The 70,185-nt window shown below is 36.5% G+C and overlaps 9 protein-coding genes and 2 pseudogenes across 10 annotated transcripts in view; 6 read left to right on the forward strand and 5 right to left on the reverse strand.

Annotated features, from left to right (window-relative positions):
• Nucleotides 1–125, reverse strand: part of LOC125207642 (rapid alkalinization factor-like) — a 739-nt gene extending 614 nt beyond the window's left edge. The window contains exon 1 of the mRNA XM_048107067.2: nucleotides 1–125. This exon is cut by the window's left edge and continues 614 nt beyond it. The gene's annotated coding sequence lies outside the window, so the exon portion shown is untranslated.
• Nucleotides 126–5,163: 5,038 nt separating this feature from the next.
• On the reverse strand, nucleotides 5,164–8,007 carry LOC125208011 (ferritin-like catalase Nec2). The gene is made up of 3 exons (XM_048107550.2): nucleotides 6,349–8,007; nucleotides 6,039–6,264; nucleotides 5,164–5,710 (listed from the first exon to the last, which is right to left on the reverse strand). Exons 1-3 carry the CDS (start codon nucleotides 6,666–6,668, stop codon nucleotides 5,324–5,326), a joined length of 933 nt encoding a protein of 310 aa, XP_047963507.1. The 5' UTR covers nucleotides 6,669–8,007; the 3' UTR covers nucleotides 5,164–5,323.
• A 122-nt stretch (nucleotides 8,008–8,129) lies between these two features.
• LOC125208370 (PPR repeat protein) lies at nucleotides 8,130–13,826 on the reverse strand. 2 transcript variants are annotated; one of them, XM_089061000.1, is made up of 4 exons: nucleotides 10,409–13,826; nucleotides 9,181–9,651; nucleotides 8,784–9,040; nucleotides 8,130–8,498 (listed from the first exon to the last, which is right to left on the reverse strand). In XM_089061000.1, exon 1 carries the CDS (start codon nucleotides 13,640–13,642, stop codon nucleotides 10,589–10,591), a length of 3,054 nt encoding a protein of 1,017 aa, XP_088917126.1. In that variant the 5' UTR covers nucleotides 13,643–13,826; the 3' UTR covers nucleotides 8,130–8,498; nucleotides 8,784–9,040; nucleotides 9,181–9,651; nucleotides 10,409–10,588. The 2 variants fall into 2 exon arrangements, with proteins under 2 accessions (XP_088917126.1, XP_047963923.1); XM_048107966.2 differs by lacking the exon at nucleotides 8,784–9,040.
• Nucleotides 13,827–17,721: 3,895 nt separating this feature from the next.
• On the forward strand, nucleotides 17,722–20,770 carry LOC125204423 (formin-like protein 11). The gene is made up of 4 exons (XM_048103086.2): nucleotides 17,722–19,212; nucleotides 19,296–19,486; nucleotides 19,560–19,795; nucleotides 19,878–20,770. Exons 1-4 carry the CDS (start codon nucleotides 17,933–17,935, stop codon nucleotides 20,574–20,576), a joined length of 2,406 nt encoding a protein of 801 aa, XP_047959043.1. The 5' UTR covers nucleotides 17,722–17,932; the 3' UTR covers nucleotides 20,577–20,770.
• A 2,499-nt stretch (nucleotides 20,771–23,269) lies between these two features.
• LOC125204975 (Tetratricopeptide repeat (TPR)-like superfamily protein) lies at nucleotides 23,270–25,387 on the forward strand. The gene has a single exon (XM_048103753.2). The coding sequence runs from the start codon at nucleotides 23,341–23,343 to the stop codon at nucleotides 25,063–25,065; it is 1,725 nt and encodes a 574-aa protein (XP_047959710.1). The 5' UTR covers nucleotides 23,270–23,340; the 3' UTR covers nucleotides 25,066–25,387.
• Nucleotides 25,388–25,691: 304 nt separating this feature from the next.
• DEG14 (Trypsin family protein with PDZ domain-containing protein) lies at nucleotides 25,692–30,844 on the forward strand. The gene is made up of 11 exons (XM_048102443.2): nucleotides 25,692–25,942; nucleotides 26,065–26,158; nucleotides 26,334–26,453; nucleotides 26,556–26,735; nucleotides 26,840–26,967; nucleotides 27,453–27,664; nucleotides 27,794–27,875; nucleotides 28,534–28,676; nucleotides 29,207–29,327; nucleotides 30,095–30,187; nucleotides 30,464–30,844. The coding sequence occupies exons 1-11, from the start codon at nucleotides 25,931–25,933 to the stop codon at nucleotides 30,578–30,580; spliced, it is 1,302 nt and encodes a 433-aa protein (XP_047958400.1). The 5' UTR covers nucleotides 25,692–25,930; the 3' UTR covers nucleotides 30,581–30,844.
• A 334-nt stretch (nucleotides 30,845–31,178) lies between these two features.
• LOC125206233 (autophagy-related protein 18a-like) lies at nucleotides 31,179–32,962 on the reverse strand. The gene is made up of 4 exons (XM_048105515.2): nucleotides 32,311–32,962; nucleotides 31,683–31,887; nucleotides 31,439–31,565; nucleotides 31,179–31,364 (listed from the first exon to the last, which is right to left on the reverse strand). Exons 1-4 carry the CDS (start codon nucleotides 32,947–32,949, stop codon nucleotides 31,295–31,297), a joined length of 1,041 nt encoding a protein of 346 aa, XP_047961472.1. The 5' UTR covers nucleotides 32,950–32,962; the 3' UTR covers nucleotides 31,179–31,294.
• Nucleotides 32,963–34,998: 2,036 nt separating this feature from the next.
• Nucleotides 34,999–40,747, reverse strand: LOC125205176 (Tudor/PWWP/MBT superfamily protein). Its single transcript, XM_048103998.2, has 2 exons — nucleotides 39,520–40,747; nucleotides 34,999–37,313 (listed from the first exon to the last, which is right to left on the reverse strand). The coding sequence occupies exons 1-2, from the start codon at nucleotides 40,562–40,564 to the stop codon at nucleotides 35,266–35,268; spliced, it is 3,093 nt and encodes a 1,030-aa protein (XP_047959955.1). The 5' UTR covers nucleotides 40,565–40,747; the 3' UTR covers nucleotides 34,999–35,265.
• Nucleotides 40,748–42,210: 1,463 nt separating this feature from the next.
• LOC148923252 (acyl-CoA-binding domain-containing protein 4-like) lies at nucleotides 42,211–45,681 on the forward strand. Its single transcript, XM_089061438.1, has 8 exons — nucleotides 42,211–42,303; nucleotides 42,835–42,925; nucleotides 43,682–43,730; nucleotides 44,193–44,262; nucleotides 44,375–44,487; nucleotides 44,988–45,062; nucleotides 45,253–45,316; nucleotides 45,577–45,681. The coding sequence occupies exons 1-8, from the start codon at nucleotides 42,211–42,213 to the stop codon at nucleotides 45,679–45,681; spliced, it is 660 nt and encodes a 219-aa protein (XP_088917564.1).
• A 9,135-nt stretch (nucleotides 45,682–54,816) lies between these two features.
• Nucleotides 54,817–55,137, forward strand: LOC125206234 (nuclear transcription factor Y subunit B-5 pseudogene; annotated as a pseudogene).
• Nucleotides 55,138–60,986: 5,849 nt separating this feature from the next.
• Nucleotides 60,987–61,984, forward strand: LOC148923253 (uncharacterized; annotated as a pseudogene).
• Nucleotides 61,985–70,185: the final 8,201 nt, after the last annotated feature.

A 70,185-nucleotide genomic window follows, 5' to 3' on the forward strand; every position in this document is an offset into this window, starting at 1 on the left:
ACAAATAGAGAATAGCACAGACAGAATTGAACATATAGTTGAATTTTTATTATCAAAACAGAGTAGGGCAAAAATAATTGAGGAGAAGCTCCTTTCTCTGTATCTTAGTATTCCATTTATATTGGTAAAAGTGGGATAATATCGCAAAATTAATTGAGGAGAATGCCCTTTTCTTTATCTTATATGACAAAAGTAAATTAAATAATTGAAGGAATGCCCTTTTCCATATGTATATATTTTTTTTCCTATTTACGTTTAGTTAAGTTGGATTATATCGTAATTTGCGTACATGATACTCCCTCCTTTCCTAGTGGAGTCATTTTGTCATTTTGATACATTCCATAATAGTGGAGTCGTTTTCGTTTTTAGTAAAAATCAACACTTTTCCTCTCACTTACTTTACTATCTCTTACTCCCTCCGTCTCACAAAAGATGTCACACTTTCCTTTTTAATTTGTCCCACAAAAGATGTTACATTTCCCTTTTTGAAAAAAGTTCTTTCTCACATGAATATAAAAATTATATTTTCTCTTTCCATTTAACACACAAAACAAAACCTCTTAAAATCCAATGTTGTCCCACAAGTGTGACATCTTTTGTGGGACGAATGGAGTACTTTATTGTCGTTTCATCTCTCTACTTTTTATCTTTCTTACTTATTCTTCTTTTACTTGACTCATTTAACATAATTTTTCTTAATCTCCGTGCCGAAAAGAAATATCTCTATTACTATGGAACGGAGGGAGTATGACATTAGCGAATTGTTTTTAATATTAATAAATAAACATTTCATGTGTGGACAATTGTAAATATTCCCACTGCTTTGCATTGCTCTTTTACATAAATCGATTATGGAATTTGGGCAGGTTAAATATCCATTGAAATAAATTTTCGATCTTTCACTGTTTTATAGATGTATAATGTGTATTCAATAGTTAAAAAAGCAAACACTGATATTAAAACCTGACTCTATTAAATATGGTAATATGCTTATGCAGGAGGGAGAGAGCGTATCATTTTAAAAATTAGGAAAAGTGAAAGTGACCGTTGGAGGTCAGGCAGTCAGTCGAGTCGACCTTAAATATAATGAGCTCCACCACGCTTTCGTATTAAATTGTTTTATTGAATTCTGAATAAACATAATTATATTGATCGCTCGAAATCTCAAACAAACAAATAAAAATAAAATCGGTCTTATATAGTCACTTAAAATGTGATATATAAGGTCAAACAAATAAAAGATACTCCCAATAGTATGTTTTAATTTAGTATGAGTTTTAAAACAAAATTCGTTGACTTTATTAAAAAGAATGAATAAAAAAGTCAATAAAATATGAATTTATTTATATATGTATATATTAATTTAATAATAAAATGTAAATGTAATAAGTCAATTGATTTTGAGTTAACTTATTAAAATTGGGGAGAAAAAGAGTAAATATATTGGTAAACGTCCTAAAATGATAAATGTGTTTTTTTTTATTGAGATACTCATAAAAGATGTATTTTCTCAGTATGAGATGAAGCTGCTAAACCATGAGAATTTTAAGTACTCTACCAATAAACTGTTTCGACTACGCGTCAAAATATCGTGATTCACATAAGATAAGGCTCCCTTCATCACCGACACACATTTTGCCGTTGATTTCTCCAACTTCACTACTTTGAACTTTCTCTATGATATTAAATGTTGGTTCATTATTAAGTACTACTAATAATCTCTATTTTTTAGTGATTCGATCAAATTTATTAATCTTATATCTAACTTTCAATAATTAGTACGTACTATATTTCGTGTATTTAAATTTTAATGGTGGAATCATGACATAAAAACCCGAAAGAAAATCTGTGATATCTCAAAAATAAGTCGTATATGAAAATAATACACCATCCGTCCCTAGGTAATTGAGTTGTATTCGTTGTTAGACTGTACCAAAGTAGTTGAGCTATTTACTTTCTTTTAGCAAAAACTTTGTTCTTTCTTATGTTTTACTCTTTCTTACTCCTCATGTTCCAATTAAAATGATCCATTTCTTTTTTGAACGTGTTTTAAGAAAACGATACTATAAATAGTTAAAGTGAAGAGAAATTAAAATAAGAGAATAACAATATAGAAGAGACTCTCCTCTATTATTCTTTCTTTTACTTTATATTTTTTTTCTATTTTAATTATTTATTTATTTTCGTCTTTAAAAACCATGAGGAGAAAAACATTTTAATTGAATGGAGTATTACTTTACTCTATCCATTTTAGCATTAAATAAATCAATTTTTAAATTCTATACCAACAAAAAATGCCTGAAAGAGGAAGTACTAGATAAATGCAATCAGTGTGTTTGACTGAAGGAAATACATGCACCGTCAAGACAGTAACACAGTTAGGCACACACATAAACATATACTTATTTGCTATTAAAAAAGTACTCCACTCCGTATATCATTTGGTTAAACATTGCCATTTTTGGAAGTATAAAAGTTCTCCGAAAAAATGTTTTGTTATAGTTCTAAATATTAATATAGTCGCGTCAAAGTTTTTTCAGTTTTTTCCAATGCAATTTCTTAAAAGAATTAATTTTTAATGTAAATGCGTCAAATAAGAAAAGCATATATTTGTTGAGTACGCATTATAATATTAGTGAATGCTACCATGTACCACGATATAATTTCCATAAACAAAACTTTTTAAAAGGAAGAAAACCTAAAACTGATTTATTCACCTATTTTTCTTGCTATCTCATTATATTGTGTAACGCGCAATTTATGAGAGTATTCCCAGAGCCTATTCTTTTCGGGAGCCCATCTCAAAGTCTATCTTCTTTTTTTCCGGGCACGTCAGTATGTCCATCCCAGAACCTATTTCAGAGCCCATCTCAATTCCACATCATCATTATTTTTAATATTTACTTTTAATTATTTATGTAATTAAAAGACAACGTAAATATATACGGCAAAAAAAAAAATTCATTTAAAAACATAATAAAACATCCTACATTAAAGAAAGCAAAAAAAAGAGAGGTAAAGATAGAAAACATAATAATAAAAAAACAACGGAAGCACACCCTCAGAAGCACTCGAGTTCCTGCTCGTCCTCCCCGACACGACCCATTAACCCTATGAATTTTGGGCAATCCTTCAGTTGCATATATATTTCCTAGTACTTGAACCCTCTCGCATTGCCATCGTAGAACTCATGAAATTTAGCACACTCATACACCAAGCGTTTCCAATGCTTGCGTAGATCGTCGGGTCCTCAGCTATCTGTGTCCAACAATGAGCAAGAGCGATCGACTCCTCTATGGAGTAGGTACTCATCGTCCGCCCAGCTTCAGACGCCTCCCCGACTGTCTCCGTCTTCTTCCCCTTCATGTCGGGCACCTTGTTGCTGCTGAAGTTCATATCACCGTGGAGAGAGTAATAAAATTGAAATTGGGATTGGAAAGAGATGAAAGTGAATTGATGGAGAATGGGGGTATATATAATGGATTAAAAATTGAATTAAATTTTAAAAAAATAAAAAAATGGGATATCGGCTCCATCATCGGCTCGAGCCCCCGCAATGGAGGCCCATTGCAGGCCGATGCAGAGCCGATATTGCCATCGGATGAGGCTTGCAATCGGCGCAAGGGCGGAGACAATGGGGGTTGGAGATGGCCTCCCTCCCCACAATGGGAGGCTTTGAGAGGCGTTAGGGGGGCCGCTCGCAAGGGAATGCCCTAACCAAATTTCCACTAACTTTGTTACTTACTCCAACCGTCTCTTAAAATTTGTCACTGATTTCCATTTTCATTTGTCCCTAAAAATTTGTCACCTTCCAATGTTATCATTTTTTGTAATGGATCTCACATTCCACTAATTCATTCTCACTCACATTTTATTATAAAACTAATATATATAAAAGTATGATCCACGTATTATTAACTTTTTTAATCTATTTTCTATTACATTTTTTAAAACCCGTGTCAGGTCAAATGTTGACAAATTATAAGACGAGGGAGTACAATTCATCTAAACAATGTGACATATTTTTCCCACATTGAAGGACGAGTTGTTTTAATTACAATGATTCAGCTTTAACTTAAAAGTCAAAATTTAGTCATGGACATGGCAAATAGGAAGCTAAAGCTATAACATGTATGCCTATTATTAGCTATAGTTGATTTAGTGGGATTTCACTTTATGTTTGGTGTTAATGTTAATTGAATTAAGCTAAGCCATGTCTGCTTTTATTGGGTTTACAGTATCCATCTAATCTAATTTACTTTATAGAATGCTTAGTTTCCTTAACTCCTTTCCCACAATAAAATAAAATTTTTTATATCTTACGTATCTGCGGAATCCTCTTTTTTCAACTTAAAAAAGAACTTACTATAGTTTCATAAATTGAATATAATCTACAATACAATTTGATGCTTACCAATATAAGAAAAAAGTTTCGTTCCTAATGGTGCTCAAGCTTTGATTTATTAATTTTATAAATTAAAGTTTTATACTTTTATGTCAATTGACCCATTGTCATTTGCTATAATTCAAATGCCATGAAGTTCAGAAGAAGGGGCAAAAAAACATCAACATCGCGCATTCATTTATATTATATTCAGTCTGTGTTAGATTTTTAAAATTAGAAAAAATAGTTTCTATTTTTAAAGAATTGAGAAAGTATCGTTGGCTTTCTATTTAATGTTACCACTAATATTCTTTAAACATTTACTGCATTTAGAGAACCAGATTTCTGACAAAATTTAAATGTTGAATAATTCGAAGCTAAGGCTCAAATTAAGAAAGTGAAGTTATATCAGTAATTGTTTGAAGAAAACATTAATCACTACAAAATTAATATATATAGTCGATAGTAAAGTAGTAGTTCTATAATAATTAAACAATATTATTTGAAAGTGGGATTCAGATTTCCTAGATAAAATAGTATCAAAATATAATGTAGAATTGAGTTGTGAGATTATTTTAATTGGAAATAGTTAGTTATGACTAATTATCCATCTAAAATTGAGTTCTGGGATTGAATCTCATAAACCAAACATACTACTTATTTAATACCGAAATACAACCTTGCCAACCGTGCACCCTTAAAATATATGCACAGCTCCTAATAGCAAGTCATAGTAGTATTTCACATGAGTAACACAATTACGCACCCACATAGAACTATTATATACTAATATAATTGTAATTAAATATATTAGTGTGTTAATACCCCAATCACATGTTCAATACATCAAGCCTACTTGGCTTATTAATCATAAGTAAAATTTGATATAGTTTTTTGTTGAGGAAATACAATTGACAGAATGATAGTAGTAGTAGTATATTAGATCCATGGCTTGGGTTGAAGAAAGTGAGTGGCTATCTTGCCCCTCCCTCCCCTGGGAAAGAAGCCGCCGGGCACGTGCTCATCGCCGGTGCCATAAACAATCCTCAGTATCTCCGGGGGAGTCCTGCTGTACGAGAGAGAGTTGGGGTCAGCCGAGAGCACGTTGCTCTCGGTTCGATTCTCGGCCCCGATACACACCGGCACAATGATGCCCTCATCCTTCACACCACACTTAGCCAATCTGTTTCTCAGCTCCGAAATCCGCCTGGTGAACTCCGCCACCGTGTGATTGTGCGGCCACACCACCTCCCCCGCCCGCTCGTACAAATACTCCCTTACCACCGCGTCCTGCCCTGCCTCCACCCCCAACAGCCCCGCCACAAGCTGTCCTCATCACACACAATAAAATACTAGTAGCCATTTATAGTAAAAAAAAGAAAGAAAAACTGGTGTATGTAAGATGTGCTAACTTGATACCTACTTAATAAATTATCTTCATTTAGTCTATAGTATTAGATTTAGTGTCTGTTTGATAGACTTGTTAAGATAACACAAGATCATTAGAGTAAGATGAAGTTTTAAGATAAAGTTGGGCCCTAACATGGGCCTCATCTTATCTACCAAACGGTCAAATAAGCCCGTGTAACTCATAAACAAGTCATGTTAATTTAACTGTGCTACCAAATGGCAGTTTGAGTCCATATATACGTACGCGTTTGGAGTAATATCCGGTGAGGAAAGGGTTGGCGCCTACGTAGCCCAAGAGGCCTACGTAGGGCACTGTGTAAGCTCCCAACATGTAGCTGAGGGGGTCGCGGTAAGGGTTGAAAGGCGGCTCAAGTTCGTAACCAAAGGCCTCGTTCATTATCGTTGCGAAGTTGGCAGCGCTGAGATTCAGCAGAGGCCTCGGAAATCCACCCACCGTCCTTATGATTGACCTGCACCAGCACCACCGTAACTATCAAATTAGCATTCATTTATTTATTTCTCTAAGCATTACTATCATAGTAGTATTATACAACCTGACGTGGCCGATTTCTTGTAGGCCGAATTCTCCGGTGATGTTTCTAGTAAGGGGGTCGAGATTTGCTTTCTGCGGGGCGATAGGCGGGGGCCCGCCATTCACGAGCTCCGGTGCAGCGTGATCCAGGCCATACCCGAAGGCGCTCCACATGAATAATTCAGCTTCCAAGAACTCCAAATTCAGTGCAAACTGAATCAAGTCCTTGTCAAGCTCGGACACTGGGGTTCCGTGGGTTGGGTAACCCGGTGGGCAAACCGGGTCGGAGCTACTACTTGCAACAAGCATTAGCATCGCAATGGCAATGATTACAACCGCCATTTTTCTATTTTGATTCGTCTGCGTGTTTTCGTTGATGCAGGAAGGATTGGTGTGGAATACTTATATAGCAGAGTAATTAGTACCAATCTTTTCGACCATAATGAAATAGAAAAAGAAAGAAAGCGAGTCTACACCTCTTCTTTTATACTTCCTCGTCCCTTAAAAATACATCACATTTTTCATTTTAGGATATCCCTTGAAAATAGACCAACTCTATATAAAGAATTTTTTTCTTTTCTAGTGAGGTGTGTCTAATTATCCAATAACAATACTTCAATCATTTTTTTCTCTTCATCTCTCTTTTACTTTACCAATTATGCATTAAAATTCGTATTATTTTTAATGTTATTGAAAAAGACAATTACCGTAGCTCGAATACTGAAGGACATATCTTGTCAATCAAATTTTGTCTTTACTGTGGTTACGTTCAAGTGTTCACTTTGCTGATTTTATAATTATCAGAATAAGTGGACGGCATTGGAAAAAAAATGAGATGGAATGCCGTTCGAAAAAAGGAATTTGACTAGGACAAGATGTTCTTTTGACATATTAAGTTATTAACAATTAGCTAGGACTTTATATTTTGCTTAATTTCACAAAACTAATGTGGTCCTTCCATTACCTGATCAAGTTTTTTGCAGTTGCAAGTTTTTGCAAATTTGCAAGTGTATGGACAAATATTAATTAGTGGCTATAGTTGCACCTAATGCTTGGATTAGTTAGACATCACTCCTAATTATCCATAATTTCAGCTATGTATGGTACAATATTTGATGAAGAAGATAAAATGCATAAAAAGAACATTTTTCGGACAGGTACCAGAATTCAAATTTTGTTAGATGGGTTTTAAGTAAATATTTAGAAGTGCTAATAGCCAAATATACGCTTACTATATGTGAATTTAGATTTTAACCACCTAACTTTGCATGCACGTGAAACATAAAAGTGTAGTGCTCCATTGCAATTTGGCGGCACGAATTTTAAGAAATGTTAAGAAAATCGGGAGAAAAAAATTTTGGTGGAATATGAGTCTCACTAGTATATGTCAGTTTTAAATGATATGTGAGTAGAATAAATTAGTGGAATATGGGACTCTATTACCATTTACGGTAAAAGTGAACCGGGACTCCTATTCATGGACGAACTAAAATGGAAAAACATGACTCCTATTCGCAGACGGAGGGAGTACATAACTAAGTTTCACCTAAACTGAATCCAAGCTGACATACTGGAATGTCCAAATCAAGGTCGTCTTGGCTCGAATAGCATATCGGAATGCCTAATTAGACCAAAATGATGTTGTTTCGTCGAAAAACACTAAAATTTTAAATTACATATAAAAAAGTTTACCAGATTAATCATCAAAACGACATCAATTTGTATGCATTGACCTACCATTTACATTAGTTTTGTTAAGTCATCTCCACGTCATTTAAAATTATGATCACTAGACACGCCAAATAGAATTAAATTTTGTCATAGTACTTTATCATGAGAAATTGGTTACACACAAAAAGTTCATATATTTTTCCACCACGTTCAAAGTTGGTGGGAAAAACCTAAATTGACATATAATTAGTGTAATTTTCAAGTATTAGCCCTATTTAGAAAGATCGTGAGCAGCAGCCTTTCCAAGTGTAAGTTTATCCAAAATTTATAATGATGCAGTAATGGAAAAACAGTATGAATCTCACATTCAGTTGCTTTGTTCGCTTATGCATCCTCGGTCTCTGGATTCACCACAAGAGGCTTTAGCACAACTACTCATTGCCTCCAAAGCAGACATGCCGGAGTTCAGTGATCAAACGCCCCTTCGCTCAACGCCTCAACCTACAAGTTGAGTTGTGGCTTATTCATATATACAGAATGATAGTCAAAGCTTGAACATCTAGTATGGTTAGCTAAACAAAGATGCTTCATTTTTTCTCCACTAAGCAGAATCTGTGACTCTATTCCAAACAGATTAATTCACCAATACTATTAACCGGAGAAGAAAAGCAATTAAGATATTAAGATACTACTAAATTAATCAAAATTTCGTTCAAATAGGGAAAATGTTCCCACACTATCAATAACTCAAATAAAAAAATAAACCAGCTTATATGAGAAACCTACATAAGGGAGATGACCAACAAGAGTAACGCCACCAAAAATTCGATCAGTCACCACCGCCAGACTCTAGGAACCGCTGGCAGTATCTTTCTGATTCGAGAGGTGGAAATTTGGCGAAGGAGAAGCAAATTTTGATTTTATTTTTTCTCAGCAGAGAAAGCGTCATCAAACTGACTTGTATTTTCTTAATTGTGTTATAAATCCATGTACAGTCCAGCTAGCCACACGTCAGTTTTATGATGCTGGATTTTGTTCCATCCCTAGATTTGTGGAAGTGCAAAAATGATGAGTATCATATGGTTACTATTTAAAAGACTGCACATTTTCAAGAATTCAACTCAAAGGTTGGGTTAAAAACGTATAGCTAAGCATAAAATGAATAAAGCTCTTGTCAAGATACCTTTGTATTCGCCACTGAGAATATCTAACAATCAGCAAGCTCTTCCACCTGATCAACTAATTCCACAGCATGCAAAATCTTCATTCCATTTTAGCTGTACTGGAATTTCTCGAAACACCACGATTGCATTACCATATGAGACCAATGAGCTCCTCCAGCTTCAACCTGGGTGTACAGGCTGGTAAGCTCTATGCTTGCTATTAGCCTTGTCACTAATTACATTAGCTTCACAATGATTTAGCCCATCACCAGATCACTGAAAATACAACATCTGGGATTCATATGCTCCTCCTGCAACTCCATCTGTAAGCACAAAACAGCTTCTGTTTGGTTGAGCTCCTACTATTCTTACTGTTCTTTACAATTGAAGAGGTAGATGGCTTTTCGCAGCTTTTCTTCATCTTTAAAATATGAAATGGGGTGAAGGAGCACCATGGAGAATCAGCAGTTACAAAACATACAAAATAGTACCTGAAAATGAGAATAAAAAGAAAGGTACATCACAAAAGGTCATATTATAGGTTTTTGACAGGACATGAATACTAGACAAGATCAATATGGAAAAGCTAAAAGAAACAAAAAATATACTATATGACTATATCTGTACATGTTAGTGGAGAAAATACTCAAGATCAACACTGGTTGTCTATGCGCAGTACACAAAATTATTGGTTTGGTTTTTAATCTCCACATTGCTAATTGCGGTAACTGTTATTTAATTGTAGCAATTAATATCATTAACATCTCATCTTTATATCCAAATCATCGAAGAAAAAGTGGCCGGAATTCAGGTAAGAGAAACAACACAAATCCTTTTGACACAATGATACAACACCAAAAACCACTCAGCCTCAATGAGCACTAGCACACCTTTATGTTCCAAGAGTCTTATAAACAACCAGCCATGATACTGCAAGCTAGAAGTAAATATATAAGTGTAAGATTTATTAAAGGACACCACCAACAATCCCAAAGTTATTAAAATTGGGCAGAATGGAAAAATGATATCGTGATACAGTCCAGCTAGAACCTAGAATGAGAAAGTTTGTTTCACCAACAGAATGTATCTGATGAGCCAAGTGAATACTATTTGTTTCTGAATATTAGTAAAAAACTATATTGCAGCCTGACAAAGGACTATGCTAACCAAATGAATGGATATACACGTATGAACCAAAATATGCCATATGTATTAATGTTATAAACTAATTCTACAAGAAAGACTTACTCTCCTACTGGTGATTCAGGTTTTGTACAAGGAGAAGTCCGCTCCAAGTCCACGAAGACTGTTGTCTTTCCTATAAGCTATTTATGCTTGTTTTGCCAGCCTTAGAGGAAAGGTTTATACGATGACAGACCCACTCTTATACTACTACTTCTCTCATCCCATGTCAATTACACTAAGAAACTATCTCTTTGTCTTGTAAATTCTATCTAATAGTCTTTGTGCTTCAGCCACTTTGCCTGGCTTAGCAAGGACAGGACTCAGTCTGCATATAGTAGTCTCACTTGGAACAAAACCTTTATCATTCATCTCAGTAAACAACTTCCTTGCCTCAGCATCACATAATTTTTTCATAGATCTTTCGTGATAAGATAGGTCGCACCATCCAGTTACAAGAATGTCATAGGTTGAGGAATTTGGGGGCACCCCTCTAGTTTGCATTTCATTCAAAAGCTCCATTGCTTGTTTCATCTTTCCCATCTTGGCAAAATTACTGGCAAGTACGTTGTATGTGCTGATTCGAGGAACGAAACCTCTGGTGATCATTTCACAATAAAGTCTTATTGATTCCTTCATATTCCCACTCTTCCCATGGGCACAAACCAAAATGTCGAATGTGGTACCATTTGGAGCAAACCCCTTTTCTTCCATCTCCAGCTGAAGCTTAGCTACCTCATGCATCAACGCAGCTGATGCAAAACCACCAAGAAGAATGTTATATGTTGTAAGATTTGGAGGAACTCCTTCAGCTATCATCTGGGAGTACACATCAGAAGCCTTCTGTAAATGGGAGCTTTTGCAATGGCCTTGAATCATAGCATTGTAAATGACAGTGTTGGCATGGAAACCAGCTTTACTCATTTCCTCTAGCACAGATGACGCTCTTCTAGTCATCTTAAGCCCACATAAAATAGTTATTAGATTACCAAAAACATTTAGATTCAAATTAAGCCCCATAGCAACAAGCTGTTTGTGCACCTTGAAGATGATATCTGCCCTTTTAGCCTCTGAAGCAGCTGTAAGCACAATTTTGTGAATTATTTCTGTTGGGCGTAACCCTGCAACAGAAAACTCTTTTAACAAATCCATTGCCTCATCAATTTTGCCAGCCTTGCAAAATCCTTCTACTAAAATGTTACAGGATATTGCATTAGGCTTTAAGCCATGAAGTTTCATTTCATCCAAGAGTCGAAGAGAATGATCGAATTTCCCTTCTCTACAATACGCCTTGATTAAGGTGTTGAACGTGGCATGATCTGGAGTTAATCCAAACTGCTGCATTCCAGTGTAAATAGATTGCATATCATAGTGCCCACCTTTAAGCAATCCATTAAGTAAGACATTATAGGAGATAATATCGAACCCTATATTTTTAGCTGTGATCTCCTCGGCAACCTCAAGAGCAGAGGACTCTTTTCCTGATTTGAACAGTCCATCCATCAGGGTCGTGTAATTAACAAGGTCTGGTACCAATCTTTGAAAGAGTGAATCTTTAAACAATGCTTCTGCCTCCTCAATCCTTCCCTCCTTCTTAAGATTGTTCATAAAAGAATTAAGTATGAAAATGTTATCCTTCAACCCTCGCATTTTCATATCTTCGTATAGACCTTCAACAATTTCTTTCCTACCAGCCTTAAAACAGCCATATATTAAGGAACTATAGGTGAAAGCATTCGGCAAAATGTTATGGGAAACCATATCTCGTAGTATATCGATAGCTGCTTCAAGCATTCCGCATTTCACATAGCCATTAATTGCAGATGTAAAAGTTACCACATTTGGCAATACATTATGCGCCTTCATTTGCTGCATTAGACATTCCACACCCTTCATGTCACCTATATTACAGAGACCATTAATCAACGCAGTATATGTGATGCAATTTGGCACGATATTAGAATCCAAAAGATTCTGAAACATATCCTCAGCTTCTCTAACTCGCCCAGCCTTAATGAGACCATCAATAAATGTAGTGAACACCACCACATCAAATGTGATACCACGAACTACCATTTGACTTTTCAAGCCAAATGCAGTCATTGCATCACTACGTTTAAACATAAAATCAACTAAACTTGAGTAGGTAACATGGTTTGGGGTCACACCTACCCTTATCATCTCACGAAATAGGTACTTGGCCTCGGAAAACCGCCCAGTCTTAAGAAGTAGGTTTATAACACAACTGAAGGTAACTACATCAGGTTCGACTCCCTTTCCCAGCATTTCCTCATATAGTGCCAATGCTTCTTCCATCTGCTGATGCTTGCCATATCCACCAATCAAATTAGTATATGTAATATGATCTGGCCTCTGACGTACTTCAGCAACAACACCACATTTTTCTCCATCGATAACTTTAGATACATCACACTCTAAGAGTTTGTCCATGAGACTCTTTGCAGAATCAACATCTCCGATCTCACAAAATCCATCTATCAAAGTATTATAGGTAACAATATCAGGCAGCAAGCTCTCTTTCATCATACGCCCAATCAGCTGTAGACCAACACTAACCTCACCAGCCTTGCAATAACCATTTATCAAGGTGTTAAAGCCAACAACATCTCTAGGAACAACCGTTCCATCTGTAACTAAGCCACTACACATGGTGTCCATAACCAATTTAGCATTTTCCAGCAAACCCTTATCACAAAAACCTTTCACCAATATATTACAAGTGAAACTATCACAATTTACACCCTTTTTCACCATCTCCGACACCAACCCGAGTCCGATTTCTACATATCCGAATTTACAAAACCCCCAAATTAAAGTATTATAAGTAACTACATCACTCATAAACCTATAATCCTCGTTATCTCTGGAAAAGGAAAGCGCCTTATCGAAATCCCCAACTTTACAGAGAGAGTGAACGACAACGTTCTTGGTAGCCACATTGGGTCTTACACCAGAAAAGATCATTTCTTGATACATAACCATTACCTGATGAACCAACCCGGCGCAGTTGAAGTGGTGCAAGAGGGCGTTCCAATGAGGGAGCTCCGGCGTGAATTTGTAATCCCTCATGGCGGAGAAAGCGGCTATGGCCTTGGAGAGGCGGCGGCAGCGGAGGAAGAGGTGGATGAGAGTGCAGAAGAGCGAGGTGTAGAAGTGATGGGGGCTTGTTGAAGAATGGGAAGCGAGTGAGCGGGAGAGAAGGGGCTTTGATGCATCTGCCAAGTGTTTGACGAAATGCCGCTGTGGGTTTATGAGCATTTTGGGTTTGAATGCGGGCATGTCGCGCGGTGGGTTTGGAGTGAAAGGCCGACAAGAAGGACTTCATCAGCACTTGTGTGATGCTTTACGCTGGTGACGGCGTCGATCGGCTCTCATAAATAACAAATTCAATAAGAAATCGAATTGTTTGAAGCTCATTTGGGTACTGGGCAAGCAGTCAATACAAGTCCCACTACAGTAAGGACAGGGACGCGGATTTTTGCATATTAATAATTATTCAGCTTATTATATGTTCAAAAGTTTTAAATTATAATTAACGATAAAAAAAAATCATAAGAGGCTCGCTTTATAAAGTGATTTCATATGATCTATTTAATTTTAGTAAGTCTAAAATAATGTAGGTGGGAAAATAATACTCCCTCCATCCGCTATTAGGAGTCTCATTTCTTGGCGATACGGATTTTAAGAAAATTGAATGAAAAAAGTTAGTGGAATAAATATTTTACTTGTATATATTAGTTTTAAATTAAATGTGTGTGAAATGAGTTAGTAAAAAGTGATACCATCTTATTATTTGTAGTAAAAATGAATCGGAACTATTATTTATTAACGGACTAAAATGAAAAAATAGGACTTGCATTCACTAAATGAAAATATTTATCCTATAAAAATATCTAGCAAGTCCCTAGTTGTTACGACACTGACCAATTTATCCTAAATGAAAATATCGTAATTTGGGCCTGTATATATAGCCCAAGGAATATATTCCAAGCCTTTATTTGGATCGCATCATCGTGGGCCTAATATACAACCATAACCTCAATAATATCCAAATAAAAGTGGTAAGTATTTGTGTTCTCACTTTCATTGCATTCACTAATCTGGAGGTATAAAAACAGTACAATGGAATGGAATTATTAGTTTTCAGTTGAATTGTATTAATTTCTCCTCAAATCGTATTAGTTTTTAGTTGAATTCTTGTACTCACTTCATCTATAAAAAAAATATATCCATTGTTAGACCGCATAAGTTTTAATGAGAAATTGATAAAACAAATAAAGAAAATAAGAAAAATAGATAAATACTCCCTCCGTCCCCCATTAGGAGTAGCACTTTGACCGGACACGAGTTTTAAGAAATGTAAAGAAAAGTTGATTGAAAAAGTTAGTGGAATGTGGGACCCACTTTTTTATATTGGTTTTATAATAAAATGTGAGTGAAATGAGTTAGTGGAATGTGGTACCTACATACCATTTATGGTAAAAGTGAAGTGCTACTCTTAATTGGGGACGGACCAAAATGGAAATTAGTAACTCTTATTCGGGACGGAGGGAGTATGATAGAGAAACTCAGAAGAGTAGAAGAGGTGAATAAAGTACGAGAGAAAGTTTTTATTTTTAAAATGAAATAATTTTTATTGAATAATTAAAATGACAAAATAAGACTATTTTTTATAGATGTAAAGAGTGTTAGTATTTTTTTTTTTAACGCATTAGTTTTGTCTAGTCATTCCAAAGTATCATTATGAGGTTTATTTGTTCAAAAAGTGTCAACGTCTTGAGCTAGTTACTATCATAGGCAATGTAACCCGTTTTGCAATGGCTATCAAGCCGAACACATTAATTTCATTATTAATGCATTATACTCAGACTGCACGTCAGGCTCTATATTAGCTAGCTTGGTATATAGAAATAGAATTATGTCATAGATTCATTACCGTTCTGTTCATCTTTTTTCTTTGCGGAAAGGTACTCTATTATACTCTATTCTCTTTTTCTTTTTTTCTTAAGAGGAAAGATTTAAGTCTGTCACTAAATTTGAAAGGATATGGGTTAGAAAAAGTTAAAGCAAAGTAGTTCCAATTTTATAATATTAGTTTTATAAATTAAATATTAACAGAACAAATTAATGGAATATATTACTGACAAACAAATTATCATAGAAAAATATCCATGAATTTTAGTCAAATTCTGCTACGTTCCCAAACTTTAAAGATTGGTCATAAAACCATTAATTGTACTCCCGTGAAATTATACCTAATGTGACAATTAAAAAAATTCTATGAGGATGAGGTCGCCCGTTGGCCATGAATTTTATCTTTTTTTTTCTCAACACACTTAGCAAACAACGCAGTCACATCATCCATTTAAAATATGTGTGTGTCACCAAATCAACAACATATAACAAATACAAATCGGGATACTTTGTCGAGGAAAAAATGAGAAAAATTATTTTTACGGCTGATATTAAAATTGCGGTACAAACAAGAATTTAATTACTAAAATTTATAAATTTTCTGATAATTTGCTCTGGCCCAGTCTATGCATATGAATTCATCTAACAACATTTCATTAGAACTGTACGAAAAGTATCGCAAATGTCTTCTGGCGAGAACTTGTCTTTTTATAAAGACACAAAGTCATATCACGGTGGACTCGAGCTCAAGACCTTTGATATTAATCACGAAATATACCATTAGACTAACACACGCCCACTAAAAATTGACTCCTTTCCATATGAATAGCGGTTTCGGGCAATGACTCCAACTTCAAAAGCTCACCTCTCTTCGTTGGTCCACATCCAACATGTCTCTACTATCTTTTGTTGAGGGTGTACCAAAAAGTGTGAGAAAAAATTAGGTGGGGAAAAAACAAGCTAGTGGGGGAAGCCAATTAGTTACATATATATTCAAGAGTAGTATAACATTATTTATTTCATTTATTTTATGCTTAGAAGGGGAGGATCCCTGTAGAAGTTAGAAAGCAAGAAGGAAGGAGTGCAGCAACTTAGAGCAATGTCAGATACACATGGATGAAAATAACAGCTGCGCAAACATTAACAAGAAAAACATCAGTGCTATACAAGGAATACAAAATATGATATATGTTGTTAATTACTCCCTCCGTCTCAGATAATTTGTCTCATTTTTCCATTTCGGTCTCATTTTTGGTAATGGACCTCATATTTTACTAACTCATTCATATTCACATTTTATTATAAAACTAATATATAAAAGTAGGACTCACATTCCACTTGCTTTTTCAACTCACTTTTCATTATATTTCTTAAAACACGTGCTCGGTCAAAATGAGACGAATTATTCACATCGGAGGGAGTACCTGAGACTTGAGAGTTGAGTTCCCATATAAAGTTCCCATATAAAGGAACTTGAATCAGACTTTAAGTTACGCAACTTAATACTATCTATATATTATTCGGAAAATGATCCGGAAATAAAGAATTGACGAATTCTAGATGTTATATATGAAGTTTGATTCTGGCCCTCTGAAATTGGCAATATTAAATCGAAATTTCAAAATTTCTCAATTATTTCATCCATGCATAAAATATCACTCCTTAACGTGACTATCCTGTAAACTTTAAAAAAATAGTTCATGAGTATAAGCAGTAGCAACGTCATACAGTCGGTCTGGTTTGAAAAAAAATTGGGCCATATTTTTTCTAGTCCAATACGGTCTGAAAAATCAAAAATCTATTTCAGTCCGGCCAAAAATTTAGTGAGCCAATTTTGACAGCGCTATTAATACCGGCGACCAGCCAGCGTGGGAGAGAGTCCAAGTAGCGGCTAAGCCAAGCCTATTCCATAAATACATACATGTCACTATTTGTCGGTTACTCTCTCTTTCTCTCTCATGTGGTTTGGAAGGAAACATGATGGGGACCTTTTGCAATACAACTTTGCACAATAAGCAGCTAATTATATGCTGCACTTTCCACTAATTTGTAAAGGTACATGAGAGAGACACAATAGATTTTTATTTTTAGCCTCCAAATCATCTTGCTAAGTGCACACAGCTAAAAGTGGGAGTATCACATGAGAGAGTGATGGACAAATTTCTGTCTCTTTCATTTAAATAACCTTTGATGGGGTTGGAGAAATTACAATATCAAACCCTTGTGAACTCCAACAAATTAATACCCCACCACTAACAACACTATACTATTACTACAAAAATTTCACATGAATCTTAGTTTGCATTATGCTTGTCTTTTGAGCACTCAACTCAGACATTACCTAAACACATAAACACACTCATAACAGAGAACCCTTAATTTAGCTAAACACACTCAAAACAGAAAATCCTTAATTAGCTGAAAAAGAAGAATTAATAGATGAAATAAAGAAGGACCAGTACAACTACAACTGCCAAAGCTCAGGGGTTCCTTGGAGTAGCATTAAAGACTAGTGCAATATTTCCCCCATCTTCTTCTCCACTGCTACATTGCCCATATTTCTCCCACCATCCACAAACTAACCTCCTCCTCCTTCATTTCAATTTTATACCCCAAAAAGCTGTGCACAGTTTTCTCTCAGGAAAAAAGAGAAAAATGGGGCATCTTCTCCACGTGATTTTCATCATCATTGTTTTCTTCCTCATCTCTTTCCACACCCTCGTCTCAATCGATTACACCAATCATGGCGTCAACAAGAGCTATGTTAATCAAGACTCTAAAAGGCTCCTTTTGCTTGAGAAATTCAGAGTCTTGCTTGGCCTCAAGCCCAGAAGAAGCGGTGACTTGTCTCATTTCTCTGCCTCTCCCGCGCCGGCTCCAGGCCCCGGCATTGCGCCTGGAGGCGCGCCAGCTCCTTCTCCGGTGGCGCAGAGGCGCGCGCACGTGCCTCTGCGCCACCGCCACCCGCTCCCGCAGGCACACAAGGTGCAGAAGGAGGAGCGGGGGAGAGGGAAGAGAGTGATGACTGCGGTGCTTGCATCAGTCGGCGTTACCTCGGCACTTTGCGCGGCGGCGATGTTTTTCGGCTGCCGGAAATTCAAGAAACGGCGGAGGAAACAGAGGAGGAGAGGCTTGTCCAAGTTTGTGAGCTCGGTGAAGAAGGTAACATCTGATCCGGGCCAAGGCCCTGATCTTTTCTACCTCAATTCGCTGGAATCTGCTTTGGAACCAGAGAAATGCTGTCTGAAACTGAGCTCCACCACCGAAAAAATCTGCTCAGGTGATAATTCAATTGATGGGAGAGAAATGAACGTCACAGATTCGGAGATGGAGAGTGGGAGGTTTTCGTCATGTGGAGAGATTACTACTGTGCATGAGATTTCAGAGTGTGTGAATAACGACTCTAGTTCTTCCTTGGGCGAGGGAATTATTCACAAATTTGATGATAAAATTGAGGCAAATTCAGATGATGATAATGAATCTTTCCATTCGTTTAGTGATTCACAAACGAGGCTTTCCAATGCCTCGGCTTCTAGCGTAGGCGAAGCTTCTGAAAATATGCCACACGAAGAGATAAAGCAAACACATTCTTCTACTTGTACAGCTGCTGCCTCAAAGATTCCACCACCACCACCTCCACCTCCTCCGCCGACTCAGGAATCCAAGTCTTTTAGCTCATCCACATTGCTAAGCAGGTTACTGGTGCCATCCTCTGCTCCTCCTCCTCCTCCACCACCGCCATGTCCACCTCCACTTTCTAACGGCAATGGTAAAGCAGCGCCCCCACCACCGCCTTCTTCACTAGGCACGCAACAAGTGCCTTTGGGAAAAGACGGGTGTCCGCTGCCAAAGCTGAAGCCACTCCACTGGGACAAAGTGAGGGCCGCCCCAAATCGCTCCACGGTTTGGGATAAGCTCCGGTCGAGTTCATTCGAGTATGATATTATTACCATTACCTCAATCACATGATTTATTATGTTTTTGTTGTTGTTGATAAACTTGCTTTTCTATGTTGCAGATTTGATGAGGAAATGATGGAATCACTCTTCGGTTACAACCTCCAAAATTCGATGAAGATCGAGGAAGCGAAGAGCAAAACTCCATCTCCAAGCAAGCACGTGCTGGAGCCCAAGAGACTGCACAACATCACCATACTCTCCAAGGCCTTGAACGTCACCGCAGAGCAAGTCTGCGGCGCTTTAATCCGAGGTATCTTGATGCCATTCCTCTTCCAAAGTATGCCTTAGTTTGGTGATTGCTTGTGTGAACTGATCTGCAACAGGGGAAGGCTTGTCCCTGCAAGACTTGGAAGCACTCTCAAAGATGGTGCCGACAAAGGAAGAGGAGGCGAAGCTCGCAAACTACAAAGGCGACATACTCGAATTGGGGTCCGCGGAGAAGCTGGTCAAGGCAATGATCCAGATACCCTTCGCGTTCGCAAGAATCGAAGCAATGCTCTACAGGGAAACCTTCGAGGACGAAGTTCTCCATCTCAAGAAATCATTCTCAATCCTCGAGGTCACATCACATCCCATTTCAAAATTCAAACTAGCTAATTATCAATTGAAGCATGACGAATATGTTGGTTGCCTGGTAGCAGGAAGCGTGCAAGGAGCTGAGGTCTAGCCGCCTCTTCCTGAAGCTCCTTGAAGCAGTGCTGAAGACCGGGAACAGGATGAACATCGGGACGATAAGGGGAGGCGCAAAGGCGTTCAAGCTGGACGCGCTCCTGAAGCTCTCGGATGTGAAGGGGACGGATGGGAAGACGAGCCTCCTCCATTTCGTGGTCCAGGAGATCATCCGGTCAGAGGGGATACGCGTGTCGGACAGCATCATGGGCAAGATCCAGCAGAGGGGCAAGAACGAGGACAAGGAGGAGAGCTACAGGAGGATGGGGCTGGACCTTGTGTCCGGCCTGACCACCGAGCTTTGCAACGCGAAGAAAACGGCCACCATCGATCTGGACGTGCTTGCAAGCTCGGTGGCGAATCTGACGGAGGGCATGCGACGGATGCAGGGGCTGGTGAGGAAGGAGATGAAGGGGGGGTTTGTGAGCTCGATGAGGGAGTTCCTTGAAGAGGGGGAGAGGAAGCTGAGGGAGCTGCAGGGGGATGAGGACAGAGTGCTGCTGCATGTCAGGGAGATTACGGAGTATTTTCATGGAGATGTGAGCAAGGATGAGTCCAATCCGCTCAGGATTTTCGTGATCGTTAGGGATTTCTTGAGCATGCTGGATCATGTGTGCAAGGAGCTGAGGAGCTTAAAGGCGCCGCCGTGCAGTCCCAATCCCTTCCGATAGGCTAGGATTTTGTGGTGTTGTTTGGTTTGTTTATAGCTTTGGTGTTGATTTGTTGGATCCAATATTTGAATCACATATAACTCTTTAATCACAAGTAAAGATTTTTTTGTTTCTTCCTCCTTGTAGCTGTGAATTTTGCTTTTGAGAGATCAGCAAAAGCTAACCAGATTTTAATGTTGTTTTCTGTAACTTAAGCTTCGTTTCTTGTCTATATTCATCATTTTTCTGTGTGTTTTTGGAACTCTATTTGTGTTTGCCTAAAAAATAGGCATACTTGTATGAGGCATCCTCATGAACAAAATGGTGGAAAAATTGAACCCAAATCATGCACCTAGGCCTTTTTAGAGATGTACTCCATATTGCATACTAGTACTATTACTAATTAAATACTGAATATTGAATGAAGGGATAAATCAAGATTTTGACTTTGAAGATATGATGGAACATGTATTGGATTTTTAGATGTCATACAATATAGTTCCACAACATAGGCAGGCTATCAATTCTCTGTTCATTATAGTGATACCGACATAGGCATGTAACTATATCAAATGTCACAGCTGTAGCATAATTCACCTTCTTATTTGTGTTTTCTTCATAGTTGATGATTGGATCATGGAATTTTTATCTAGCGGCAGTTGTACGGTCACGCCTTTCTACATTATTTGAGTGAATTTTCATTTTACATCAAACGTGTGTCTGGTCCATCCATAATTTAATTTCCGTCTTTTAAGAGAGTAGTAGCAGCCGACATATTTGGTGGTTTGATTTTAAATGGGTGATTTTCGTTTCCAACTTCTTTGAGATATATAATCATCAACATTACTTAATTACTTAAAACCAAATTCATATGTAATTAGGATATCGTTAAATACTTGTAAATTTACCTTTATTTCAATAATTGTGTTGTAAAAAATAATTTATAGTGACAGAGTTATAAGAAATTTAAAAATAGTCTTCTTATAAAACCTTATTTTTGATAAGTTTTTTCTTCTTATAAAACTTATTTTCTACTCCAGTCACTTTTTTTGGACAAGGAAGTACTCCCTCTGTCCACGAATAGGAGTCCCGAATTTCTATTTTGATCCATCTGTGAATTGGAGTCCCGATTCAATATTACTATGGAATGGTAAAGAGGCCCCCACATTCCATTCACTCATTTCACTCACATATCATTTAAAACTAATATATACAAGTGGAACCCTTGTTCCACTAACTTTCTTACACCTATTTTTCTTAACATTTCTTAAAACCCGTGTCAGAATGAACTTAGACTCCTATTCACGGACGAAGGATGTACATAATAAAATATCTAATAGTTTTCTCATATGGACAAAATTACCCATACAGTGGTATAATTACACAAAAAAATAATTTAAAATATTGAATCTAGATCATCCATTACCAGATTAAATATCATCTTTATGAGACATTATTAGCTTACTCCAAAGCTATGTATAATGAGATAATGAGAATGAAAAGATGCTCCTTTCCAATGTACATACATCGCGTATGCGTCAAAATAGAGAAGAAAACAAATAAGTATATCGTGAAAACCATAACCAATTGACATGCATATATACACAACAAATATATGCTCTCTTATCCTCTGAAATTCGACCGTCATGCCTTGTCTACTAGCATTTGTCGCCTATATGTAAACTCCAATCCACTGGTGCTCGATATCTGTATGGGACTCATTCCTGCAAAAGTTTCCAACTTTCCACTTGATAAAAAAAAAAAAAAAAAAAAAAAGAATATCGTAATATGATTGCATGATATAGAACCAGCAACATATGTTGTTTTGTTTGCAAACATATTTTATAAATCAAAGCATTGACCTTGTTTTAGCTCTTCAAGTTTCTTTAAATATGCATGGTATCAATTAAATACATATTCTTTAAATTTGCATTATTCTTTAAATTAAAATAATCCATGTGTTAATATAAGAGTAAATCCATTTAATGTAGTAGGAGTATTTTTCAGAGTAAAATAGTTACTACTCCTAACCAAAATATCACTTTATGGAAACTGGTTTGGCCCAACATATAAACTCGGCTATTAAGGCCCATGTGGTATGACACCATCCATCTAAGGTAAAAATATTTCACTTTGACTTGGCATAAATATTAAAAATAGTACTACTGATAGTATAAGAAAAAGTAAGTTAAAAAGTTGATAGAAAGTAAACATGCGTGAGAAGAGTTAATGAATGTGTATTTTTTTAAAAAGTACTATTAAAGGTAAAATGCAGTGAACATCTAAGGTAAAAATATTTCACTTTGACCTTGGAATTGAGATGAATCACCATATTATTATTATTATTAAGCCATTCCAACACTAAAATATACACCTACAGAGAAAAAGATATTGCCGAGTGATATGAGACTCATTCATACTTTATTCGTGATAAAAAAATTAGTAATTCGACTTTGCCTTTGAATACGAAACAATCTTAAACTATTGGAAGTGTCCCCAAATCCCAGGCCATCAATCAAAGTGTCTACAACTTAACACGGAGAATGGTCACTGAGTTAGCCGGTAGATACTCTTAAAAACAAAGTGCAAAATAGGGTAACGTTAAAATAATAGTATTTCCTTTTTACTATCATATAATAATATATACATTTACAATTTATGTAGGAGTATATATTTTGTTTATTCTATTGAATATTGATTATGTATGTAACTGAAATTGCGGTACAGTTATTGATTCAAATGGCGCGGGAATGCAAGTTTCCCACATCACCTGATTACATCCGAAATGCAAGTTTCTAGATTGGCAAATCTGCTGCAAAATTTCGTCACTGCTGATCAAGCCAAGCAAATCCACTGCCAAATAGTAGTCAACAATCTTCATCATCTCGAGCCGCTCTTAGTCCGTCAAATTTTGAAATGCGCCGCCCATTATTCTGCACGAACCACCCACTACGTCAGATTGATCCTCCGCCGTATGCGAAACCGCGACGCCTTCTCCGCGTCGTGCACGATCCGTTATCTCTCTCAACACGGCCAGTTTCGAGATGCTCTTGCTCTGTATTTGGAATCGCACGCTTCGGGGATTTTTCCGAATTCATTTGCTGTATCCTCAGCGCTTAAGTCTTGCACCAGGGTTCTTTATGAAACGGGCGGATTGATGATTCACGCGCAAGCGCAGAAGTTGGGTTTTTGTGAGGCTGTATTCGTGCAAACGGCGCTTTTGGCTTTCTACTCGAAAATGGGGGATATGGTGGTTGCGCGTAAGGTGTTCGATGAAATTCGTGAGAGAAATGTGGTTTCTTGGAACTCTTTGTTGGGGGGATACGTGAAGTGCGGAGATTTGGCCATGGCGCAGAGCGTATTCGATGAAATGCCTGAGAAAGATGTCGTGTCATGGAATTCGATGGTCTCAGGGTACGCGAGGGGTAAGGATATGGAGCAGGCTTACGAACTATTTCATCGAATGCCAGAGAGGAGTTCTGCTTCCTGGAATGCCATGGTTACCGGATACATAGAATGTGGGAAGATGGAGCTAGCACGGAGCTTTTTTGATGCAATGCCAGAGAGGAACAGCGTTTCGTATATCACGATGATTTCTGCCTATTCAGCGTGTGGGAACGTAGAGTGTGCGAAGGAGCTCTATGACCAGAATGTTGAGAAAGATCTGCTTCTATATAATGCCATGATCTCGTGCTATGCTCAGAATAACAGGGCGAAAGAGGCATTGCAGTTGTTGGATGAGCTGCTGAAGCCAAGTGCGAGATTCCAGCCTGATAAAATTACATTGTCTAGTGCCATCTCCGCGTGTTCGCAGCTAGGAGACTCGGAATATGGGGCTTGGATTGAAGCGTACATGAGAGAAATGGGGATCAGAATGGATGATCACTTGACCACCTCTTTTATCGACTTGTACGCTAAGTGTGGAAACATTGATAAAGCTCATGAGCTGTTCAATGGCCTGCAGAAGAGGGATTTAGTAGCTTACACTGCGATGATTTTAGGCTATGGTATAAACGGTAGGGCAAAGGAGGCCATCGATTTATTCGATGAGATGATTGATAGTGGCATTGTTCCAAACATGGTTACTTTTACTGGAATACTGACGGCTTACAGCCATGTTGGTTTGGTGGAAGAAGGCTACCATTGTTTCATATCAATGCAGAGACATGGGCTTGTCCCGACACAGGATCACTACTCAATAATGGTTGATCTTTTAGGTAAGGCTGGACGGCTTAAAGATGCTTATGAGTTGATCAAGAGCATGCCTACTAGGCCACATGCTGGAGTGTGGGGCGCGTTGCTGCTTGCTTGCAGCCTGCACAGTAATGTGGAGCTTGCGGAGATTGCTGCCAGTAATTGTTTCGAGCTAGAGCCTGATAGTGGCGGCTATCATTCTCTTCTTGCCGGTATTTATGCCTCTGCAGGGAGGTGGGAAGATGCTGATAGATTAAGGAGAGCAGTTGGAGAGAAGGGTCTTGTGAAGATAGCGGGATCGAGCTGGATGAACTGAAGGAGATGCTCTTTCTTGACATTCTCAGAATCTTGATACTGTTAACTTTCTCTATCTGTGGTTCTTGGTTGGTTATTTTATGGCTGAAGAAAGAGAGGCTTGCATTCTGAATCGCCAGCAACAATGCTCTTGAGAGTGCAGTTACAATTTTGCTCTATGTGCTTGGATTTTTCGGTGTTTATCCGACATCTTCAACTTAATTATAATGCTTGGAGAAAAAAGGAAACAGAGAGCTGATGTAAAGGATAGTAGAATTGTGAAAGATTTATGCTTCAAAAGGGAAAAGAATAAAGATATGTGAAATATTGTTATTTCTAGTTAATTACTGGTACCTTTCTTCTTAATAATTAGCAGAAGTAGTCTTGATCTGATTACCTTTTAAGTTGTTTTAGAAACACTTTTTAAATTCAGCTAATAGTAACAACTTATGGTTCTAGAGAGAGTGAATGATAGTACTAACAGTTAACATTGATCTAATTTACTTAAGGTCAATTATTTAATATGCTAACTATATTTTAAATAAAATTTTATTAATCTTTTTTGTTAAAAGTTGTATTAATTCCCCACTAGAATGTACTATGGTATGATTGAATAATAATAGAGCCTCACTAAAAAATTATAAGAATTAATATGCGATATAGTATTTCCAAACAAATAAAATAAAATTATTGATCCAAATTAAAATTTTGATTTGGGCAGGGCCGCAGTTTTCTTATGCTTCAAGTAAGTGCGCGCTCGTTTCCAGACTCTACTGGAATTCATCACAGATAGTCGACGCTGAGAGACGCTAGAGGACCAAGAATCTCATCAAGAACTGTAGCAATTTTGTATAATCTGCCTGGACTTGTCACTATATTCCAAGACGATGCATTTCTTGGTATGTGAATTACTCGAACATCAGAAATTGCGCTTGTCTGCAAAGTGTTTGACAAATTGCTTCTGAGGATACTTTATTTGGTTGCTTTGTTTTTCAATAGGGGTTTTTCGTTGTGTTTGCAGAGAAAGTTCTCGAACAAAACCGTTCTCATTCGTGCAGCGGCTTTGGCTGCAGCTGGTTCAGGGACATTCTGTTTTGCTTCTTCTTCAGGTCATGGTAAGGACTCCTTTCCTTACTCAATTATTTATGTTCTTTCTTGTTGATGAGTGTGAAACCTTGAAGCCGCCTTTCTGTACCTTTACCTTTGCAGTAAGATCAATGCATAACAATCATTATTCTTCTTGTACTCGGTTAATATTGAATACTAACTGTTATTTTAAATATAAAACAGATGCGTCAATATCTGTTTCAATGCCTTTGCCGTTTCGGGATTCCTTAGCATGGCCTTGGAGAACTATCGAGGGGAGCATCCCGTTTCCTTCATTTACGCACTCAAACCATTCACAGTATGGTATATCAGTATTTCCTTATGCTTTCTCACTGGCGTTTGTTTTTCTTACGTATCTGTATCGGTTTATTTCCTTTTTAGTTGATAGGTAACACTTCACTGCAGGTCTTCTTCCTCTATCTTTTTCGAAGCCGGATAATGTGCCAGATACTAATATAAGTAAAGGAGCTGCTTGGGATGCTGGAGATAGCCCAAAACACTGCTGCAACTGTCTTGGCCGCGATACTATTGCAAATGCAGCTGCCAAGATAGGCCCTGCTGTTGTGAATTTGTCGGTACCTCAAGGTTTACAATTTTCTACCATTTTCCCATTTATGATGCTGTTAATTTGTGTGGGGAAAACCACATCTTAGGTAGGCTATATCTTAACATTCATGCTCTTTTTGTAGGTTTCATTGGTATAACTACAGGTAAAAGCATTGGGTCAGGGACTATTATAGATGAAGATGGTACTATCTTAACTTGTGCTCATACGGTGGTTGACTTTCAAGGACTGAGATCCTTATCCAAGGGAAAGGTATGTTTTCAGAAATAATTGGTTCTTTTTAGGCAGAAAAATAAGTCTACTTGAAGGATTACATGAATGTTCTCTTTTGATTTGTTCCAATATCTTGGAATGGAAGCTATCAAACATGTAACGTTTTCTAAGTCTTGAGTCTCAGTTATCACCAAGTAGTGCCTGGCATTTCGAAATTAACATTCTGTGCTATACACCAATTTCTTCTTTTGGTGAACTCCTGCAAACGGAAAGCAGTTTTGTGCATCATCCATTAAAAGTGTTGTACTATCTAGTATACTAATCAACTTAAGACGGAAAACCTGTCTGAATTTCGACTTGAATTTACCTAGGCTTTTGGAAGCCTTTTTTATATCACACGAGACTATAAATATCTTTTCATCCCTTTATCAGTGACAAGTCATCTATTTATATATGTGCGCCCCCGTGTATTTAGCATTTACTTTTTCAGTTTTAGTTTACTCGAGTGTTAATTACTGCATCAGGTTGAAGTGACATTGCAAGATGGTCGGTCATTCGAGGGAACTGTGGTGAATGCTGATTTGCATGCCGACATAGCAATAGTGAAGATAAAGTCCAAAACTCCACTTCCAACAGCAAAACTTGGGACATCGAGTAAGCTTCGCCCTGGGGATTGGGTGGTGGCTATGGGCTGCCCCCTTACCCTTCAGAATACTGTTACTGCAGGTATTGTAAGGTAATTTTCTTTTGCTGTCTATTCAATGTATGTAGTGCCCATGCATCCATGTCAAACTGGATAATACCATGAGTCCATGATCGAGGGGAATATATTTCCACTAATGCCTTTTTTATTGCTCACATTTAGCTGTGTTGATCGTAAAGCTAGTGACTTGGGTCTCGGAGGCATGCATAGGGAATATTTACAAACTGATTGTGCAATAAATCCGGTAATATTTTGATTTTCTGTAATATGCTTTTCAAGAGCTTTATGTACTTTCAATCATCTTTTTCCTTGGGTATGTTCTTTGCACTTGTGCGGGAGAGGGGGTGTGGAAGCTAGAGTTATTTACTATGTGCGCGCACAGCGCCTATAGGCAACCCTTGCTGGTTGATGGGATCATTACCTATAATTCTGTGGTTTGTACTGTTTTATCCTTTATCTGTGTATACGAAATAAAATTATCTGCGACTGCATGATATGGACAACATGCTTACGTGTACTTGAAAGATTTCTTTGGATTCGGGTTGGTTGTCTGAATACAACTGTCCGTTGATGCAACAAGTTTTTGGTGATTTACAATTGCGTTGTGGAGCACGTGTAAATGAAAACCATTACTCCAGTTAAAATAGATTTTCACTCTCTTTTGGGAGCTCACTGCTAACCCTGTCAGTTAAGTTCATGTATATATATTGATAGAATTCACTACGAAAGGGATCGATGGACACAAATCAGTTCTTTCATTTGTCCTTTTAAATTATTGATATTGAATGAATCTAAGATGTCATTCTCAACTGTGCTATTCTTTGTGGTGTCTACTGTATAATTTCAAGACTTCAATTGTTATGTATAAGCCATAGGAACTTTCATCCTTGTATTGTTTGCAGGGTAATTCTGGTGGGCCTCTTGTAAATGCTGATGGAGAAGTTATAGGTGTTAACATCATGAAACTGTTGGGGGCTGATGGATTAAATTTTGCTGTCCCGATTGATTCAGTGTCAAAAATAATTGAGCACTTCAAAAGAAATGGGTATGCTGTTCATTAAAAGCTCGTCTTTGTTTGTCAAAACTCAAAAGAGTTAATGAGAACCTAAATATAATCTGTCTTGCTTAGCCATTTTTAGTTGATGCACATATGAACTAATCTATCAAATCATATAGTATATGATCCTTGTTGTAATAATAGACAATGTATATGAGAGGTATTGAGGTTTATTATGAATTTATGCCATCAAAATGTTATTTATTGATATTTTAAAGTCAATTTAAAGCATTCAAGATTGTTGTAGCATTTCTTAAAACCTCATTTTAAATTTCAAAAGTTACCTATATCCATATCAAGGGGTTCAATTTGTTTTCCCAAAATCAAAATACTGATATATCCGTGAAGGACACCTATGTTTGCATATTTTTCGGCTGTGAATCCGGTTGTGTCTACATCTCTTCTACCCACAGACTTTTTTCTTGACATTAAGCTTTGTTACTTATTTCTTATTTATTTATTTATTATTCATTTTTGAACCATATGACATGGAATAATTTCAATAGTTCATAATGCAGGAGAGTTGTTCGACCATGGCTTGGTTTAAAAATGATTGATCTCAATGATATGATTGTTGCACATCTTAAAGAAAGAAGCGCTTCCTTCCCAGATGTCAGAAGAGGAGTTCTTATACCTATGGTCAGATGTTTTTCTGAGATGTATACTTTAATATTCTTCGTCATAAATCGAAATTGGCCAAAAGTTCAATTGCCTTGTTGTAAATCATTACTCATTTTTGTTAGTAGTTTTCATTCCCATTTTGCTTCATTGAAATTATTATAAATGTGAAGGACATCTTTGTTGACAAGAAAGATTGTCTCTAGCAGCTGCTTTGAAATGTAGATATGGAGTTGTTTGCTTCTTGATGGATTAAGGACTGTCAGTGTCTAAGATGATTAGACTAGGAAAGATGTCTATGCTTGCTGCCATTGTCTGATGGTTACTATTAGTGCCTGCAACGAGCTATTTATTAAACCGGTTTCCTAATAACCGATCCTAATATCCTGTTTGAGCTGTAATATGTTGAGCATCAGATGTAGCTTGTTTTTTTTTTCTAAAATTGGATGATGAAATGGCATTGGCTTTATGTGGATTAATTTGATATACACAACCAAACGTGATAGCTGTAACTTGAATTCCGTACTCTTTACCTGTTTGAACTTCTGAGGTCTTTTAAACACTATCATTCATGTTTGTATTTGCTGCAATGAAGGCTTAGCTGGAAGCAGAAAATTTGTATTGATTGAGTCCTACCAATGGGATCTCTTTCATCAATATCAGGGAAAGGAAGAGTTGGATCTATCTTTGCAGTAGCTGCAATATAATCACCATCTGTGTCATGAGTTTATTGAGACTACATAGATTTTATTTCTCTACAAATACTGATGAAATTGTTTTCTTAACAGGTATCTCCTGGTTCCCCGGCTGATCGTGCTGGCTTTCGTCCTGGAGATGTTTTAGTTGAATTTGGAGGAAGGCCCATTGAAAGCATTAAGGAGGTAAGAATACTCCCTTTGATTTGTAGTTCACTTTTTCCTTAAAGAGAAGTTAAGTGACACTGTTAGTTCATGTGGAGAATTCTCTATCTGTGGTATTGATTTGATTCATGTATGTATTGTTGATTGTTTGTTTTATTGTTCATCTATTTGAAAACCATTCCATCTGTCAATGTTCAATCTAAGATGTTGATTTCGTCTATATTTATTTGACCTGCCAAATTATGGCTGTACTTACTCTTGCTGTATCATCGAATCGGCATGATGTTTTTCCCTCAGGTGATAGATATCATGGGTGACAAAGTAGGAAAACCTTTCAAGGCTGTTGTGAAGAGGGAAAACAATTTTACCGAGACTTTAACTGTGATTCCAGATGAAGCAAATCCAGCACTGTGAATGACTGACTGCCCATTGAAATGAGCTATCAGTTTGTGTTGAGGTGAAAAATATACAAGCAGAAGGTTTGAACGTTGCTTAATCCTTAATGTTCCTTCTTTCATATGTTGATTAACATGTTGGACATTTTACGTATTCGTCGTAGAAATCTCAACTTTGGATTGGGTTTCGATATGTGAAATCCAATGCAAAAATCAAAGTTATGTTTATTCTATTTTACTTTATTTATATGTTATAATAATATTAGTAATGAATGCTCCGGTATTTGATATTGAATCGTTGAGAACAAGGGTTGGGGTTTTCCAACTCAATACTTTCGGATGAATTTATTCAAAAAGGTAAAAAAAAAACAAATGGTTTCCATTTTTGGAGCGTTGGCAGCCCAAGACATAGTGTTTCACAAATTATTTTTTGCAGTTACTGGGAAAGTCATTTAATATACTCTATATAACATGAATAATGATTCAGTAATGTATATGAATCTTATTTACCATTTCAATAATTATGCATGTTGATGTATAACGTCAGAAAAAATAGCACAAGCTCTTCGAAAATATTCATTTTAATGCAAAAATATATTGTACATTCCTTGGATCAATAATCACTAAAAAAATAAATTAATATAATCATCATTTGGCTCATCATATCGACAGTGTAGGCAAGCTAGCTTAATAAAAACAAAATTCTATACAGATATAAATGACAGTGACAAAATTAGAAGTTATAGGATTCCAGTTTGGTCATGTCTCCACCCACCATTGGATCGAATTGGCACCTATAATAACTGCACCAAAATGAATAAGATTATGATTTCTATTGTAGGAGGGTCTCATCTTGATAGCGAAAACTAATACTAACCTTCCATTACTGCCAACAACAGCAATTGTGTTCTCCCCGGGTCCGAACGCAGCAATATGCTGTATCCCTTCTGGTATGCGAAACTGAGCCATTGACCATTCCGAGCTGAAATACTTAGGCAGAAAACCTGCATATTTTTAAAAAATCAGAATACAAACCATCATGTTATCATATGATTTACAAGGAAGCAAGTGGTATAATTGTAATTGAGTTGTTCATATTTATAAAAAGATGAAGATGTTACCTTTAATGAAGGAAAGACGCGATAGGGAAAGTGGAGCAAACTTATTTGTTTCTGGTACTTCTGAACGACAAGTCTTCAAAGAGCTCGAATCAAACTTTACGATGAATACATGGACAGTTCCCTTATCACTTGAAACAACCAACCATCTTCCACTAGGAGAGAATGAAATGCTGCGTACTACTGCTCTATCAGAACCCCTTCTCAGCTGCATTACAATGAGTGAACTTTCTAGTATGAGATATCAGTGTCAAGTAACAGTAACACTATTAGATTTCACTCCTCATAAACAATATGTCACCTTATTTTCACTCAATTCCAAATAGAGATAGTTTACATTCTGTTGGGAATGATAATCACAAATCCAACCACATTTATAATGTAGAGAAAGATGGCACCCAGCAATTCACTCATAGGGTAACAAAGTTAATTTGATGCTACTTAGATCAATGGCAATTGTGATTTAGATTTTTCTTTGTTGAAATCTGGGGCATTTGTTGAGGAACTATCAATGTAATTATATGAATAAACTCATCTGATCTGATTATAGAACATGTAAATGGTAGAATTAGATAAAAAAAAAATACAATTGCTAAATCAGAAGATCGAAAAAAGAAGTAAGTAGTAGTACCTCCTTAAGCAAGGATCCATCCATGGTTCTAAACACACGTATGAGCGTGCCCTTAGTGCTTGCGGTTGCCATGAGCATACCATCATCCATCAAAGCAACACAAGCAATGCTGGAACTGTGCGCCATCACGTGCGTAGACTTATTCGTTGCGTATTGCACCACCCTCACAAACCCTCTCTGTTCCCCCAAACAAACCAGCACCATCTGCCCCGCTTTACAGATCTCGCACAGCCCCTGCCGATTCTCCATCGTCTCAATCTGATGAATCAATTCGAAATCAGATAAACTGTAAACGTAGATCTTATGCAGCATCACCACCACGATTCGATCCTTCCGGAGGCGGACGGCCCTCACCTCCGACCGGAACACCAGCTCGCCGATGCCGCGGTTGAGGCGATCGTCCCAAATCCTGACCTTGTTGCGGTCAGATTTGGAGGCGCCGATTATCGCGAAGATGTTGCAGCGGTAGAGCATCTGAACGACGCCGATTCCGCCGGGGAAGTTGCGGCGGAGGGCTTCGCCGAAAGGATCGGCGGCTCGGAAGACGAGGAATCCGTCGGTTGTTCCGACGGCGAAGCAGCTGGCGTCCTGATTGAAGGAGACGCTTAGCACGGACGCCGGTTTCACAGGATCGGACATGGCGGAAGGAATCAAGTTTTACGATTGCATGAGTTTAGAGAGAGAAATAGATGGAGAGTAGAGAGTGAATGAGTAGAACTTGAGTCCTTTTCGAATTTGAATGAATTTAACAAAAGCCAGTTTATTAGGGAAATATTTTGTTAGATTTTTTTATATTATTACACTATTTTGTTAATGTATATACGTATCAATTATCATCAACTTGATAGAGCTATAATATACAGAGGCTAAATATATTTAAATACTTTAATTTTTGTTATGAATTATGATATATACTAATATTATTTTATTTCATTTTAATTCGTTCTTGTATTTTTATATTTTATCGCGTTAGATTTTTTTAACTCAATTAAATTTATTTCACTTCAATGATTATTATTAGAATAAACTCCTTATCATATCTCTTTTACAGAAACGTAAATCCATATTGCATCTTCGTCACATATTATAACAATTTTTTTTATTAATTAATTAAATCTTACTGCAACCTACAAATATAACAAAAAGGGGAGTGATCAATTGCTAACTCATCTCTTAGTTGTTAACTACCATTAATTTAAGACCATAAGATTTTAAAAATCTTGTGGTCTACAATTTGTCATGTGTAATTTCATTTTTTATTTTTTAATATTAAAAAGATAATAACAACTATCAAATTTAGGGTTTAGAAATACAATGTCAATGCAGTGTATGAAATACATCAACACGAAGACATAATAATGTCCAAACAATTTCATATTGACATTTTACAAGCATAATATTGACATATTATGTAAGATGTATTGACATAAATCTGTTCGTCAAAAATACGAAAATTCAAAAAAAAAATTCAATTTTTTTTCAAATTTTGATGTCGGAATATATGCATGTAGTATATCGTTGGAATCCTTATAAAATTATCTTTAATTTGATATATGTTATATGAATTTAAAGTTTTGGGATTTCTTTTAAAAGTTAGTTATAACTAACTTGACATTAATACCCCTATTGATTTTTATTGGAATTAATCCTATAGTTTTATTGACGTTTTTGTTGATCGTATTGACATTTCGTGGTTGATGCTCTAGGCCTTTAATTTGAATATCTAATGACTATTATTGAGTTATAGTTAGCAATTAAGCATTGAGTTAGCAATATAACACTCCCCTATAACAAAAAGTACAATTATTTACAGTGACCAAAACAACACATCTCACATCTTCGTCACATATTATAACAAATATTTTAATAATTAATTAATCTTAATACACCCTACACATATAACTAAAAAATACAAATACTAACAGGGACCAAAAAGACAATTGAAACTAAAAGAAAAAAATAATTAAAATGGACCTGAATATGATATAGAGAATCTTTTATGGTGTATGGTAGACTGTTTATTAGAATAAAATAAAATGAATTTAATTTTTATATAGAAATATCTAAATATAATGTTCTAGAAGTATATATCTAGACGTCGTATAAAACAGGCTAAAGTTGATTTTAAGCCCTAAACATATGAATGACCATTTTACTTTTTTTTTTTTTATCTAGAACATGTACTGTACTTTTTTATTTATGAATCCTGAACGAACACAAAAGTCTAAAAATGGTCCTTTTTACGGCTTCATCAAACCTTAAGGTCAACGGCAATTAACTCACTTTTTTACGGCTTCATCAATCTTCAATTTCCACGTCCAAGAATGTCCTTGAGAGAGCGTGTTTTTAAAAACTCTAGGCGTTTTTCTTCTTATTCCCCCTTTAAAAATTGCATTTTTTGCACTTAGGATCCGCATTTTCATCTGCTCGTGTGGCTTGTGGCAAGGTGACTCGGCGTGTCACCTGTGCACCGGGTGGCATGTGGGCAAAGTGAGCCGCCCGGGTTGGAACTTTTCTTGACAACACAGTGTTCATAAAACAGACATAACTTCTTCAACCAGACCCAGATTAAGACGTGCAAGATACCCACGGGAAACTCATCGAAGACGAAGAGAATAGTGGTCTTTAAGTAGCAATAGAATAATGTATTGCATCATGAAAAAATTGACCCAAAAAGGCCATATTGAATTATTGCAGGCATGCTAAAATGCGTTTCATTGGTCTTGGTTGTGCAATAACAAACATCCAGTATAAAACAGAAGATATCATATCGAATCTTCCCCCTAATATATTTAAATAATTTTCTACACGAAAGCAACATAAAAATAAAAGTGGTGTGATAGATAAATAAAATACATGAGCTAGGAATATCAACTTGTCAAAAAATGATCACTTCATCATCCCAGCTCTCTTCGCGACTCATCTCACCCACCACCAGTAGTTATGTTGATTTTCTTAAAGAGAATGGTATGGCACATAGCCTAACGCCCCCGTCAGGTTATTTACCACATCCCTGCACCTACTTAGTAGATTCAGAAGCTGTTGCGAAATGTCATTTTTAGGTAATAGCTCGGCCCCACCCATATTAACCGGAGCTTTCTGCAACTGATGACTAGGTGAAGACGAAGGCATAATGATAGACTCTGGGCCAAATTTAGGCAAATTCTTACTAGTAACATCTGTAGAATGTGTAGTATATGATGACGATGGTTCAGCCACAGGATAACTAGAAGAAACTAGTTCAGTCTTGCTACCTCCCTCCCCTCCCAAAACAAACTTTACACGAGTACCTCTACCATTGCCATTACCAACATCTTCGCTACAAGGCTTCTTCAGGCACGACTTGAGCTGCTGTGACTGCACAGGAATTCTACCTGCTGTCCTTTGTTCAGCAGCCGGGGTGGCCTCCCTTGGCTTTGAGATGACTTCCTTCTGAAGCTTGATTGGTTCTGCCTCCATTGCTTTGTCTCTCACTTCCCGCATGTAGACCTTCACATTCCTGCTCCCAAACAGATTGTTGCTTGCGAGAGCATATTCCAGAGCAGCTTCTGCGTCTACCTTATGCTGATAGACCAGGCGACATGTGTATGTCTCCCAGAACACTCGAGTGGATGAATGCTCAAGAGGACCAAAACGAGCAAACTTTGCTCTCAGATGAGCACTAGATGGAAGAGCTGCACCAGGGGGAAACTTCATGACTAGCATAGTCGGATCAGCCAATCTTACTGGCTTCTGCATCCTCTGGCCTGATTCTAGTTTGGGTGCCTTTGAAGATGCCAGAGAAGCATTTTTAGCATGTATTTCCTTCACATCACCCCCTCGCTGGGGTTCATTGGACCTCTTCAGAGTTTTCCTTTCCATGGAGAATAATCTTGAGTCATCTATTATCTTCTTTTTCTTCTTCTTCTTAATGTCTGAAATGTCTTCAGAATCAATAAGTTTCTTCCTCGTGCTTGCATCCTCTGGGTCATCAAGCTTCCTTCTTTTCTTAATAGCATCTGGACGAATGGGTGGACCATGTTTCCTACCACCTTTGGTTGGATCATCAGGCCGGAGGAGAGGTCTCTTGAGCTTCATGGCCGGCTTATCGCGAGTTTCCTCAGGAGGAAGGTGCAAAGCAGTCGAAGGTGCTTTACTGGAGTTAGCATCACCTTTTTCTATCTCATCTTGTGGCAATAAAACCAAGCTTTTCTGATAAACAACAGAGCGATACTTCAAGAACAACGGGAAGGCAGTTGCTTTGCAGCTCCTCTCCTCTTCATGAAAGGGATTGATGGCAAGAGCCCGCAAGTCTTGCAGTACCGCTGGAAGATCTTGTTCCCCAAGGTCAATGGCTATCCTTTCTTCCGAAGGTGCGGCAAGGGCCACTAAACCATCATTCTTCTGATTGTCCAACGGGATATCAGTGGCACTAGGTGTAATATCAAGTGGCATTACTGAGATTTTTTCCGCTGCTTCGCCACTGTCAATGTTGGCAGGGGGCAACGCAGTATCCAAAGTTGCTTCATTTTTTATTTCTTTCTTTCTCTTCTTATTCACGGTTACATTCTCAGATCTCAATTCCCCCAATGGTTGCCCATTCATTATTTCTTTCTTTCTCTTCTTCTTATTCATAACCAGGGTTGCATTTTCAGTGCTCAATTCCCCAGCACGCCGCTTCAGTAACTTTGGCTTTTTTGACTTACCTTCCAGAAGTTTCGCGGAACCTTCCAACGGTTGTATGTCACCCACCACGTATGGCTGGTGTGTGGATTGATGCTCGCCCTCATTGATGTCAGATACAGAAACAGAGTTTATACGTGTCTCCGATACTCCTGATCCATCTAACAGAAGTGGATAAGCAGGGCCTACTTGGCCGGAACTTGTTTTCTTGGTCCTGACATGGAATGCTTCATCTCTCCGCTTAAATATATATTTGTCCTTTTCAACTTGATCCTTTGTTTTGGTAGGCTCCATAGAGTATTTCTTCTTACCGGAAGTCACCAGTCGGCCACTCAAAGGAGCTGATCAACATAATAAATAAGAAAGATGAGAAGAAAGCCTAAACGATGAACAGGAAACCTCAAAATTATTTAAAACATACAAATATCGCAGTTGACACCTCTTGACATGAGAGGAAAATTTCATTTCCGTACCAAAAAGCAAGAACACAAAGTTAACAAATCACAAAATCGTGTCTAATCGAATATCAGAGACTTAAGGGCAGCTGTGATCAAGCACGAATGATCAGCTGACAGAAACTGGCAGCAACCACTAATAGGTGGAATAATCTAGAAAATGGAATAATAAAAATTGATCAAACAACAAACAAGATCTTCAAGATCCAGAGATACATCGGACTATTGGTCCTTAATCAACATAATCAGATACACCTCAATTCTGATGGGCATAAAGCTACAACTCTCTCAATACCACCATCTCTTCAGAATCATCTAAGTGAAGCTCCAGTAGTTTGCTACAAATTACAGTGTCTTCTGCATGATTAGTTGATCCACAATTCGAAGCCCATGCCAAATATGCATCATAAATCTAAGAAAACAGCCTTTCTATGCGCAGGGTCCCATTTCATGCCCAATCATTTAAGGCAAAAGTCACTTTTTTCAATTTCTGAGCGCAGAACCTACTCAATATAATTTGCTAATTGGGAGTCAACGAAACAAATTAGAATCCCAGTCTACACCCTATACCCCTTTCTGTATATTATACTCCGTCCACAAAATATAGTCTCATTTGTGGACGGCACGAGTTTTAATGAGAAATTGGTAAAGTAAGAGAAAGAGGGAGAAAAAGTGGGTAAAGTAAGAGATAGATGGAGAAAAAGTGGGTAAAGTAAGAGATAGATGGAATAAAAGTGGGAAAAGTATGAGAGAGACTTCCCAAAATGGTAAAATGAGATTATTTTTTATAGACATCCCAAAAGGCAAAATGAGACTATTTTTTTGTGGACGGAGGGAGTAATATATATCAAAAGTAATCTCCTTAAGAAGTTGCTGAACGGCCTTTAAATTAAGCGTTAGATTCTCATTTATGGTAGGGGTTAATCCAAGCATTCTTCAGCAAAAAATTAAACAGGTAGAACAAGCAAAATGCAATAATACTAATTATCTATAGAATGTAATCGGTAAAATATAACCAGTTGAAATTTTGACTTGGAACCAAATCCAGAGCCAGAGGAATACCTAAGAAGGAGTTAATCGACTGCATGGCACATATAAGAACAAGTACACAAAACTTAGCAATTATTTACTAGTATGCTTAGTGATAAACAAGGGGAAAATGGAAGGAGGAGTTAATTGACAGCATGACACATATAAGAAAAAGTACAAAAAACTTGGCAATTACTCCCTCCATCCGCGAATAGGAGTCTCATTTTTTTCCGTCATGGGTTTTAAGAATTGTTAAGAAAAGTGGGTAGAAAAAAGTTAGTGGAATATGGGCCCCATTGGTTTATATTAGTTTTAAATGATATGTGAGTGGAATGGGTTAGTGGAATGTGGGGCCTCTTTACCAATTATAGTAATTATGAACCGGGACTCCTATTCACGGACGTACCAAAATGGAAAAACGGGACTCCTATTCGCGGACGGAGGGAGTACTATTTACTAATATGCTTAGAAGAAGAAGAAGATCAATGATGGTATAAATTACTCCATGAAAAATTACAATTAGGAATCCGCATATAAGATGAATTCATATTTTGTACAACCGGAGAATGCATCTCCTAGAAGGCAATGGAGAACACAACTCATAGAAATATATGGTTTTCTTAATTTGCATATAGCAAATAATTAGAAAGTGCATGTAAAGTGAAGGAAGACACATTATTTCAATCCCATCAATATCTAAACTACATCTGACAACACATGTATCCTCAAAATCCTAGTAAAAACTACTCCAAGACCCTTCATATCCTACTTTATGCTTATCAAGTATCAAATAAGTTTCATTTCTTGTGATCCTAAACTACATCTGACAACACATGTATCCTCAAAATCATAGTAAAAACTACTCCAAGACCCTTCATGTCCTACCTTATCCTTATCAAGTATCAACTAAGTTTCATGTCTTGTGATCTTTTGGTGCTACAAAAAAACAACTTAACATATGTGTTCAGCATGCTTTAGTTGGAAGAAAAATGTAAACAGTAAATATTGACAGGTACAGAAGAACATAAAACACAAAACATTCGAAAATATCTTGCAAGAATACCTCTAGACGGATTGACGGCCATTGGCGCAGTTGGCCGGGGAGGACGCACTGGTGTTGTTCCGAAGGCTTGTGCATATGTCTCATCAAACTCCTCAAACAATGCCTTCCTGCATGCCAAGGCTGTGGCCTTGTTCTTAATAAACTCAATGGTCTGATCATAAGGCCCCAAAGGTTTCAATGCCAATTGTGTGATCATCGAAAGCATCTCATTCGGATGAAAACTACTTCTTGCCTTATTTATCTGACTTAAAGAATAAACAACTGGTTCGAAGTCCCCCGCATCAACAACAAAGTAGTCATCTACACCAGACGGCCAGAAATTGAACTCATTTCTGCATCGGCATGCTAAACCCAATGCCTGTCTTCTGGAAAGCTCGTCTACAGCTTCTGCTACAGCCTTCACAAATGGCCGCGAAGAAGTCTGCTGAGACTTCTCCAAAAAGTTCTCTGCAAAGGGAATTAACTCTGCGGGATAATACCATCCATAGCTGCTGTCCCCAAAAAATGCTACCAAGACATGGCCCTCCCGCTTGCTTTTTTGAACAGACGGAGAGGCGAATGCCTCGTTGTAAATGTGTCCCGGCCACCATGGGTGTGATTTCACTTTTCCCCAAACCATATCTCCAATTTCATACCCATATCCAACAGCTTCATTTGCTCCTTTCGATGCGAACTGATCAAATTCCGATAGCATCGAATCATAATCATCCACGGAATCTTTCACTTTCTTCTTCTTAGCCTTCTTTAATTGTTTAGAATTTTGCAATCTCAGAGCAGAAGAACTAGATTGATTCATCGCATCTCCTCCTCCGCTTGCATCGCCAATTCCAATATCCGCATCTTTTGGCTTCAAATCCGTATACTCATTAGAATCATCCGAAACCCTCGCTTCAACTGGCTTATCTTCATCGGCAGGTGAAACTTCAGCTGCTTCTGCGGTAGAATGGCCGCCGCTGGTTGAAGGGGCGATGGGGTCATCTTCTATAACGGCGTCGACATCCCGGCTTGATGGCGACCTGGGACCGCCGTTGCTGCTGGCGCTCATCGCGAATATCGTCCCATACACCGAGAGCCGATCTGTTTCAGCCCGAAAAACTAAACCGCAATTTCAAACCAGCAAAAACTGATAATTATCCGAATCACGATGATTATCAGAATTAGAATTTGGGACAAAACTAGAAGAAGTAGAACCCTAGAAAGCCAAACAAGTTAGCTCATTCACTTTTTTTTCTTTCCCTTTATTCACCTACATTTTAACTCATTTTTTATTTACTTAGATAATTAGAATATATTAAACACACTATAATCACATTTAAAAATAAATTAATATATACTTTAATAACATTGTCGATTACATAAAATATAGTACTACTCCATATTGACAATTTTCCACTGATATTATGTTTGTTTTAATGCATTACCATATTATAGTACTATCTCCTATGCACACTTCGATTTTCTACTACACCAATGAAAATGATGTCATGTGGATATTTTTTTTAAATAATAAAATAAAAGACTAAAGTTTCAAATACAGCAATATTCTATTGCCATGTAAATATCCTTTAAAAATACTGTAGAAAATAAAAGATTAAAACATAAATTCTAAACCCTAAAGCCAAGCCACATTTATTAAATTCCCTTCAAATCGTGATAAGCATCACGCCGTAAAACACAATCTGCCATCTCAAAGCTTAAATTTTTCCAAGTCAAAGCTTAGGTGATTCAAGTATAATTTTTAGATTTTAACATTGTTTAATTTGTTATTATTGTTATCCAATTATTAATGAAATATGAGAGCTTTAAATTTGTGTTATTACATGAACACGTATATGTTTGATTTTAAAGTAGATGAAGAAATTATGAACATGTATTTGGTATTAATTTTTTTGGAAAACAATTTTTTTGCTCATATAATTTGTAGGTATGGATGAGATCATATTAGAAGTTATTATTCATAAGACAGGATTGGAGTTTGAAATAGAAGTTCAAGCATATGATGTCTTTACTCTATAGGAAATATGCTAAGGCGAGGTTTCGGAACTCGCAAACTCTCTACTCGTAGAGATTCAGTTACGGGTAACATCTTGAACATTGGACACTACTTTATGTAGTTGTAGAAGGTTTTAGAAGAACGAACAATTGAGGTGTTATAGTAAAAAAATCCTCATCCTGAAATTAGTTGCAGACGTAAGGCGATGATGAAAATCAATTGCAGATATGGTGAAATTTTGGTTTGTGAAGTTTATTGAAGAGTACAATTAAGAATCCGGATCACACCATTCATGATTGTGCTCTTCAATAAACTTCACAATACGAAACTTTCCACCATATCTGCAATTGATTTTCATCATCGCCTTACACTTGCACCTAATTTTAGGACGAGGAGTTTTTACTGTAACTCCTCTTCTAAAACCTTTTCTACAACAACAGAAAGTAATGTCCAAGATGTTACTCATAATTGAATCTCTATGAGCAGCTAATTTTCAAGTTTTTAAACCTACCATGTTGCCTTAGCATCTTTAATATAGACATCATTTGCTTCAACTTCCGTTTCAAACTCCATTTCTATCTTAGGAATAATATCATCTTTTGTGTTGATATCACCTACTTAGCATGAAAGTTTAGGGATAGAATCTTACTGTTTTATATGCAGTATACACATGCCACTTTTGGAGTTAATATTTTTTGATGGATTCGCGGCATGGGACTGTTGTCATTGATGATAAGATGTACCCCATATTTGGAGGAAACCAAAATGGTCGTTACCTAAGTGATCTCCAGGTACTGTGATACTGGCATTGGTGACTGTATGTTGTTAGTCATATATCTTTGTATTATGGCTTATAGAGTAAATTAACACAGAAAGTTTTGTATAGCTTCTATCTCTAGTTCTCTGATACTGTGCTACAAGGAAAGCAGGAAAGGCCAAAACAAAGAAAAAAAGGTCTATGGATCATGATTTCCCGTGTCTCCTTTAGACTTTCTAGAATTTTTTCTTATAAGCTAATCCAATCTACCAATAATTGTAATAATAGTTTCTCCTCTCTTTTGATGAGCTTGCTGAAGACCTGACTTTTGTAAACTCTCTTCCTCTCCGAAAAAGGTTTTGAATATGAGAAGCTGGACTTGGTCGAGCATTGAAGGTCAAGCAGGGACAGGGGGCACAGCAACTCACTGGCCGTTCATTGGTTAGGACTTAGGAACATAACTAATGGTTTACCTGCCATACGAAAATCAATCATAACATAAAATTAGTTAACAGTCTGAACTATGACAATCGTTGAATATGTCGTGCTCGTATTCTTCTTTTAGATTCCATGGAATGGGAAGCTTCTTTCAGTAGCTGGACATACCAAGGATCCTTCTGAAACCTTACATGGTATTGAGCTGCACGCTAATCTGTGTAAGTATCATATTTTAGATGGTTTGAAAATTTGAAACTATTCTTTTGTTTCCTTTTGTTGGCACATTCTTTTGTCTCAATGATACTATTGTTCTATTTAAGAGTATTAGAATTAAAACATTCATCATTAACTGTTCTTGCCTTTGAAGTTTCTCATTTAAGAAATAGTTTACGCACTAATCTTTCATCTGTGAAGTCCTGTATTGAAATATTCAATTCAATGTATTCTCCTAAACGTTAACTGTCTTCTTTTTCTTGGTGCGTTTCTTTTATCAACTATATTTGACTTCCTGGCTTCATAATCAAATTATTTATGCAGCTCAATACCTTATTAACTTTTTATGACAGTAAAGATTTTCGATCTGCAAACTTGTACATGGACCACCTTGAAGACTTACGAAAAAGCCTCCGGTACATATCCTTGTTTCCTAGATAATCTTTTCACATAGTAATGCTTTAAACACATATGTTGTTCTTGAGCTCCTTTCATTGTTTTTCCAACTTTCTCTGAACTGCTTGCGGGAGTTTCATCTCCTTTTCTACGATTAATCACATGATTTGGTGCAAGGTAATTGCTTTTAAAGATTTAAATTTGTTTTGTATAGTTCAAATGTGAACCCTATGCTCTTTTTGTTAATCTTCTACCAGTGCTTGTAATTTTCACAACCTTGTTCGAAAGAATAGATGGGGAATTGTGGTATAAATATTTTCTATAATTCTGTTTTTTTTTTGTGTGTTTTTGTCTGTGTTCTGTAGGTGTTTTGTGGAGGGCAGTCAGTATGACCTGGGATGAAATGGAGACAGTGTAAGAGTTCTTATGTGTGATAACTTACATGCATATTTCTCAGTATGGTATCATTGATTTTCTGTATAATGGTTTCCATACTATCTCTGTCGTCGTTTTGATCGTTAAAGAAAATTGCATCTTAACAATTAGCATTGTTACATGTACTTCTCATTTGGTCAAGTAAATAGTTCTAGGCTGCTATAGAATATGATAGAGTAAGAGGTGCGATGGTGATTAAACAAACGAAGAAATGGAAAAAATTGAGCGGATAATCCTGAAAGAGGCTGACGGTTTACAACGTTCACAACTCAAGACATAGAAGCTATCCCTCTCAAACCTCAATGGATACTACATAAAAGAATGCACAAACACTATTATTTCTAAAAGGACTCAAAGGCAAATCTATTCTCAAGGACTACCTATTTTTTATATTATGATACTGCTTAAGCTTTCTCATTTCCAATTTATGCATGCATGTAGGAGTCTCCGAGACTGTTTGGCCTGGTCAATTGTTACTACTGTCAAAGGGCGTGTTCCTCTTGCAAGTGAGGTATTGAAGAATGCTCTACTGTCAATTTCTCATATCATTGAGATGGTGCCTCATTTACCTGAAATAGTTTTATAAATCTATCCCTCAATGTGCTTCATTTATATGCCTTCAGGTCCATGTACTTAAACCAAGTCATAATTCAACTCTGCAATCAAATACAATGGAGACACCAGTACCTGATATAGTTTATCAGCTGTTCAAAACTTTACAAATGCTACCAGAGATGTAGAGTCAGATTTTGATGCTGGAGGAAAAATAAGGGAAATTATTATGGACGATGCTGAACCAAAGGTACGCATTATTGTTTTCACCCTTGTCAATTCCAGTAACCATGATAGTCCTTATAAACAAGTAGATCCTGTTAACTCTTGAAACAGGAATCGATTAGGTTCTTATGGAATTTTCAGACTTCTTATGCGTAAAACTCAATTTTCTTTAATGGTTATTTTACTATTGGTGATTAACAATAAAAAAATTATGTTTAGATAATTCCTACATGGCTCTACTAGAAAAGAGTCTTCTCTTAAGTCTTACTGTTAGCAGGATGACCGGAAGTGATATCAAAACAATGGTTCATCTTGCAGTATTTTTGTCACAACAGCTGATTTCCTGCTGAGATTGATAACTATCAACAAAATCTTTATACTATATATTTATGGATGCACAACCACACTACAAAGTGAAGATTGAAGAATCTGTATATTGTATTGCTATGTTTCATGCAGACTGCCAAAGTTGAAGAGACAAATGATTATCTTTAGCTCCCAAGGCAGAGAATTAAGAACTAGAGTTGTTGCTAAGTAAGGAGAAAATGCAGACTCTCAACCTAAAACAAGAATCAGCAGAAGCAGAGACCACAGACATGTACAAGGTAGTTTTTCTACTACTTGTATTATTCTGTCAACACTTGTGTAGAAATATCTTACAATTGTGGTCAGTTTTAACTTTCTACCTGAGTAATGTTTGGTGAAAAAGGCTATGATTTTGCAGGAACACCAATCTGTTCGACGGCAGCTTTCAGCTGAATAATCAAGCAAGATGCTTCAAACTTGAGGTCTGTATCACACAATTAATGCCTATTTTTGTGGAAGATGAAATATCATTAACATCATTCGTCAGATTAGATCTCATGTTCATGTCTTATTGACATGAACTATGTATCCACTTTTGAGATAAGTCTTCTCCTAACTTAGATGTATCTGATAAGTGCTTACAACACATTTTTTTGTTACTTGAACAATGAAGCTTGAGAATTGCCCGGTTGCACTTTTCCCATGTGCACGTAGCTTGTATGCTAATTTCTTTGACTAACAGGTAGATGTTGCAGAGCTAGGACAGAAGCTACAGACAATGGAGACCATACAAAAGGAACTTGAAATCCTCCAACAACAAAAGGCTGCTTCAGAACAAGCACACTAGAAGGCAAAACGGCAGGGCTCTGGTGGCGTATGGGGCTGGCTTGCTGGATCGCCACCAAATGAAAATGGTGGTGCATGATCTTGATCTTATTTTCATACATATTTGAGACTGTTCTGGCTTTATTCTTCACATGATTTGATTCGACTGTCTCAGCTTAGTTTAAGTTTGATTTAGTAATCGGGTTAGAAGTTATAATTCAAGTTTTATGAGTGGAGGAAGTTGATTCAATTAACTACAGTAAAATTTTACAATACAAATATTCATAATCACTTAAAACTTAATTTACTGATGGTATTATGTCATTTATTCAGAGAATGGAAACCAATGCGATGAAGGACAGGAAAAGGTGTTTAATTCTATAATATCACACCTTAATTCGAACCTCATTTGACAATAAACAAAAGAAAACGAAGAAATGCAGAGTCCTCATTAATTAGAGTAGTCTGGCGTTGATGGTTCACCCTTCCTCTTAATCTCGTTTTCCCACTCTAAATTCATTTTTATGCAAACAATATCGTTACGGTATATTTACTCTCTAATTAACAACAAGAACAAAAAATACTATGATGGTCATTCTTTATAATCAATTTATTTTTAAAAAAATTACAAAAATACAGAACAAAATAATGAATCAGAATACTTTTTTTATATATATAATATTTATACTTGAATTTTATACAATAGAATATAATTTATCCAATAAAAGTCAATAGGAATAAATTTACATAGAATAGGAAAGAAAAGAAATTTATCTTTCTAAATACAATTCGAGACATACTGAATATTCAAATCTTGTAAAAAAAAAATAAATTATCTGGTTCGAAAATAAAAAAATTATGAATTTCTTAATATATCAGTTTTATTCAATTTGATTGTTCGGGTTACAGATATTTTGTCCATGCCTAACTTGGAGGACTATGTTCCTGTACGTAATTTATAAGACATAGAAAGAATAGGTTTGATATTTGTTCCCCAATTTTAGGATCAAATGTTTCTCTCTTCATTGCTTGAGAAATTTCCAAGACCACTGTATTCTTCAATTAAGTTATTGAAGAAAATGTTTGAATTATTTCATCTAGTGCGTGAAACTAACAAGTACAGTAACAATTATAACGAGTGTGAATAATTGAATACTAAGGTAGACGATTGACTCATATTTTTGTCAGTATTAGTAATTTGCTAGAAAGTTCTATTGTGCGACAAATTGGTTGAGAAACTGAAATGAGTTAAAAACTTTGAAGGCACTCACAGTAATGACGTCCTAAATCAACCTCATTTCATTTTCTATCATAACTTCTTTTTTTTCTTCTGGTACGACAGCAATTTATATTTTATCCAGAACACTTGTAGTTAGGCAGCCTTATTTCCAAAATTTATTTCATCAATTTTTAAATTTTCATGTTATTTTCTTTATTTTTTGAACAATAAAACACATTAATTTGCAAATTTTGAAGAAAATACCATAAATTGAAAACACTATAATACAAATTATTCTCTTCGTCCTAAGATATTAGACCCCTTTATTTTGGACACAAGAATTTAGGAGATGTTATTTAGTGGTGTAAGTGGAGTTGGTAATAAAGTAAATTTTATCATAAATAGAAATGACTCAAGTATGTTGGGACACCCCAAAATGGTATATGGATCTAATATCTTGGGACGCATAGAGTACATAGATTAAAATGCAATAACGAAAACTATATAGATGAAATAAAGAACACGTTAAAGTCCCAAATTGGCGAACGATCGGGATTTATTATTCATTGTACGAATTTTGAAAACTGTAAAAAAAGAATATAAAAGTGAGAGTGGAATAAAGGGATGATGAAATGAAGTGAGAAATGGCGGTGTTTAAAGATAAACAAAATTAAAATTATTTAGTATTTTCTCCGTTCCCCATAGTTGAGGCAGTATTTTTCGGCACAGAGTTTAAAAAATGGATGTTTAGTGTGTTAAGTAAATAGATAAAAAAGTATGAGAGAGAAAAAAATAGAGAGAATATAGTAAAAAGTTAATAAAGTAGAGATAATAATATAAGAGTGGGAAAAAGTGTTATTCAGTACTCCCTTCGTCCCTAGGAAGATGACTCCTTCCTTGGGAGGTACAGTATATGATTTTATGTGGCTTTATTTTGTGGGTTAAGTGAAGAGAATAAATTAAAAGAGAGGGATTAAAGTAGAGATAAAGATGTTTCTATTTTTAGTAATGAGTTATCTTAGGGGGTGTTCGGTTGGCAAGATAAAATAGTAGTAAGATATAATCTAAGATTAAGTTGTGAGATTAATTAGTAGGAGGGGGATGGTCATGACTTATTATCCTATGACTGTCTATCTAGGATTGAGTTGGAGGATCTAATTTTGTGAACCAAACATGTGATTAATTTAATCCTGAGATCTCATCCCTCCAACCGAACAGACACTTAGTTGAGACAAACCAAAAAGAAAGTGATTCATCTTTGGTGGAACGGTAAGGGAACTTCTCAAAGTGGAAAAATAATTCAACTACGAGGGAACATAGCAATTGAAAAATCATTTGTGAAGACAACGAAAATTAGCGTTGATTGCAATGGACAACCAAAGTTGCGGCCGAATTTGGGACGGTTAGAAAAAAATAGGAGGTTGCAATGAGGCCGCAATTTGCGCCCTTATTGTGTGCTCTTAGTCATCATGATACATAAAAAGGAAAAGGAAATTTGAGCCTGGTTATGGAGCCCAAATATGAATGAGATTAAATAAGATGGATTGGAATATGATGATACTAGACTAGGCTTAATATTAATTATTAATATACACTATTTTCGATCATAAAAAATAGTCTTAATAATAAATGATAGTATGAGTTTTATTGAAAATTTTGGTAAAGTGAAAGAGAGATATAAAAATAAAATTGGTTAAAATATTATTAGTAAAAAATAAAAATTACAACATTAGAGAGAAATACTTACTATAAATATATAAGTAGTGTCGTAGTGACTAAATGGTTGGGTGATATCTATTTCTTGTATATTTAATCATACTGTCCAACATTGTTCCGGAACATACCTAAGTTATTTTATTTATTCATTACGGAGTATTATTAGTATGCATTCAATTTATATAGTAGCACCGGCTCCCTCATTGGTCAGGCGTGCATGTGACCTACTGACCTAGACTAGATAGTTAGAGACCAATTGAAATTTTGGCTATCCATTTACTTTTAGCTTCAACTAAATAGACCTACACATGTTTACAAATTATCCTAAATCTGTATATTTTAGAGCACGCAGAAACTTTATTTTCTACACGAGCATGTCGCCATTTGTCTTGCAACTTAGTATATAATCCATGGACATATATAAGTGCAAAATTCAATCAGATTTCCAAAACAACCAATCCTTGAACAATTATAATGAAATAAAATAAGTGAGCGGTTAGGTTGACAAAGACAAATTGGAAATTTAAAAAATTATATTGATGAAAGGAAATTGTATATAGCAATATCTTGTCATATATAATATCCTAACAATTGTTTTTTTTTTTTCAAAACAAAAGTGCATAAGTACCCAAAACATTTAAGAAATATAATGTCTTAAACCAGCCATTTAAGAAAAGAGTGAACTACAAAAATGGTCCCTGGACTATGGGTTTATCTCGCCCATAGTCCCTGGACTTTAAAAATATCGCCAGTAGTCCCTGGACTAAGGATTTATCTCGAAATTGGTCCTTTTGCCTTTTTAGTACGAAAATACCCTTTGATATTATTTTGGGGGTTTGGGCAATTTGATCTTTTTACACTTTTACATTTTAAATCTGATATTATCTTAGTTATGTACTAACTTTGATATTATTTCAAAATTATAATTCTTCTTCCATTTTGTTATCCTTCACTGAATTTGTTTTTTTTTTATTTCAATATTAGATTTAATTTTATAAAATTAAATTTAATATTTAGATTTTAAATATCAATAAATTTTTTTAATGAAAGCTATTAATTCATGGACACTATAAATATTGATTAAAACTATTAATTTTTGTTATTTAATATAATATTCAATTGAATTGAAGAAGTACATAAAAATAATATTAATCATGATGGAAAAATAAGAGTTATTCTATTTAGCCTCCGTTCGGTTGTTATAATTGCTTGTGATTAAATATTATGAAGTTGACTAAAAATTTGATCCTACTAAAAATTTTATATAAGAGTATTTTTGTTGAAATTTTCTAGTAAATTTTGATTGTTTTCAAATTAATAAACGAAAATTATATTAGTCTTACATTAGATGCATATTTATTTCAGAATAAATTGTGTTATATAATCTATTTATGATTAAAGCAACTGTATTAAATATTGATTAAAACTAAGGCGTTGTCATACCTTATTGATTACATAGTATTATACACTATCAAATATTGATTATAACTATTAATTTTTGCTATTTAATAATTTTTATAATTAAAAAAATTTATTGATATTTAAAAATTAAAATTTAAAATTTTGTAAAATTAAATCTAATATTGAAATAAAGAAACAAAGTGAAGGATGACAAAAGGGAAAAAGGATGATAAATTTGAAATAATATCAAAGTTAGTACATAGCTGAAATAATATCAGATTTAAAATGTTAAAAGTGTAAAAAGACCAAATTGCCCAAACTCCCAAAATAATATTAAAGGGTATTTTCGTACCAAAAAAAAGCCAAAAGGACCAATTTTGAGATAAACTCTTAGTCCAGGGACTATTGGCGATATTTTTAAAATCCAAGGACTATGTGTGAGATAAACCCATAGTCCAGAGACCATTTTTGTAGTTCACTCTTAAGAAAATTGTGAAGTCAGCCAAACAAAATTTGACATCATGGTAAGTTCATGCTAATAAAATACTTTGAGGCTGGTCTTGATTGGATTCACAAAGCTAGGATAGCCTGTAGTCGAGGACCACACTTCTAGATATAATCCAGAGGCTTCTCTTCTCTTACCCTATATGGTAATATAGGGCACAAATTTTTGTAATAACTACCTTTTTTGGATATGAATATTGTTAACATACCAATTAGTCACTTCTTTATCTTTGAGTAATTAGAAACCATTTTGAATATTTGATGTTTCATATAATGATTTTTTTTTATTAAAATCATTCACTCATGAAGTTATAAATGAAGTTAGTATCTATCCCGTGACAACTCATTATCCAACGAACAATACTATTATGCCATGCCATTCCAACCTAAGTAGCATTGTTTGTCAGATAATGAATCCATATAATCAAATTTTGATTTCCACACCAGCTTTAAATCTGAGAGTTCGCAATTAATTTCATGATAAAATCATAACAAATCAAAAACTCTATATACTGTCGTACTGACATTTCATTTTGTATGCAATTCATGAATTGGCTAAATATTTGTGTATTTATTTACGGGTCAATAATCCTATTTAATTTGATTATATTTATATATTTTAAATAATATGACACACCTCATGTCGCCTAGCAGTTAATTAAGTTCATCATATATACGCAATATATCTAATAGCTAGAAAGAAGGTTGAGATTTGATTCTTAGAAAAGGTAATGGGCATATCCCATAAATAATGTGGTGCAGTGCATAGCTCAAGATATTGGCTAATGTAATGGGAACTAAAGCTGGCTTTGCTGCCAAATACAATGGCACAAACAAATCAGAAACTAGGGTTTAATTCTTAATTAATTGAGGAGCAAACGTGCATCAATCTAGCCCATTCATTTCCCAACTGTAGATACAATTATTTTAGACGAACTGTAGATACAATTGTATAACTATGCATTCAAATACTTGAAGAACATTGGAGGCAGTGTAATTATATTGTTTAGATTAATTAAATATGATTAATATGAGGGACCACATCTTACTCCATAGAAATTCCTTTCCCAAAATAGGGTGCTCCAGTCAGATATACCGGCGATTGGTTCAAAGTTATTGGCCGTTTACTATTGATAGAAAGCATTTTTGAAAAAGTAAAGATTTTGTGCTCCAATTTTGCTTAACGTCACATATTAAAAATCTCAGGTTAAGGCATCAACAATTAGGTTTTCTATGCTAGTGTGAAGTGTGAACATAATATGGAATAATAGGTTCCAAATTTCCAATGAACATCCATGTACTTCCTTTTCCTTTGTCCCGGCCGTAAGTGAAAAATTTCATTTGAGCACCAAATTTTGATGAATGATATTTAGAGAATTAAGCGTAGAGAATAAAATTAAGTAGTGTTAATAGAATAATGTAGGAGAGAATACTTGTGCCAAAAAGAAATATGAATAGCTTATAATGGGACACAGAAATACTATTAAGACAAAATACATATAGGGGTACTACCATGTCTGAAGAAAGGGGCACTGCTCACTGAGATTAAAGGGGCACTTCTCATTGGAGTAAAATTGGTTTGGATTGGATAAATAATTAGAAAAACATATACTGAGTCAAGTACTCTCTTACCCCTTAAATTGTACTAAGAGTTTTGCTATCCAAAGTTCCAAACTAAACACTCTGAGGAAGAATCTGTGTTGTCTTGAACATTCGTGCTTGGACCAATTCTTCAGCTCCCAAGAGAGCATTGTAGGCTTCATATGATTGGAGATCTCATGTATTTGGTTCAATGGGAAAATGAAACTTTATGAATCTAGTTGTAACACTTAGAAAGATTTTAATCTTTGCTCATATTTTAGAAAACATTGAGTGTTGTAACATGCATGTGATAAAAGGTTAAATCTTTGACTTTTAAAGATTCTTGAAAAACTCAGAGAGATGAAGTATGGCAGAATACATATGAAAGAATCACATATGTAAATGAGGAGTGGGGTCAATTTATGCGTGAGTCATTTTGGATTCCAAATAGTGATCTATGACCTATATAAACATAAACGTGAGAACTGATGAGTTTAGATAATATTGTGTTGATGCTATTAATTTGGCATACACCAAGGAGGAATATTTCAAAACATCGCTCTATTAGCTTGTCGGTATGTACGATGATGTTTGACTATAGAAGATTCAAAATCAAAAGTTACCTCTCTAAATATAGTATCATTTCTCGATAATTGAGCTAAGAGTCTGATCATGCATATGCATTTTCCATGGCCGAGACGTTGGCTTGAGCTTGTAGGTATCTAACAAATGAGGGAGATCGTTGGATATTAACATGAGTTAGCGGATGGAGATCATGGGGAGCCCTTTTGCTTCCACCATTGTAATCTTCATTGGCTCAATATATTTGTATATGGTGGCTTAATACCTTGATCTTACATGCTCTCATGTTGTGCAACATGAGATTGTAATTGAGAGTATACACCTAACACGCAAAGCGTTCTCTATTTTCTCTTTAGCTCTCAGCATCTTAGTTTGCATTTTAGAATTATTGTATTGCTTTGTTCTAGGCTCGACATCAAGTTTGCTAGTGCCTGTGAGTTTGAGGTGCTTCCTCTCAAAAGGAGAAAAAATGTTTTATTTTCGAAGACATTATGCCAATTCGTGAGCACGAGTCAGGACCTATCTCGTTTTTTAGAAATATGAATATCTCGTCTCAACTTTAATAAGGCAATAGTTTGCTTGCTTGTAACCTTTGTTATTTTATTAGTATTATTTTTATTCTCATACTTTTGTTCAGTTGTAATAGCAAGAGTTGTTCGTTATTCTAATGAGTAAAGGTCAATTTTGGTCCTAAACATATGACAAAAATACGAATTTGGTCCAAAACATTCACTTTTTGACAAACAGGTCCATAACAAATGAAATCCTTATCAGCGTAGTCCTTTTTTGATCGGTTCTATCAAAAAACTAATAGTATGCTATTGTGCAATTAGCGTTGACCATTATACACCCTCTGTCCCAGAAATTTTATCACATTTTTCCATTTTCGTTCGTCTTACAAAATTTGTCACATTTCACTTTTTACCATTTTTGGTGGTAGACTCCACATTCCACTTATTTATTTCTACTCACAATTTATTACTCCCCCAGTCTCACTTTAGGAGTCCCGGTTTACTACTTTTGGGTGTCCCACTTTAGGAGTCCCGGTTGGAATATTCCATAATTGGTAATAGGCCCCACATTCCACTCACCTTTTTCCACTCACATTTTATTATAAAACTAATATATAAAAGTAGGACCAACATTTCACTATCTTTTTTCACCAACTTTCTTTTATATTTCTTAAAACCCGTGCCGAACTCAACCAGGACTCCTAAAGTGGGACGGAGGGAGTATAAAACTAATATTTTAAAAGTAGGACTCACACCCTACCAACTTTTTCAACCCATTTTTCATTACATTTCTTAAAACTCGTACGTACCCGGTTAAACAGTGAAAATTTTTGGGGACGGAGGAGTCTTTTTACGAAACTGTAAAAAAAAAAAGATTACTTCGTCAATATTTTTATTTGTTATGGACCTAGTTTTCAAAAAGTGATTGTTTTGAGTCAAATTCGTATTTTGGTCATATTTTTAGGAACCAAAATTGACCTTTACTCTTTTATAATTGAGTCTCGGTTTGACGGTTTCTAACATTTGGGGGTGATTTGTCGTTCTTTGATGAGTGATGCAATAATATGAGTTTTCTTATTTTTCATCTGATTCGGGAATATGGATAATGAGGAGATTATGTGATCTGGTCTCATTAATTCCACCCCGTTAGATTCTCCATCAAAGTTTGATTCTTGGGTTGAAATTAATTCGGGGGTCTTAATTATGGTTGACTTAAATATAATTACATTACTATTAATTGATTAAATTAGCACATTTAATTATAAAATGCATAAATATTCTTTTGGTAACTCAAATGTATAGTGTCAAGTCTGTATTTTGTCCATCAAAAAAATAACAGAAAACCTTATATGCACAAGCTAAGTGTCAAGTCTGTATTTCTATCTGTGAATTACATATCTTTCTATATCATGTCCAAATATCAAATGTGGTCTCAACATATATTTCATCTATCCAATAATATGTGTTTTATTTGACTTGACAAGAGTTGTAAGAAATGTGAAATAATGGAGTCGTAAAAATTAAATTAGATATGTAATGGTGGACAGACCAAAATGAAAAATGACACTTTGTGTTGTCAGACTTGAAATATGTGTGAAAGTAGTATAAAAGTTAGTTTCCCAGGAAATGAGTGGTGACAGTAATGGCAGATGGGAACGAAAGATTGCTGCCGATCGCAAATGTTGGGCGGATCATGAAAAGGATAATTCCGCCAGGCGCCAAGATCTCAAAAGAAGCCAAAGAAACTATGCAAGAATGTGTGTCCGAGTTCATATGCTTCGTCACTGGCGAGGCGTCCGACCGGTGCCTTAAGGAGAACCGGAAGACGGTGAATGGAGACGACATCTGCTGGGCCCTCACCTCCCTCGGATTCGATAACTACTCCCACACCATGCTCACCTTCTTGAACAGATGGAGAGACACACGCCCAACCCCAACCAACAAAACTCACCACAAAGATTAAACAAAACAAAGAAAAATAACCCTTCTTCTTCTTCTTCATCAAATTAACAGTGCCACTTGTTTTGAGGAATAACAGGTAATTCTTCGCAGATCTCATTTAGGGCTAAAATTTTAATTTATTTTGGGTGCAAATGTAATTCTCTTGTTGAAATTAGTACAGTCCAAATAGCTTCGAATAAGTTTGTAATTTGAACTTGTTTTTACCACTTAATTTATAATCTTGAAACATCACTTGCTTTTGCTTATTCCTGTTTTTAATTTTTATTCTTCTTCCAAAAAACAATGACTCATGCTTGTCGCTCACAATTATTACTGCACTTAACTTACGGTTTTACCCAATTCTTGAATGAAATATCAAGTCAACAAAATAGTAGTACTACTACAATAATGACTTTGATTATATATAACTTGGAATCTTGTCTTATGAAAGAATTCATGGAAAACAAGTTCCCCCTCCGTTCTGTATATCAACCTTCAACGTTTCTGCTCAATCTTAACATATCAGATTATCAATTTAAATCATAATTGCGCAATCAAGTGCTAGCTCCACTACCGTCTACAAAAGCTCTCCAAATTAGAGATCAATTTTGACCTTATAAAACCCCCTCGATCCGTCCATGAAATATTGTCCAAGTTTGACTCGGCACGGATTTTAAGAAATGTGAAGAAAAGTGAGTTGAAAAAGTTAATGGAGTGAGGGTCCCACATTTATGTATTAGTTTTAAAATAGAATGTGAGTGTAAAAGTTGGTGGAAAGTGGGGTCTATTTACCAAAAATAGTAAAAAAGCAAAGTGGACAATTTTTTACGAAAGGACTAAAATGATAAAACTGGACAATATTTCACAGTTGGATATGGAGTACATCAACAATTGAAAAACTTTCCCTCAGAAATCAAGATTTCTCATAGAAAGATGCATAACCTTTAAATTTATGAGTAAAACATGAGAAGACAACATATTATCTAGCACAGAAAATAAAATGAAAAAGCTTTAACTTGTTTATCCAAATTCTCCAATATTTAATTTTAGTTTATGCTCTTTTATAGGAGTCACTACACCAAAAAGAATGGACAAAAACACATATAAATGCTATTAAGGATGCTAATTTGTATGTCCAATTATATCACTGAAGCTTCATGAAGTGTCCTTATGATTATTAGGGGAAACTAGAATGCATCCTAAAAAAGTACAGATTAAGATAATTTGCCCTCTATTTAGGGATGCTTTCTTTTACGTCCTAAATTATGATTATTTTTTTAAATTTTCAAATGCTAGTTATTCCGTTTCAGTTTTTTTTTCCTTAAAAGATAGTAAAATTTTTTCGTGAGTACCATATATATTAGATGAAATAAATAAGATCGGCTACATTTCTTAGCTTCATAGTGGATAATTTGCTAGAGTATCTTTTTTCTCATATATTTATTTATAGTTTCACTACACACGTCCTATATATATGTATGGTCAAATATTCACGTTTAGCTAGCTAATTATAAAATGGAATACTATGTATTGTTTTGTCCGAGCATAAACACTGTGTATTGCTTTGTCCGAGCATAAATAATAGCCTATAGTATATAATTATGAGTACCTTTGTCTAACAGGTTTGCAAATATCAACCCAAAAAATTATCAAGTGCTTTTATGTGCTCACAATCCTTATTAAATTGTGTTGTTAACATCAAGATTTAATTGGACACCTGATGAAGAGAGGGGAAGTGGAGGGCTGGTAATAATATTGTCATATCTGAATAATTTCATATACAATAACTCTATATTTCAAACTAAGACTGTAAGTCAAGGTTTAGTTCATTGTTCTAAACTTGTTACGGAATCTAATTAAATATTACATACTTACAATCAATACATATGCATACAAATCGCAGGGAGCTTTTCTTTGAAAAACATTACTCACCCACACTCTCAAGATATCTCGAACCCCCGATTTATTGGTTGAAAGCAAAATTGCATTTCACCGTCACATGTCACCGAGAGTTAACATGCTAATTTAGTTTTTTTATTAGTTAGAGATAACACGCTAATTTAATGTGTTACAAAGCATTGGTGGACACACACATAAGAGGGGAGAGGCGGAGGCCCTACCAATCTTTTTTATTTCTTCTTTTTCTATTGTCAAATTTAGTAAAATTGTTAAAAATAATCTTTATCCTTTACTAAGCTAACGATGCTGATGACCAAATTGTTGAAGGTGGAAAGATTAAGAAGGGTTGAAATTGCATTAGAAAAAATGAACAATAAAGAAATTTGGCCGCAAAATTAGGTGTGCTTAATTGAGAACACAAAATACTAAAAAAATACTCCATTAATCTAATGATATATATGTATCTAGCACTATATGTAAACTTTAAAAAAAATAGACTCAATGAGAGCTTCTATCAATATTTTTTTTTTTCAACTTTCACCCCAGAAAACGCACATATATATGATGATGGTGAAGAAGTGAAGTTTCCAGAGCAAGAAGGAAATTTAGGGTTTGTAATGCCCTAGAAGGTGGTGCTGGTGGATGCAGCGCATGTTACTCTTTTTGCGAGTTTTAGAGATGCAGTTTGCGATATCCCAATGAAAACTCATCATTTTTATGTAAAGCCTCTGATATTTAATTTGTTTCAAAGTTAGGGTTTTTAAGCATCATATCTAGGGTTTCCACCATTACTTTTGGGACCACTTCTCCAATATCTTTCTTTTGCGCATACTATCATTTAAGTAAATTTGCACATAATCCCATTAATGATCGCCATGTTTCTTCTTTCTTCTGAGTGAAAATCAATAATATTTTACCCAGCACAATGAAAAGCAATATTTTTATCATTTTGAAATCAGCCAACATCTCAACAAAGAATAAGTTCAGAAAGTGACAACTAAACATTATGAAGCTAATGTAACTTTTTTTTTGTAACATAAACTGTTGTGAATAGTGTTGCGGTGAGTGTAGTAGCCCTTCGATTTCAACAAAGTAAACTGATACCCTGGCCTTAAATTTACTCTAATTAGATTTTACCTCTATCAGAAAGGTATAGAGACTGAAGTAGAAAAGTTAGTCATCATTCAAAGTTAAAGTGTGAGACTGAATTCTTGAATCTATTAATGGTACAATCAATGATATTATTTATCGGAAAGGCCTGCGAAGGAGTGCATCAATTTGTTCAGTTGGATCAATCGATGATAATAATTAGAAATGCAGAAACTTATGGCTCATTATTCCAAGTACCTTTCACAAACCAGTCCATGTTAATAGAGATTAGAGATCCTTCTCAAGGAATTGCATCTCATCATAACTGATTGCACAGTGACCAAAAAATAACCTTCAAGTTTGCAATTTATCATCAACAAAAAAATGGAAAAGTATGCAGCTATATAATTATAGAAACAAAATCAAATAGTATGAATACGGTCAAACTCATACATATGGAACAAAAGCAAGCAAATAGAATGATGAGTCGCATAACAGCTTAGTAATTAAGGAGATAGCATAACAGACCAAAGACTGACTACTCTTGTAGATTATTCAGAAGAGTGTTAAGTCTCTGAAATAAAAGGCTTTGCATAGTTTCAGCTCTAAATTCTAAACATGTTTTGGCGTCAAATGAGAAATTATCTGATCAAATTCTATCCAGGTTCAACATAAGCTGCTCACGGAACAACCATATTCTTGAAGTTAATTATCTGACCTAAAATGTGTGTTTTTTTCATATTTTTGCTAATCTATCTTCCCTACCAAACTGCCCCTTAACATTCCCTCAAACTGATAAACATACACAGTTAAATAGGAGACAGAAAATGAGGGTTTTGGTCACTATCCAATGTATCTGTAATTCCTCAGTTTGACTTTTAAAGCACATTCAAACCAAAAACTCGCTAATTACAAACCATGGCAAATAGACCCAAAAAAGAGAGTTTCATACACTATCATCTCTAAAAGAGAATATTTTCCTGAGCTACATATAAAAATATATCAAGTAGCATTAGCTATCTCTTCAATTCATGACAGCTCGCACAAAAACACTAGCTAATCAGCCAAGGAAACCAATTAAACTCAAACACATTTACAACTCACAGCTCAAATTAACATCCAAATCATATTACAACAAACTGATACGAATCACTTTGTCAAAGTGATACTATTGCACAAGATATATGTATCCAAAATACAAAAACATTCTTAGAAATCAAATAGGGTTTTTTCGTTTCTTTGTCCTGCTATATACAACTCTTGGATTTTGTTGAAAGAAAACGGAAGAAAGTAGGATGTGGATGAAAAATGAGCAGAAGTATACAATCAATCGCTGGATCTATACATGAGAACTTACTGTAACTCTTCAAGTCTCTTCTATTTCACAATCCGTAAAATTTGTGAGCATAATATTGCCCAAGTCGGAGGCCCAATGTATTGTGGCAGCCCAACACCCTATACCTAGGGCTGCAAAATCATGCGGGTTAGGTCGTTATTAGGTCAACCAAACCCTAACCCAACCCAATCATCAAGTTCTTATTAGGTCTCAACCTATTAACTTTGTGCTTGTTCGTCTTTGGTTTTGTGTCATGTCAAAAATTAACAGTCCTACCATTAATGCTAGTACGTATGTTACTATACAATTTAGTTTGACAGGACATGATAACGACCTAGACATGATATTACACGATTAAAACTTAATATTACATGTTACACAATTAAAACATGTTATAACATGATTAAAACTTTATCACGGTTTAAGTCTATAAAAGGAGTGACAAGAGTTATAAGCCCTTGTCTACAAAAGGAAGATTCGCTTGAAAGGTATTTCATTGATTCATATGAGTATGTAGGAGTGCAAATTTAGTCTCGGGTTTCGGTATACCCAATCCTAACCCGATACGTAGCGGGTTGTGGGTACCCGAAACTCGAAATAATGGGTTCGGGTAGTTGATATAAGAATTTTTTGGGTTTTGGGTACCCGAAATCCGTATTCGAGTACCCGATTAATGCACGTTTATAGTAGTATATAATAAATATTTTTATCTAGGATTGGGCATTGTTTATGTTCTTTTTGGTAATTTATTATCTCTTCAATATACAATTATGTTTTCTCCATTTTATTTACACTTTTATAAATTAATATTAAAATGTTTATCACAATCATTTTGGGGTTTCAACTTATTCTAAAAATTTCTTTATTTTAAAATTAAGTGGTGTCTAATGTCTAGCATATGTATAGTCGTAGAATCATAATAATGAGAAAACTAAAGCACTAAATTAAAGTTTGAACTTTTAACAATTTTCAATAAGTATTAGTATGTTATTTTTAATACCCCTCCGTCCCTGAAAGTTTGTCCCATTTTTCTATATCCATCTGTCCCATAAAATTTCACATTTCACTTTTTACCGTTTTTTATAGTGGACCCTATATTCCACTAACTCATTTATATTCACATTTTATTATAAAACTAATATATAAAAGTAAGACCAACATTCCACTAACTTTTTCAACTCACTTTTCATTACATTTCTTAAAACTCGTGTCGGGTCAAAGTGGGACAATATTTGAGGGACGGAGGGAGTAACTCTTACACTCTGAAATCAATTACCTTAATCACATAATTGACAGAATAAGTTTCATAGAATAGAATTATTCTTCTCCTTTGTACAAGACTTACCATGTATATTGTGTTCTAAACCCTATTTAAAGGGAGCTATATTCAATGGAATAATCATCCTTTCACATACAAATCATCTTCTATGTCTTCTTCTGTACCGTTTAACATGGTACCAGAGCAGGACTCAGAAACATATCATCATCGTCCCTAACCTCTCTTGACCCCTATAGCCAAAATCTGCAGAAAACCACCCAAATAAACCATGTCAGAAACTGATAAAATAGTAAACTCATCCTAGTCGGATGAGATTGCCCGACAAATCGCCGAAATCATGAGCAAGAGTTTTGTCATGATGATACCATCAACATTCAAACCAGAAGACACAAATAACCCACCGGAACCACCAACCACCTACAAGATCGATACTCAACCTCTCCACATCGGAGGAAACAAATTAAATGGGGAGAATTACTCTACATGGGCCGTACTGATACAGACGGCGATAAGCGGCAGAGGGATGGTTTCTCACATAACCGGAGTGTCGCCCCTCCCACCCCTCCTCCCCCCGCCGCGGACAAATCCAGTCTTCCCGCAATGGCAGCAAGCCGACCATTGCGTGTTTACATGGTTCATACAAAACATCGAACCACGGTTAGTCAACCAAGTTTCGAAGCAGCCGACGGCCAAACATATCTGGGACGCATTGGCTGTCACGCATGGGAGTGGAGGAGACAAGCTCCAAGTATACGACTTGTACACGAGAGCAAGTTTGGTGAAACAGGGGAACCAATCGTTGGAGGAAACTTGGAGTACCCTGCAAGATCTGTGGTTATCAATAGATCAGAAACAAACCATTCAGATGAAGTATCCCGAAGATATCGAGTTACATGAGAAATTCATCCAACAGCTGAGACTTTATCAATTCTTAACTGCAAGTATGAAACTACAAAGAGATAGATAGTGAAGATGGAACCACTTCCCTCGGTAGATCAAGCCTACAACCTGATTCAGCATGAAGAAACGCGATCTCAGGTGTTACAACCCGGAAATACCAACAATGGAGTTGCTACGGACGGTGTAGGGGCTGGGCTCGCTGTTCGAGGACGGAAAAATCAGCCCAACAGCTAGGCGCCTGCGGCTCATGGAGCGGCGGTCGTGGAACTGGATGGAACCGGCGGAACGACGACGGGGATAAGTCAAAATTGGTGTACTCACACTGCAAGAAGAAGAAACACACCAAAGAATCGTGTTTCGAGCTAGTCGGTTACCCCGATTGGTGGATAGAAAAGCATGGAAAACTGTCGAGTGCACCACCGCCTGCACGCGCGACACCCTGGAACCACGGCGGCCACGCTGCAGCCGCCATCAGAGAACAAGATCGTGCCGGAGGTGGAGGACAATTCGTCACCACCGAGGGCAACTGGGAGGCCACTCAATCTCGGGGCAACAATGGAGGAGGGACGCAGGCTTTTTCTCCACCGGAGCAGCCAATTTTGCCGGCGGGACAGTGGTCGCGAATTGGGCAGATGCAAAATTGATTGAAAGTGAAGAGATGGCAGTTCAACAAGGTAAGTTGGGGTTTGAGGGGCCCTTATTTTTGGGTCCCGATTTGTTTGGAAAATCTCATTTTATACCCAATAGCTTACCTTATTTGCAAAAAAGGACCCCATCTTTTGCAAATTGATCCCTGCACTTCTTTTTCACCCAGATTGAGTCCTCAATTTCAAAATAAATCCGTAAAAGCCCAAAATTTGTGTAAAAATCAAATTTCAGCCCTTAGAAAATATTGGAGTTGCATGTACGGTTTCTAATGATGCTTAAAAAAATGATTGATGGATATTTGATTGTGGGGCTACATATAAAATTACATATGATGCTTCAGACCTTACCGAAATCCAAAATCCACAGAAATCTTATATTGAGAAGCTAATGGTGAATTTACAAAAGTTGAAGGGGCAGGAACCGTGAAGATATCACCTACTTTGCAGTTATCAAACTGCCTCTATATTCCGTCTATGTCTCATAAACTGTTGTCTATCAGCCATGTTACAAAGTAGTTAACTTGTACATTACTAATGCAGCCGCACTTTTGTTTGTTGCAGGATATCCGAACAGGGGAAATAATTGGACGTGGTACTGAACGTGATGGGCTCTACTACGTAGACGAGATAGCTCAAAAAGGGATTGTCCTGCTAACTCACGGGTCTGCAGACCGAAAAGCTTGGCTTTGGCATCGACGTTTGGGAGATCCCTCTATCGGTTACTTAAAGTTACTTTTTCCTGATTGTATTCCTAAGCATGATATGTATTGTGAAACCTGCTTTTTAGTCAAAAGCCATCGAATTTCTTATCCTTTAAATAATACTCGCGTTGATTCTCCTTTTTTCTTAATACATTCGGATGTTTGGGGACCCGCACCAGTTACTGGGGGCAAGGCTTTAGATGCTACTTAGTATTTGTAGATGATTGTACCCGTATGACATGGGTGTATTTCATGAAACACAAATCCGAGGTCTTTGCACATTTCTCCCATTTTTTCAATCTTATCAAAACCCAGTTCAAGCAGACTATTAAAATCCTAAGATCAGATAATGGGGGGGAATTTGTTAATACCAACATGAAACAATTTTTTCAAGAGAACGACCTAATACACCAAACATCTTGCGCCCACACTCCTGAACAAAACGGGGTAGCCAAAAGAAAAAATCGTTTTCTCTTTGACATGACCCACCTCGGCCTATCTCTTGAACCGATTACCCACAAGTATCCTCAAACACCAAACACCTCTCCAAGCCTTATCTACCTTTACCAAAATTCCCCCACCTTTGATCCTTGAACCTCGTATCTTTGGACGTTCTGTTTTCGTTCACACTCCTAAACATGAAAGAACCAAACTTTCTCCTTGTGCAGTTAAATGTGTTTTTGTTGGATATGGGATAAATCAAATGCGGTATAGATGCTTTGACCCTAAACCAACCGAATGTTCATCACAGTGAACTGCAACTTCTTTGAAACTGAGTACTTCTATACCCATCTTAGCGGTCAGGGGGATAGTAATAAGGATAACCACATTGAGGATCCACTAAGTTGGATATCTTTGACGTCGTTGTCAAAACCAAGTAATCTTATAGCGTACCTAACAGAGACGGCAGTATGCAGTTCCGCTGAGCAAGTCTCTGATGTAGAAAGGCCCATCGCCGAAGGTGACACTCACCCAGCTAAATCCCCGTTGCGGTTATCCGATGTAAGTACTCATGACCATATTTCTTTCGATATATTTCCCACTAATGATGTGAGCGCAGAAGAAGTGTTAGATCCTGCAGATGGAGATTTAGGGGGAACGGAAGAAGTAGAAGGGATTGACCTCGATACGCGGAAAGAAGTAGAAGGGATTGACCCCGATACAGGAAGATATATCCTTCCACCAAGGCCGAACAGGGGAGTTCCCCCAAAGAGATATACGCCTGAGAAGATCAATAGGAAAGCCCGCTACTCCGTTGCATGCTTAGCTACAAGTCACCTATCAGAGATGGATCAGTCATTCGAGAAGGCGCTATATGAGGAAGAAGATATCCCACAGTCATGGGAGGAGGCTATGAGGCATAAATATTGGAGAGAAGCAATGAAGAAAGAAATAGATGCTCTTATTCGAAACAACACGTAAGAGAAGTGTGTTCTACCTAAAGGAAAAAGACCAATAGGATGTGGGTGGGTCTTCCCTATCAAGAGGAGACCAGATGGCTCGATAGAAAGGTACAAAGCAATATTAGTTGCAAAGGGGTACACCCAGACATATGGGGTGGACTAATCAGAAACTTTCTCCCCAGTGGCAACAATGAACACAGTTAGAGTTTTGCTATCCGTGGCAGCAAACAAGGATTGGCCACTCCATCAATTCGATGTGACAAACGCCTTTTTGCATGGTGAGTTAAAGAAGGAGGAAGAGGTGTATATGGAGGCACCGCCAGGTTTCGCAACAGAGTTCAAGGTGGGTGAAGGATGTAGGCTCAGGAAAACCTTACATGGATTGAAACAGTCTCCAAGAGTATGGTTGGAAAGTTTGCCGGAGCAACGATTAGCTATGGATATACACAAAGCAACTTTGATCATACCCTATTTCTGAAGAAGCGAGGAGATAAAATTACTTACTTAATCATCTATGTCGATGACATGATTATCACATGTGATGACCTTGAAGAGATCGAGAACTTGAAGAGAAATCTATTCCAGGAATTTGAGATGAAGAATTTGGGAAGTCTCAAGTACTTTCTTGGAATTGAAGTGCTGAGATCGCAAGGAGGGATCTTCCTGAGACATAGGAAATATATTCTCGACATTCTGGCAGAAACAGGTCTCCTAGAATGTAAGCCAACAGATACACCTATAGCCGTCAACCAGGGTTTGCATATTAGTGATGGAGCTGCATTGACCGATAGAAGTCTATATCAGCGACTAGTTGGGAAACTCATCTATCTTTCACATACTAGACTAGATATTGCCTATGCAGTGGGAATTGTGAGTCAGTTCATGCATAAACCACAGACAGATCATATGGAGGCAGTACTTAGAATTTGTCGTTATCTGAAGGGAACAACTGTGTAACAGCCCGACATATTAGGGTATAATAAATATGGCGACTACTACCTAGGCGGACTTAAGTGCAACAAGAGCGTAGGCTAGGGTTTCATTTAAAGGGATTTGACCAGAGTAATCAATGAACTATTTAAGCAATAAGGCAACGACTTAATCAAGAAAAACCAATGAAGGATAGAATACCACAATTAATGCTCAAAATGACAAAGGTTTGATAAATTCCAACGCATCATGTCTCGATATTCTAATCAATAATGAAATAGTTCAATTCAAACAAATGGAAAGAATTCATGTTTTCAGCGGAAGCAACCAGAAGAAAAGTGAAGTCATGTATGAAGACACAACCCCACTCAATGTTTCAAAACGATCATATTATCATTCAATTTATTTGCTCAACACCGCCAACCGCTCGTCGCTGCCCAACCTGCACATAGGGAAAACACATGCAGGGCTGAGTATTTTAAACATACTCAGTGAACTCATGCCAAAACATTTTAATAGACATGCCATTCTTACCATAGTGAACTCGAGTTTGCATTTATAAAAGTATATCATCGAGTATCACAAAATAATTTCATAGACTGGCCAGTCAAACAATTCCTCCTATTTTCTCAACAACCAACAATTCCATAGTGCGACGAAAGTGTGGCCACACTATTCGCCCATGAGACCGGCCGACTAGCAAGGACGGCTCCCGATCCCAACTGTGTACACTAGCCTGATAGGGTTTGCGGCCCTGCTCAGACCCGAATTCGTTTTTATAGCCCTATAGCCTAATGGAGCGGACTCACAAACTAGACATCAGGCACACAACATAATCAAAACAATCACAGGCATGTCATAACATTTTAATCCACCCGTATAACACCATAATCAATATTTTGGTAATAAAAGAGTTTAGTGAATAAAGCCCACCTCGACTCCTTAGATCACAAGTACATTCTTCCTCTTGCTATCACACCGAGAGCGCGAGTTATCACCTTTAATTTATGCGTAACACAAGTAAGTCTCAATCATTTACTCAAATTCATGCATGTTCCCGACGTTTCCCTTTTTCCCATCGATTCGTTTTATATTATTACTCACAAATCAAGGCATGATTATCATATCACTTTCTATTCGCACCACAACTCCAGATCTGACATCAAAACATGTCACGCATGAGTGTTTTACAACACACATCACACACACACACACACACACAACACACATGCACGCACACCGAGGCATGCACACACACACACATGCATCCCATATTCATCAATTGTTTCCCCTTTCACTCAATCTATATGCATGAGGGTTCAAGACCACCGATTAATCGGTTAGATGAAGAAAGATTAATATAAAAATACCTTTTCTTGATAGAACGTACGGTAGAAACAAAGTAATAGCCTTGATTCTTCAAAGATTCTTGAGTTTCAACATCAATTCTTCTCAAAAGATGAAGAAATATTGGAGAAAAGTAGAAGAAGAATTGAGAGAGAGTGGGAGAGAGGGGAGACGTGATTTTGGGGGAATGGAGGACGGTTTTCTTTTATTTAGGTTTAGGGTTTTCACTCTTATTTATAGAGTTCAAGAATATAATCCCACAATTAAATAAATAAAGATTTGGAAAGATATGGAGAAGGGATTGGCGTTAATATTGGTGAGAAATAAGGGGATTTCGAATTCTTAGGCTATTTAATTAGCCTATGATTTAATTTAGATAATTCACGGAGTAGAATAAAATATCACGGATCAGAATAAAATAATAAATCTCCCAATAAAAGTAGGAAAGTGGCGTGATTTTTGAATCTCTCCACAAGGATTCAAATTAAAATCCTAATTAAAATAGGATATGACAAGATCTTCTTAGATATGGTAAGATATACTAGAATATTTATATTTATTCATGGAAGAGAATAAATAAGGGATCAAATAATATAATAAAATAATTCCTTCTCCCATAAATAGGAGATTTTCGAAAATCTCCATATTATAAAGTGGGTTTCGAAAATTTCATAGAGGAAATAAGGAATAATCGGACTTTGGATTTAATTTAGATAAATATCCCAAGAGAATAATCAAATCAACGAAAATAGAATTCCTCTCCAATAAATCATGAGGGTCGAAAATTCCTATTAACATGTGTAGGATATTTATGAAAATCCTATTTAATCTCACTCACCCCTTAGGAAATAATTCGCCACGATATATTCTACCCCGCATCAAAATATTCACATAATCGCATCACAAAATCCACCATTTTTAATTCCACCCCATCTTCACGACACATTGACCTTTCAATGGCCACGCCATATTTTCCACAATATTGACTATTCAATAGCACGTCATATAATCAACAAGTTTGACTATTCAACTCAAACTCAACTCCAAATCGCAATTAGGTCACAAAGAATCATGCAATAAATCACTCATCATTTAATCCAGATACTTCACAGCATTAAAAGCGTTTAATGCAAAAAATTTATGTCTCGAAAATTAGGGTTCGAAAAAGTGGGGTGTTACATTCTACCATTCTTAAAAGAAATTTCATCCCGAAATTTGGTACCTTCATGGAAAGAGTTCCGGGTACAGTTCCATCATTTTATCCTCGAGCTCCCACGTGGCTTCCTCGAATTCGTGGTTTCTCCAAAGTACTTTTACGCTGGCAATAGATTTGTTCCTCAAGAATTGAACCTTACGGTCCAAGATCATCTGGGTTGCTCCTCGTAACTCAAATCCGGATTCATGGCAACTTCCTCGTAGTGAATCACGTGCTTCGGGTCGAACAAGTATTTCCGCAATTGCGACACATGAAAAGACGTTGTGCACGTTCCCAAGGCTTGGCGGTAGCGCCAATTGATAGGCTACGGGTCCTACTTCTTCAAGAATTTCATAAGGTCCGATAAAATGCGGTTTCAACTTTCCTTTAACACCAAAACGCGTTATCCCTTTCGACGGGGGTACCTTGAGAAAACCCTTATCGCCGGCTTGAAATTGTAAGTCGGTCCGTCGGACGTCAGCGTAAGACTTTTGTCTGTCCTGGGCTTTCTTCATTCTCACACGGATTCGTCGAACAATTTCAATCATCTCTTCGACTGCATCGGGTCCGAGTACCCTTCGCTCGCCAACTTCATCCCATTAGATCAGAGATCTACACTTTCTTCCATATAGTGCTTCATACGGTGCCATGTTGATCGTTGCTTGGAAGCTGTTGTTGTAAGCAAATTCAATTAGCGGTAGTGCGGTCTCCCAACTTCTGCCTCGGTCAAGCACCATGGCTCTTAGCATATCCTCGAGAGTTTATATCGTCCTCTCGGATTGCCCATCGGACTGCGGGTGAAACGCTGTGCTAAAATTCAATCACGTTTAAGGCTCGTGCTGTGGACTAATCCAAAATTTTGAAGTAAACTTCGGGTCACGATCAGACGTAATCGTCACTGGGACTCCATGCAATCGCACAATCTCCTTTATGTAAATCTGAGTCAGGTTGCTCGATCCATGGGTTATGGAGATCAGTATGAAATGCACACATTTGGTGAGTCGGTCTATAATCACCCAAATGGCGGTGTTCCCTTTTATGGTCTTCGGAAAGGCCGTCACAAAATCCATGGCGATGTGCTCCCATTTCCACTCTGGTATTTCTAACGGTTGTAACTTTTCGTACGGTCGTTGATGTAGGGCCTTCACTTGTCGGCAGGCCAAGCAGCGCTCCACGGATGCCGCTATGTCTGTCTTCATGCCATTCCACCAAAATGACTTCTTCAAGTCTTGGTACATCTTCGTACTTCCCGGGTGAGCAGTGTATGGAGTCTCATGAGCTTCACTCATGATCTCGTTCTTGAGTTCCTCGTCGTTTGGCACGCACAGTATTCCTTAGAAGATGAGGGCCTTGTCGGACTCCTGACTAAAACTTCCAGATTTGCCAGTTCTCACTTCAATTCGAATTTCTTCAAGTTTCACATCCATCCATTGTGCTGCAATGATTCTTGTTTTCAAAATTGATTCGCCGACTAAGGTGACAATTCGTACTTCCACTGTTTCGGGTGCCCTTACCACTTCCAATCGCAATTTACTAAACTCTCATATCAAACTTTCATCTTCTGTCAGAAAAGTAGCTAGTTGCGAATGGTCCCTCCGGCTCAAAGCATCTGCCACTACATGTGCTTTGCCGGGGTGGTAGTTGATACCACAATCGTAGTCCTTCACTAGTTCGAGCCATCTTCGTTGTCGCATGTTCAAGTCCTTCTGCTCGAAGAAATATTTCAGGCTCTTGTGGTCCGTAAAGATTTCTCATCGAACTCCGTAGAGGTGATGCCTCCAAATCTTTAGGGCATGTACCACAGCTGCTAACTCCAAATCGTGTGTTGGGTAGTTCAACTCGTGCGGTCCCAATTGTCGTGATGCGTAGGCGATCAATTTGTTGTTTTGCATCAACACGCATCATAATCCAACCTTTGAAGCGTCGGTGTAGACTACGCAGTTCACTCCGGGTTCTGGCACAGCTAACACTAGTGTGGTGGTCAATTTCTCCTTCAAGAGTAGAAAGCTCGCTTCACACTCCTGGGTCCAATTCACTTTGACTCCCTTCTTGAGTTGTTGGCTATCTTGAAGAACCCTTCTATGAACCTTCGGTAGTATCCTGCCAAACCTAGGAAACTCCGAATCTCGTTCGGTGTCGATGGTGACTTCCATTGTTACACGGCTTCAACTTTGGCGGGGTCCACTCTGATTCCTTCTGCCGATACAATGTGTCCAAGAAAGTTTACTTCGTTCAACCAAAATTCACACTTGCTGAATTTGGCGTATAGCTTCTCGGTCCTCAAAGTCTCCAAAGCGATTCGTAGATGCTTCTCGTGCTCCTTCTCGTTCTTCGAGTAGAATAG

The sequence above is a fragment of the Salvia hispanica genome, chromosome 6 (genome assembly GCF_029641045.1).
Source record: "Salvia hispanica isolate PSC_SH4W2 chromosome 6, Shi_PSC_v1, whole genome shotgun sequence".
NCBI classification, from domain to species: Eukaryota; Viridiplantae; Streptophyta; class Magnoliopsida; order Lamiales; family Lamiaceae; genus Salvia; species Salvia hispanica.

What these genes read in the sequence shown, in the direction of transcription:
- LOC125208011 (XM_048107550.2), bottom strand. Translation starts at nt 6,668, where the DNA reads ATGGCGGTTGTAATCATTGCCATTGCGATGCTAATGCTTGTTGCAAGT. An exon ending in CAAGAAATCGGCCACGTCAG is followed by an intron (nt 6,265 to 6,348) that starts GTTGTATAATAC and finishes GTGCTGGTGCAG; the next exon opens with GTCAATCATAAGGACGGTGG. An exon ending in CCGGATATTACTCCAAACGC is followed by an intron (nt 5,711 to 6,038) that starts GTACGTATATAT and finishes TGATGAGGACAG; the next exon opens with CTTGTGGCGGGGCTGTTGGG.
- LOC125208370 (XM_048107966.2), bottom strand. Translation starts at nt 13,642, where the DNA reads ATGCCCGCATTCAAACCCAAAATGCTCATAAACCCACAGCGGCATTTC.
- LOC125204423 (XM_048103086.2), top strand. Translation starts at nt 17,933, where the DNA reads ATGGGGCATCTTCTCCACGTGATTTTCATCATCATTGTTTTCTTCCTC. An exon ending in CTCCGGTCGAGTTCATTCGA is followed by an intron (nt 19,213 to 19,295) that starts GTATGATATTAT and finishes TCTATGTTGCAG; the next exon opens with ATTTGATGAGGAAATGATGG. An exon ending in CTGCGGCGCTTTAATCCGAG is followed by an intron (nt 19,487 to 19,559) that starts GTATCTTGATGC and finishes GATCTGCAACAG; the next exon opens with GGGAAGGCTTGTCCCTGCAA.
- LOC125204975 (XM_048103753.2), top strand. Translation starts at nt 23,341, where the DNA reads ATGCAAGTTTCTAGATTGGCAAATCTGCTGCAAAATTTCGTCACTGCT.
- DEG14 (XM_048102443.2), top strand. An exon ending in CTGATTGTGCAATAAATCCG is followed by an intron (nt 27,876 to 28,533) that starts GTAATATTTTGA and finishes TATTGTTTGCAG; the next exon opens with GGTAATTCTGGTGGGCCTCT. An exon ending in GAGGAGTTCTTATACCTATG is followed by an intron (nt 29,328 to 30,094) that starts GTCAGATGTTTT and finishes TTTTCTTAACAG; the next exon opens with GTATCTCCTGGTTCCCCGGC.
- LOC125206233 (XM_048105515.2), bottom strand. Translation starts at nt 32,949, where the DNA reads ATGTCCGATCCTGTGAAACCGGCGTCCGTGCTAAGCGTCTCCTTCAAT. An exon ending in GCGTCTTTCCTTCATTAAAG is followed by an intron (nt 31,566 to 31,682) that starts GTAACATCTTCA and finishes AAAAATATGCAG; the next exon opens with GTTTTCTGCCTAAGTATTTC. An exon ending in GTTGTTGGCAGTAATGGAAG is followed by an intron (nt 31,365 to 31,438) that starts GTTAGTATTAGT and finishes ATTTTGGTGCAG; the next exon opens with TTATTATAGGTGCCAATTCG.
- LOC125205176 (XM_048103998.2), bottom strand. Translation starts at nt 40,564, where the DNA reads ATGAGCGCCAGCAGCAACGGCGGTCCCAGGTCGCCATCAAGCCGGGAT. An exon ending in GGCCGTCAATCCGTCTAGAG is followed by an intron (nt 37,314 to 39,519) that starts GTATTCTTGCAA and finishes TATGTTGATCAG; the next exon opens with CTCCTTTGAGTGGCCGACTG.
- LOC148923252 (XM_089061438.1), top strand. Translation starts at nt 42,211, where the DNA reads ATGGATTCGCGGCATGGGACTGTTGTCATTGATGATAAGATGTACCCC. An exon ending in TTACAAATGCTACCAGAGAT is followed by an intron (nt 44,488 to 44,987) that starts GTAGAGTCAGAT and finishes TGTTTCATGCAG; the next exon opens with ACTGCCAAAGTTGAAGAGAC. An exon ending in CAAGATGCTTCAAACTTGAG is followed by an intron (nt 45,317 to 45,576) that starts GTCTGTATCACA and finishes TTTGACTAACAG; the next exon opens with GTAGATGTTGCAGAGCTAGG.